We start from the raw sequence: 72089 nt of genomic DNA on the forward strand, positions 1-72089 counted from the left end.
GAGCTTCATCATTTAATTTTTTGGTGTGATCAGCTGATAATCTGCCTTCAACAGCACCTTCGGGGTTTGTCGTCTGCAGAGGCTCTACTGGAAAGTAGCAAATTTACGTTCTAATGTGCCATTATTAATTACACAAAATGCTTGACTTGAATAATCTGTTACCTATTTAAGCATCAAGAACGGTAAAACAAACACTGTTGGCCAACATCGGTTAACAGCATAGGCTACAATGTTATCATCTAAACGCCTATTAATAAAAATGACAGAAAATGAATAGGCTAACAAAGCTCCGAAATGTGTTTTGAATCAATAAATGAACATTTCATTAGTGTTTATTTTTGACAAATAGCATATTAATCTAGAAACAAAATTTTGAAGATGGCAGAGTTCAGATTCGAACTAAGTCCGTCTAAAGCACCGTAAAGCGCATGTTGAAGCGTTGACTACACAGCTATCATCTGACCGCTATTCTACGAGAATCAGCTTAAAGTTTTAGGATTATTGAGGGGAGAGGGATCCTCCGGTGGCCCTGTCCTTTGAGCATCTGATGGACCCCGTCGTGGCAGCTTCTTTCCTCGCCCTTGTTGGCCTCGTCCCCTGGTCTCTCTTGAAAGGACCATGCCCGATGATCTCCGCCAGGAAGGTGGGGCCACGATTCCCCCTCCTGTATCCCGGAGTAGCAATAGGATCTCCCGATTGTAATGGAGGTGGTAATCCAAACAGGGCACCCGCATAAAGTGACCAAAAAGCATCAGAATGAGCAGAAAACCAGTCAGTCTAAGGTGAGTCATTGTTTCCGAACGAGGTGAAAAATAACAATGAACTATGTTAGCAGTCATACACAATCATTAAAAAACAAACAAACATAACACGCACAACTGCTGCTGCGTGTCACCATAGAAAGGCGCCACAACCGCCACCAACTTGCAGTTATTTTATCCTAATTTTACTAGAAGAATGTATTAGTTTTCTCCGGCTATGAGCCAAGTGCTGTTTACTGCACGAGGCGATATTCACTTCTTGTGGGAGGGGCAAGTGCTAGGCGGTTGTAGGTTGCAAAATGGCTGATGTTGATCGATCATACATCGAGAGAGTCACCGATCTGTATTTGCTCTGGGGAGCATAACAGCGGCGTAGGGGTCATCGTCACCGTACTTGGGTCCACCAGACCCTCCGGAGGTTACTCAGTTGGCGAGTTTCACCACTTGCTCCAGGAGCTGCGCCCCTACTTCCGCCTGTCCCACACCCAGTTTGATGATCTGTTGTCCCGCATCGGAGCGAGGATCACGCTCCAGGACACCAACTACAGGCGCTCTATCCCAGCTGCATTTATCATGTCACTTCACCACGTGACAGCATCCAAGCAGGCTCCTGATTGGATAACGCGGCGCGAACAGATGCCAAAGTTCAGATTTTTCAACTCGGGCGTCAGATGCGAATTCGCTCATACGCGTAAATGCACAAAAAGCACCATATAAAATCACTCGCGCGTCTCGCGCCAGACGCTCAATTTGCATCTTTCGCGGGAACTGGACGCGCAACAGTTTAAGTAATGGTAATATTAAGTCAGTTACATGAATTTAATTCAGTTAACTGATCCAAATATTTATAAATAATAACTCGTTATTATTAATAATAAAAAAATTCCCTTGTTGAGCTAATTTGCTACACTTTTTAATCAATCATTTTACTATTGCAAGATAACTTTAACTTGCCACTTTTACCGTAGCTACAAGCGTGACATTTTTAGGACGTTAAATTACACCATCAATCATAAACATGTTTTTATTTCATATTTTTATTAAAAGAACACAATTACAGTTTTTAAGGGAATTCCAACACGCTCTCATGGCAATTTGTAACTATTTTACATTTTGGAGAGCTGGTGATTTCATTCATACAATTTTTTTTTTTGAACTTCGAGGTTGAACTTCATACTTAGGTCAACCTATAAAACCTATAAAAAACTTTTTTCATATGCATCACATGGCACAAATTAATATGACAACATAACCTCATAAAATATGTTTTATTTTTATAAACACTAAAAGCACCTCATGAACCTTCGATCTACACAACATTAAAAAGCCACCAGAAACAAAATTAGGTCCCACTTTATATTAAGTGGCTTTAAGTACTATGTACTTACATTGAAATTAATAATTTGATACAATGGACTTATTGTGTAAATACATGTTTTTACATTGTACTTATATTTTGAAAATACCTGCATGTAATTACAGCTGTAATTAATTTATGTTATTACATTTGTAATTACACAGTTGACCCTTCCCTTACACCTTAACCTACCCTTAAACCGATCCATACCCCCACACCTGACCCTAACCTTACCAGTATCAGATCTCAATAGCAGCAAAAGTGTTTTACAGTACAACCTGAACACATTTTAGATATTTTTAGTTTTTTTTACAAGTTTAGATTTCAGAGTTTGCACAGGTGACTATTACACATGAGCCACCAACTTATCCCATATTACACTTTCAGACATACCGGTTGCTCAATAAGAAACTTGAATGAACAATGAAGGAATTTACAGACAAAGAGAGGTGAAGGAGTTAAAATGTGATGAGAGAGTGTGTGGGTGTTGAAAAAAGGTTATCAGGAGTATTTAAGAGCAGGACTGCAGGTGTCCATGGTGTCAGAGATGAAGATGATCCACATACTCAGTGTAGCATTTGTCGTCTCTCTTCTAATGAGCGGTAAGATCTTTTATTGGATAATTGATACTTTAGGATATCTAATATTTCATTTTGACTAACATAACTATTGCTTACTTTTATGCAAATGCATTTTATATTGCATGTACACTTTTTGGTTACACTTTATTTTAAGTTGTCATTTTTACAGTGTAACTATATATTTAAGTACTAAGTAATATTAAGCAACTATATGTACTTACTATATGGTTAGGGTTAGAGGTTACACTTTATTTTAAGGTGTCATTGTTACAGTGTAATTATATATTTAAGGTCTGAGTAATATTAAGCAATTACATGTACTTACTATAGGGTTAGGGTAGGATTAGGATTTGGTTGAGGGTTAGTTGCATGTAATTATGGCTAATTTACCATTTTTACTATGGTAAGTACATGTAACATATGTAACAAGGACACTGTAAAATAAAGTGTTATCGGGTTAGATTAGGATTTGGTTGAGGGTTAGTTGAATGTAATTATGCATAATTTACAGTTATTACTAAGCAGAGGTGGAACGAGTAATAAAATATTCTACTCAAGTAAAAGTACTACTACTTCAATGCAATTTTACTTAAATACAAGTAAAATTACTAGTCTAAAAATCTACTCAAGTAAAACTAAAGTAGCTCATATAAAATTTGCTCAGAGTAAAAATGACTGAGTTACTTTTTTAACAGCGGGGATGTGGGACTCCTCCGTGTAGAGTTGTAAAGGTATGAGATTTTCACGGTATGATAAACATCTAAAAAATATCCCGGTTTACTGTATTAATTAATTATAAAATAAATAAATGGTACTATTAAATCATAAGTTAAATAAATGACAACAAGATTTTTTTTGGTTGAACAAATGCTTTTATTATAACAAACTTAAAACCATTTGTTTGTTTTGTCTATTAAAATTTCAATAAAACATGTCTAATCAACTAAATTCAATAATTGATAATGAAATATATTAAAAACGTCTCGGTTACTAACTTAACCTCGGTTCCCTGAGAGTAGGGAACGAGTATTGCGTAAGTTAGCTTACGCTATGGGAAAACTAGCCTGGTAATACCAAACTCTGCTTCTTTGCTTTGCTTCATAGAAAGAGTCTGGAATGGCATCATTGTTGGGTTAGGGCACTTGTCTGAAGTATAAAATCATTGGTTACCCGTAAGCCAATCACATAACGTTTGGTTATGGCGTGTGTTAATCGCCAGCTCAGCCGCATCGACCTTCCACTGTAAACACATGTATGATGTGAAAACGAAACCATCGAGCGAAATACCGGAGTGAACATGGCTGACAGAGTTTTGCTGCCTCCTTGACCTGATCCTCCATGAGTGCAACCAAGGGGGACACAATCACAACTATCGCCTTGCCGGCCTTTGGTCTCCCCAGTTTCTCGCTGAGGATCGTAATATTTGATACATATTGAACTTTTACCAAAACCTGTCGGGAGTAGGGCCACGACATCACCTCCATTCAAAATGTTTACCAAACATCTTCTTGTTCGGCCTTCAGTTTGGAAATGCCAGGAATATTCTCCACAACAGAGCGAATTGCGTCCTGTGTCTACATATCCGCGGTCGTTTTCGATTTCCCCAATCTTAAACTCTGCGCTTAGCGTCTACGTCACGGCTCTCAGCCCGCCCTCTGTTCGTTGATTGGCCGGCTGTTTTCAGGCCGGAGGAAAACTGAGAGACATGTCGATGTCTCAGACTAAGTACAGAAGCGAAATGAAATTGAGCGGAAGTACGAAGTCTGACATAGTCAGGCTATGGGAAAACTCCTTTTCTCAAGAATATTGAAGCACATTTTTTAAAACGCAGTGAAGCTTCACAGCAGACATACAGCTGAGCACCTTAGCTTCCTCATTGGCTGTGCTGCGGCAACTGCACGAACCTATGGCGAGTCGGCTAGGATGCACGAACCAATCCGGGCGATTCACGCCCGCGTGCATCAGAGCCCACCAGAATGGGTGTGGCTTATAGCAATATAAGACCCCATTTCGCCATTTCACGTTAAATCGACTGAAGCGATTCCCTGATCGAAGCACAGTAGCATGGCGAGTTACGCAATACTTGTTCCCTACTCTCAGGGAACCGAGGTTACATTAGTAACCGAGACGTTCCCTTTCGAGAGGTCCGTTACGTTATGGGAACCCTTTTCAAAACACTGTGCATGCTTAAAAACTTCGCCCCATACTATAGCCCAGGGCCAAGCGCCGAGACTCAGAGAAGAGTAAAGTTAAGAGTCCTAATATAGCCAGATCAGTAATGAACCTTATATAGGAAAATAGGAATATATATTTTCCAATAGGAAAATATTTGCCTTATAAGGGGCCATTCTCCTTCTTATATGGTATGTAGAACCGCAGTTCATGTTTACCTAGGACCAGACAGACGTTGGGCCTTATGATTGTGAAAATGTGCTTAACACTTTATTCATACAGAAAGAACCTTCGCTTGCAAAGCGGGAATATCCATATTATAAAACCTCAAAAATTTGGACGGTGAGGCCCAATCTGCCGCCGCACAAATATCTTCAATTGGTGTTCCACTCAACCATGCCCATGACGAGGCCATGCCTCTCGTGGAATGAGCTTTGATGCCTATGGGACAACGGAGGCCCTTAGACTCATAAGCCAGCGAGATAGCATCAACTATCCAGCTTGAAAGTCTCTGATTCGTGAACGCACAACCTCTGTTGTGGCCTCCAGCTTGTAAGCTTGGCCAGCGTAGACATAGGCTCGGCCAGCGAGAGCTGAAGTGGTGCAGCAAGGCTTCGATGGGTGGGTCGCCTTAGCTTTTATTTTAGAGAACTGAACTGATCGATGACATCACTGTTTTCTCCAGAACTGCTGTATAAATAATCTAAATTAATAACTGATTTTTACAACCTAAATTAATCAAGTACTGAACAAACTTAATATGGAAAATGACACTGTTTTCTTCTAGAGCTGCTGTAAAAGCTTTAACAAATTAAAGCTATTTAATTTATTTTTACTGTTATTTTAACCGTTATTTTACTGTTATCTCTCACTGTAAAGCTGACGATGATGTCTGTTTTGTAAAGAGCGCAATATAAATAAAGGTCACTTGATGCTCTACTATGCTGCAATTTTTTTTTTTTGATATTTGATATTTTGATAACTCATGCGAGTCACGATCACGGCGCGCGCATCCATAGTGTTCACCATGCCTTTAAAAGCCGGGGTTTTCAACCACACTACACGGCCACAAATCCTGATAAATCGTTGTTATTTTCTATGCACAAGCTTAGATAGACGGAAGCTTGGTGGCATTATTATCCAGTGTAGTTTGCGTTGAATCAACAGATTTCGGCGGAGGTTGCAGTGCCACTAGGGGTGTAACGATTCATTCGTTTTCTCGATGCATCGATTACAAATCCTGACGATGCATATGCATCGATCTTGAAACATGTATTTTGAATCGTGAAAGTTCATTTCGGTCAATATTCGATTTAAAATACTAAGAATTGAATAATATGCGATTCTACAGCGATTCAGTGCTTTAAAATATATAAACAATAAATGACTATGCGCGAATTAATGAGGCATTGTGCGGCGTCATTTCGCGTCCTCGCAGCTCTCCTTCACAGAGTGAGATGGCACTCTTTACCATCTTTCACTGGATTTCGCTCGCGCTCGGTCCCATATAGCTCTGATCTACAGATGTTTAAGCAGTCCATGTTTGAGCTCTCCTCAGGACAGCCACTGATGTTCACATGAGCAAATGACAGCTCTCTATCGAGAAAGCATGCATGTCTTGAGTCAAACCGCAAGCCAGTGATAAAGCTGCCATGTCATTGCGCTGACACTGCTATGAAACAACGCGTTCGTTGCGTGGAAACATCACCGTTATTTTCTTTAAGATACTGAAGTTTTACGGAAATGGGTCATACTCGTCCTGATCAGTTGAAGTAAAACCTCACTTATCCAAGGGCGCGCATTTATTACGGAAAGAGCAAACGCGTAATATGTGTCTAAAATGCACATGCTTCCGATGAATGATGAATGAAATTTAACTTAATGTCGTTAAACTGAATGTACGAAGGAAACTGTTGGACTACAATATTAATTACACTGAAATAAGTGTTTTGTCCATCAATCAGATGCGCATTAAAGTTGCATTCGTTGTTATTAAAGCACACGTAGACACCCGGCACGTTTTCTTTCAGAATCATAAGGAAAATGTTCAGTATAATACTTACTATTCCAAGAGGAAAAGTTAAGGTTTAGTTGGGAAAGTTCATGGTATTTAGAGTGTATTTGACTGTCTCAGAGTGTATTTGGCAATGGTTTTTCTCAAACAAAATGATACGAATATGAATGCATGTATAATAACACAATGAGCGCGTCGTGTAGGCATGAGTAGGCTATAGACGAAACAGCAGCTCATTCACACAGACATGCAGAAGCTGATTATATATTTACATAGCAGTATTTTTGGGCTTTAATATACACAGATCTATCTATTGGATTTATTGCACATCTCTACTTTCGATTTATTCATCCATCTATCAGTTTGCGTGTTTTACGTGACATTTGCGTTATGTAGGCTAAATTCAATTTTAATTACTGGATTCCTGGATTCCCTCTGCATCACGGAATTCATTCTCTTATAAATGGGACATACATGGCATTGCGTATGCCCACTTCTAAATCCCCTCTGATGTGCATCATTTAGTAGGCTAGCTAATCTAATCTCACGTGAACACACCCAGTTAGGGCCACACCCACAATTGAGGTCCCCGAGGTCCGGACCTTAATTTTGAATTTTAATTTAAAATGTTTATTTTTAATTTTGAGTGTATAAAACGAGAGTTGTGAAATAATTGCCTAATATTAACTCTAATTTGGTGCTGCAATGATTTGCCCATCGCGACGATAACTGACCTTCTCATCTGAGATGTTTCAGCACTCGAACACCCGGTCGTCAATGTCAAAATGTTTGAGACCAATAAAAGCAAGTGAGATTTAGTGCGCGAGCCGATACGCGAATCCGAACGCGACGCTTCAGTTAACGATAACGTTTTAAATGACCGACAGAAATAATAATTTTGATCAAAGATAGTGGAAACTATACGCTTAATTTAACAACACCCCAGTGACAGCAGCGGATCTTCGATGCTCATACTAATTGCTCATATGCCTCTAGACACAGACGAATTGCATTCACGTTTGTATGAAATGTATCTATGCAAAATAATAATTTCTTATTTAAGGCCATTCCCGTTTCGAACATGTGATTGTGTATTGTCAACAATAAGCATAAACATCCTGCATTTCCTTTTTGTGGTGTGGATCATTCATTGCAACATTTAAAATGATTATCCTGTCTAAAAATATCTGATAAAATAGTTAATGCTACTGCCGACATGCTTTTAAAGCTACTTTTGTCCATTTTTTTTGCCTTCAAAACACCTTAAAATGCACATGTCGAGATCAGGAAAATCTAAATTTTTAGCAAGATAATTTTTGGGACCTCGGTATTTATAAAACCCTGCGACGGCCCTAAGGAATAGTCACTCAAAATTCATAATTATATAGTATTAATAAATAATTAAAAGCCAGTATTAATTGCAAAAACTGCACCTCTTCTGTGGCTAATATTAATTTCATAATGATCCTTTCTCCGTGAAATCAAGCAGCAAAAGTTAAGTGATAATGTGCAAATACTACTGGCCCATTTTGGGGTGAATATGCAAGAATAGTCTTGCATGTCACTGTTTATAACACAGAGCGTTCATCCTTTGCTGGGACGCTTAAAAGAAATATTGGGGGCATAAATTAAGAGTAGGCTATACCCACTTCTCCAGGCCCCACTACATCACTAAATTTATCTGCACGGAGGGATGGTGTTCTCTGTTTCCTCCTTTTGCATCCACTTTGCGTCCACGTTATTTTGCTAATAGCTATCCTCAAGGACAATCACACGTTTTTCTACATCCATAGTATTCCCATACTGGCAATGGTTCGCTTCATAAAAGAAATCGACGGCGTTTCGCTTTCAGCTGGTTCTGCATCACCTTTTTTGCGCGTTTGTTCTCAATCAATGCACTAGTTTCCGGAGAGCGATTTTTTCCCCCCCTTGTAATAATTTTTTACTCAGTAATGGATATGATTTAAATGTAGAACAATACATGAAGTACAATACTTCAAACAAAATGTACTTATGTAAAAGTAAAATAACATATTTTAAAAACTACTTTAAAAAATAGAAATACACAAAAGAAAACAACTCAATTATGTTACACGAGTAAATGTAATTCATTACTTTCACCTCGGTATGGTAAGTCTGTAACATATGTCACAAGGACACTGTGAAATAATGTATTACCCACTTTTATCTACACTGAAGTTATCAGTAACTAAACTTTGTTTCTTCTTTTCTAGGGTTTGACGCCCAACTGGATGGTAACTAGTTTTTCAACTATTTGAGTAGCCAAATTCCATTAAAAATGACCAATTGTTTGTCTAATATGTGTTTTCTTTACCTTGTCCATTGTCAGTGTGTGGTAAAGCACGTTTCAACACAAGGATAGTGGGGGGACTGAATGCACTAGCTGGGGCTTGGCCATGGCAGGTCAGCCTACATAGGAGCGGGAGACATTTTTGTGGTGGATCACTCATCAACAATCAATGGGTTCTGACAGCAGCTCACTGCTTTAACAGGTAATTATAATAAACCAGCCCTTGAATTTTTTTTTTTAAATCATTCAATTGATGTGGAGAATGCTTAACATTTCCTTTTCTACCATATTCCAGTGGTTCAACCTCTGGCCTAATTGTGTACCTGGGCCGACAGACACAGGAAGGAACAAATGCATATGAGGTGTCCATAGGTGTCTCTAGAATCATAAAACACCCAAACTATGTTAGCAGCACTAACGATAACGACATCACTCTTCTGCAACTGGCTTCGCCAGTGAGTTTTACTGACTTTATCAGTCCGGTCTGTCTGGCTTCCTCAAACAGTGTGTTCTTCAATCAAACCTCCAGCTGGGTCACAGGATGGGGAACGATTAATTCAGGCAGTACGTATTTAATTTAACTAACCTCGATCAAAGTCACAGGATACTGTACTATTGCCATAGTTGACGTATATTTGATCATTTTATGTGTTTCTCAGCTCCCCTGCCTTCACTGCAAACTCTACAGGAAGTGGATGTGCCTATTGTTGGAAACAGGCAGTGTAAGTGTCTTTATAGTGCCTCAACAATCACAGACAACATGATATGTGCTGGACTATTGGAAGGGGGCAAAGACTCCTGTCAGGTAACAACTCCCACACTTCTGTTTGTGTTACTTTATATAGTTTTAATGGGTTGCTAATATTCAGAAAAGTTTAAGAATAAGTGGAATGAGTGGTCTCTACTAAAACCTTTACTTTAAGTTTGGACAAATAAACTAATAATGTAAAGGTTGAACTTTGATTAATGTAAGGGAATTCAACCTAGTGAATCACATTCAAAACACTATTGGATTAATTGCAATGGTCAGATTATTGAGATCTTCCCTGCACAGTCAATGACTCATTATATTTTATATTAGTTTTGCAAGCAGAAATGTTATATTACATATATATATATATATACAAACCAGTTTTGCCCAATTCACAATAAATAAATGGAATTGCTAATGTTTGTACTGTGATGAAGAATGCGAGAGATTGTTTTATAGACCAGGGGTTTTGAAACTTTTTAATGCCAATCGCCCGCAAATATTATGATCCCCTTCCGAAGGCAGCTATACATTTTTATATTTTCATTAAAGACCCATGTATACTTTGTGAGAAACAGTGTGGAATAAAGACAGCATGTTGTTTCCAAAATTAAAGAATTGTTTTTTATACTGCTAGGTGAAATTAACTCATAACTGAAAATTGTGCTTTTCGCAATTCTGGCAACCGAACAATGAAAAAGATTACACTTAAACAGGTAAGGGAACAGACCTCAAGACCTCAAGGTCACCGCACGGTCAGTGGGTCGTGCGATGTCCACCTTGGTGGTCCAGTAACGCCATCTCTGGCTGTGTCTGGGCGACATGAGGGAGACCGACAAGCTCCAGTTCCTTAAAGGGTTAGTTCGCCCATTTAAGACATGAAGTTGTATGCAATCATTACCAGCACTATAGTGTATACACACTGACCCACTCTGTTGTCACCCCCCTGGTCCGAGTTCTGACCGCTGGAAGTTTTTGAATGAAGTAATCGCGGCTACTTTCCGGGGCCACAAAACTGTGCGTTTTTACGTGAAAAAAAGATTTGCGTTTCAAAGCTTGATTAATTTAACACAAAAAAAACACGCCGGGCAAAATTCATACCTCAGTTTTAATGCGGCATTATTTTCCTTCCGTTTCTATCAATCCGCGCTGCTGTCAATGTCAACAGTGCGCACGTGACGATCAGCTCTTCCATAGTGTTTACACAATCGATCGACAACAAGGTAAAAAATATTAAATTAACAATTGTGCGAACTTGTAAATTCCCAGGCTGTGACAACAAGGATGTGCCGGGATCAAAGTTCAAATTTCATCGTTTTCCTGTATCAAATATGAATATGAGACAGCTTTGGCTGGTTGCCATCGGCTACTCAGCGGGAGCTAAATTATCTCGAATAAAGGATTTTCGTGTGTGTAGTGCTCACTTCAGCGACGACGATTACATCTCCAACCAAGGAGGAAAAGGAAAAACGTCTCAGGTTACGTATGTAACCCTGGTTCCCTGAGAGGGAACGAGACGCTGCGTTGAGACGCGGTGGGAACGCTCTGCGTGATTGCGTCGTGAAGCAAGTGTGTAGCTGAGGGGCTAAGGACTGTAAGGTGCTAGCTGTTGCTAATGAGATGAAGCTGATACGGGTGTGCCGGTTAGAACACCAAAGTCGGAGAAGGAATCCAGTTCAACAGATTTATTTGAACAAGCATATGCAGAGGGGGAGCCAGATCCTATCAGGTTGAGTTAAACAGTGCTCTCTGTACACATATCAAGGATGAGCATGAATACTGGCACTGAGTGGTATCGTCTCGTGCTTATGTCCGTAGACGTGGGTCAGCATATATGTGTGTGGTCTGTAACAAACAAATAAAAGATATGCTCTAACAAACAATGCTTCTTCCTTATTACAATCACATTCATAACAACATAAATAGCATTAAAACTACTGGCATCCCCCAATCGTCAACACAGTGTTGCCTTTGAATACAGTAGAACTTAAACCATACACACAGCTTACATGATTACACTGTACTGGATGATAACTTAAATACTGCTATACTTCACATTAGCATCCATTTTGTGTCATCACTCTTTAAACTTCTCTATTCAGTGAACAACAATCAACTCAACTCGTGTAACATAGTGAAATTTACAAGACTCACTTTCTCTCTGGACGCACACAACTTTAACACTCAAAGGAACATAACGACGATCCTTTAACGGCATTCAGTAAGGGAATTTTACGGCTCGTTCTCACTGAAGATGACGGCTGATGCCAGACTGGATCGCACGCGCACTGTGCTCTGAAGCAATCCACCGAATGAGCTGCGTTCCGCCAAAATAAGAGTCCCCGCGATCGGGAAGAGACACTTATACATCCATGTCACAAATCAGTGTCATTAGTGAGACTTTCTCACAGCCGCCCCCAAATTGCATGCAATTTGCTCCAGAGGAAGGCTCACTGTTCAGCATCTTCCGTGGACACTACGACGGAATTCTTTCCCTCCTATGAATCTGGGATAGCTGGAAGGGCGATGAGACGGGCAACTGGTCTGGTGTAGACTCTGTCCTTGATCCGGACATCTGCTGACCTTACACGACTATCAGCACTCTGATGTACCTTAGTCACTCTACCGACTGGCCAAAGAGCCCTGGGAAGCTGCGGGTCCATCATCAGAACAACAGAGTCGACCGCAAGATCCCCTGTGGTTATATGCCACTTCTGTCGAGGCTGCAAGGTGGGCAAGTAGTACCTTATAAACCTAGACCAGAAGTGGTCTGCCAAGACCTGACAGTGCCTCCATCTTTTCCTGCTCAAGCCTTCACTCTTGTTGTATACCACCTGGGGCAAAGCACCATCGAGCCGCCCCATCAAGAGGATGTTCGGAGTGATTGCATCCAGATCTGCTATGTTGGCTGAGCTATATCCCAGGGGTTTTGTGTTCAGTATCGCCTCGACTTCCAACAAGACGGTACGGAGTACTTCTTCGGAGACCGGCTGAGCTCCTATAACTGTATACAAAGCAGATTTGACCGATCTTATCTCTCGCTCCCATGCCCCACCGAAATGGGGTGCTGCCGGAGGGTTGAAGTGAAAGGCAATCTTCTGCTTCGCTAGAAGTTGCTGAAGCTCTGAGGATAGACCGTCAAATGTCTCGCGAAGCTCTTTCTCTCCTGCTTTAAAATTTGTGCCCTGATCCGAGTAGAGTTCAGCCGGCGTCCCTCTACGGGCAATGAATCTCCTGAGGCTCATTAGAAACGAGTCTGAATCCAAGCTATGTAAGAGGTCCAGGTGCACCGCTCGCGTAGTGAGACATTTGTATATAATACCCCATCTCTTCTCAGAGCGGCGTCCCAACTTCACCAGGAAAGGCCCAAAACAGTCTACACCTGTGGAATAGAAGGCTGGCTTATATAGACGCAGACGGGCCACGGGTAAGTCTGACATCTTGGGCACTGATGGCTTAGCCTTCCATCTTCGACATTCCTTACAGAGATGTTGAATCTGACGGATTGCCTCTCTCCCGCGCAGAATCCAAAAAGCGCGACGCATTTCTGCGTATACCCGTTCAGGTCCAGGGTGACAGAGACGAGTGTCATAGTCCTGTATAAGTAGCTTGGTGGCTGGATGACCAGGATCCAGGACGATCGGGTGTTTAAAAGCAGAATCGAGAGCTTCAGCACGCCGCAATCTCCCACCAACACGTATGATCGCCTCCTTAGAGTCTAACTCTGGGGACAAGGTAAGTAGGCGACTACTATTCGGTACTGACTTGCCCTTCTTGAGGTGATGCCATTCTTCTGGGAAACAGTCTTGCTGGATTCTCTTGTAGATTGTCATTTCTGCTTGATGATAATCTGAAGCAGTAACAGCGCTACCCTGTCCAGCCGCCCCGTGCAGCTCACGCACCGTAGCCTCAACGAGATCCTTCCAAGTGTGTTGGCCTCCTTGTAGAGAACATGGCCAGTCACTGTTAGTCACAATACCGCAAGAGACTGACTTCCTGTATTCTGACAAATCTGAAACAGACAGCTTAGGTGATTGGGACGGCCATTCGTCGAGTCCCTTGAGGAGGAAAGGGGGCCCTTGGCTCCAGCGATTAGGCAAGGCAAGCTCCCCAAGAGTCTTACCCCGTGTGACATCATCGGCAGGATTCAGTGAGGAGTCCACATAACGCCAGGCGCTGGGTTCTGTGAGTTCCTGAATTTCAGCTACACGGGTTCCCACAAATACTTTAAAACGGCACGACTCTGACTGCAGCCAGGTAAGCACTGTGGTTGAATCACTCCAAAGTATAGTCTGATCAACCTTCAAGGTCAGCTCCCCCTCCAACATCTTTGCCAGTTGGGCTGCTGTCAGGGCACCACAGAGCTCTAGACGTGGAATGGAGTGTCGTCGCCGAGGAGCGACTCTTGATCTCGCTGCCAGGAATGAGAGGTAGACTTGGCCTTGGGCATCCTCAGTCCGCAGGTAGGAAACCGAGCCGTATGCTTTCTCAGATGCATCGCTGAATATGTGGATCTGTCTAGAGACAACCGTTTGGCCCACATGAGCTGGAACATATGATCGAGGTAAGGTTATGCGAGGCAACAGATTGAGTTCGGCTTCCCACTCTTTCCAAGCTCTCTGGAGATCCTGCGGAAGGAGGGGGTCGTCCCAGTGATGATGCTTATCCCACATGCTCTGGACAAGCAACTTGGCGCGGGTTGTGTAGGGTAATATGAACCCCAGAGGGTCATACTGTCGAGCCAGAACTTTATACACGTTGCGCATAGTCAGTATGCCATAGTCCAGCGGGCGGTTCTTATACCCCAAGATGTCCGATTCCCAATGCCAACTAAGTCCAAGAGTTGATTCGGACAGACCTGTGTCATCATGTGAGAGCCAGCGCTCCATACTATCCGACCTTGCTTCCTTCGGCAGATGTTCAATGACACTGGGGATGTTACATGCCCACTGACGGATCTCAAACCCACCCGACGCCAGAATCTCTCTGAGTTTGTCCACCAACCCCCTTGCTTCAGCTGCAGTTGCTACGCTCTGAAGGCAATTATCGACATAGAAACAGCGTTCTACAGAGTCTATGACACCATCCTCTGGAACACTGTGATCTCTGGCATGCCGTTGAAGAGCAAAGGTGGCACAACAAGGTGAGCAGGTGGTGCCAAAGGGCAGAACTTGCCACTCGAAGGTATCAGGGGGATCCTCTCGCTTCATATCTCTCCACACAAACCTGAGAAGTGGCCGGTCTTCTGGCAGAAGCTGGACTTGGTGGAACATACCCTTAATATCTCCACTAATTGCTACTGCTTGTTGCCTAAAGCGCAGCAAGACACCAAGAAGAGATGCGCCCAAGGTCGGTCCTGGAAGAAGGGCATCATTCAGATTCAGTCCACGGAACTGATAGGAACAGTTGAAAACAAGCCGATTCTTCCCATTATGGCTAACTAGGTGATGAGGTATGTACCATGTTTCACCAGTCCTTGAGATCTCGTCTGGTCCCAACTTCTTGACAGCTCCTGATTGTACCAGCTGATTGATTGCCTCACAGTAGGCTCTGGCACGTTGAGGGTCCTTTGCCAATCGCTTCTCTGTACTCCTCAAGCTCGGTAGAACGGCCTCTTTGGATGCCTGGAACAGGGGCATGTCCTTTTTCCGCAGCAACGGAGTAGCATACCGGAGGATGCCAGCAACCTCTACCCTCCTTGTCTTTGCCTCCAGGTGCTCTACTGCCTCCTTGTCTTGCTTTGATCTCACCACCATCTTGTCACTCTGGAAAGGCAGCACATCCATTTGCCAGAGTTTCTCAACATTCCTCATCAACTCTGTTGTCTGCGGTGAAACACTGGTAAGGAGGCACTGTTGTGTGCATGCTATCCACTGGATGAGGTGAGTCGGCCCCTGAAGCGTCCAACCCAGTCTGGTACGGATAGCTGCCGGTCCTCCTGGAGGGCCTAACCTCACTGGCTCGACTGGAGTGAGCAGATGGGGGTGATCAGCTCCTATCAATACAAGTGGCTTGACATGCTCGAATGGTTCGATAGGGAGGTCTGCCAGATGCTTATATTTCCTCTTCAACATGGAGATGGGATATGAGTGATCCGCCAGGCTGAGACGTTGTGAAGTGAACGCCTCTGCAACCTGAAAGCTTTTTCTGGGATGTGCAAGGGGTGATATGCAGAATGAGACGGATGATCCTTTCAACGTTTGAACATCCTGACGTATTGTGCGGAGGACAAGATCTTCTTGTCTACCTTGCAATCCAAGTCGGTCAACAGCTTCTGGCAGGAGCATTGTGCGTTCTGATCCATCATCCAATACCGCATAGGTGTCAAGAGTACGGTCCTTGTTCCGAAGAAGCACTCTCACAACCTTTAATAGGACACGAGTGGAAGTTGATGGACGGTCCAGGTAAAGAACCTCGGTACCATTGTTAACTAAACAACTCTCTACTTTGGGTGGCTCTGCAGTGGGACGGGTGTTCACACTATGGAGAACTCTCAAGTGCTTTCCTTGGCACAGGTCACAAAGTCTTTTGAGGTCGCACTGTGCGGCTTGGTGGGACCTCCCACATCTCCAGCATCTTTTATTCACCTTGATCCATTCTATGACTTCCTCCCTTGTCAACTTCTGAATGGCTGGGCACTTATTCAGAAAATGTTCTGAACTCTCACAATATGGGCAATACTGCTTTATCTTGCCTCTCCTTTTGAAATCTGAGGGACTCTGACCTTCTCGCTTTGTGGCCTTAGTATCTCCAAAGCTCTCTGCCCCATGTAACACAGTAGCCGCTGATCTACTGTGTCGCTTCTCAGCTTTGTGGCTCAGTGACCCTTGGACTCGGGTCTCGGATGGGACGTCATAACTCTGACACCACGACTCATACTGGAGCCACTCTGCCAAGTCAAGCAGGGTATGAGTAGAGCCAGATCGATGGAACATCTGACGGCGGAAATTTGCCCTCAACTCAGGCGGAAGTTTCGTGAGCAGCCGTGCAACGTGTGAGCCGCATCTCAGCTCAACTTCTCCATCAGAGCCCAGGGTCTTCAACATGCCCACTAGCGACTGAACATGCAAAGCAAACTTCTCAAAGGCTGCTGTATCTCCCCGCCTTATCTCTGGTGAGTCCATGACAGCAGCAATTCTCTTTAAGGCGACGTGATGTGGCTGACCAAACTTCTCATTCAATGCGGCCATTGTATCGGAGAACGGCATACGCGAATTGATGTATGAGTCAGCTATAAGGCAAGCCTCCTCCAACCTCAGATGGTCCACAAGAACCTGATATTTGAAGAGCTCAGTGGCGTCCCTTGGCAACAGATTGGTTAGGGCGAGCTTCAGGCGGGAGAATTCCATGGGGTCCCTATGGATGAAGAGGGGAATTTTCGGTGTTGGCCCATGGTATTCCTTTTCCTTCACCATAGCTGATGAAGGCCGATATGGTACTTCTTGAGAGGGGGTACGATGACTCATATGAGGTCCTGGTACGTGTTTAGGCGGAGGCCCAGATTTAGCTGGGTTCATGACAGAAGGAGAGTTGATGCCTGGTGAGTAATACTGCGACCAGTGAGTCAGAGGCTGAGTATCATGAAGAGTCCTAGCTGGTGGTCTCTTAGGGGTTGAAGAAAGATGACTTCTAGTTGCTGAGTTAGATGCAGCACTATCTCTGAGTAGCTGGAGTTCCTTCATCATTCTATCAATCATAGTGACCATCTGTGTCTCCTCACCCTCTGGAGGCATTGACGGTGGTTCAGCAGAGGCCCATGGTGGAGGCGGTAGCCAGTCGTCATACTCCTCTTCTTCTTCCCCTCGGGTCGGAAAGTGATCCTCTAGAGGAGGGGGTGGTACTGGCCACGATTCTTGACGTGCCCTCTGCAGTGTCTTAACTGAGGCTACAGGAGAATGCGTTTCCCTCTGGATCCCCCAAAACCGTGCACGACCGATCTGCCTGCTCTCTTCTGGTCGATATAATGATGTGTTCTCTCTACGCATCTCATACAGCTCATTTCCGTCTTCTGCATAGGGTGTCAGAGTGTCTGTCCACTCCGCACGTCGGCCAGTCGAACGTATATCATAGCTGGGAGAGTACTCTTCGTCGTGCTCACTAATATCGGAGTCCCACTGAACCTGACGAGGGGACCTTGTGACATGTGCACTTTCAGCGGGCGTCATCATAACCGCTCCCTCATGATGAGAGCTCCACCCCTCTAGCCCTTGCATATGCTGTAACGAACTTGTATGAGGTGAAACATGTGTCTGTTGGCTCACTGGACCAACCTCATAATCCTCAAGATACTGCGGCGGTCTCCGCTGCCTCTTAGGTCGAGTCGATGGGATCCAGGATGCTTCACCGCTTTGTTGCATGTTCCCGGAACAGCTTGTATCCGGCTCGAAGGACCAATGTAGCTGAGGGGCTAAGGACTGTAAGGTGCTAGCTGTTGCTAATGAGATGAAGCTGATACGGGTGTGCCGGTTAGAACACCAAAGTCGGAGAAGGAATCCAGTTCAACAGATTTATTTGAACAAGCATATGCAGAGGGGGAGCCAGATCCTATCAGGTTGAGTTAAACAGTGCTCTCTGTACACATATCAAGGATGAGCATGAATACTGGCACTGAGTGGTATCGTCTCGTGCTTATGTCCGTAGACGTGGGTCAGCATATATGTGTGTGGTCTGTAACAAACAAATAAAAGATATGCTCTAACAAACAATGCTTCTTCCTTATTACAATCACATTCATAACAACATAAATAGCATTAAAACTACTGGCATCCCCCAATCGTCAACACAGTGTTGCCTTTGAATACAGTAGAACTTAAACCATACACACAGCTTACATGATTACACTGTACTGGATGATAACTTAAATACTGCTATACTTCACATTAGCATCCATTTTGTGTCATCACTCTTTAAACTTCTCTATTCAGTGAACAACAATCAACTCAACTCGTGTAACATAGTGAAATTTACAAGACTCACTTTCTCTCTGGACGCACACAACTTTAACACTCAAAGGAACATAACGACGATCCTTTAACGGCATTCAGTAAGGGAATTTTACGGCTCGTTCTCACTGAAGATGACGGCTGATGCCAGACTGGATCGCACGCGCACTGTGCTCTGAAGCAATCCACCGAATGAGCTGCGTTCCGCCAAAATAAGAGTCCCCGCGATCGGGAAGAGACACTTATACATCCATGTCACAAATCAGTGTCATTAGTGAGACTTTCTCACAAAGTGTATAATCAGTCCAATGGAAGAGCGAGACGTCATAGGCGGTGACGTCATAGACCAGGAAGCTATAAAGCACACCAGAAAACAGACCGCGACAGCTTCTGAAAAAGCCTGAAGCAAGTCGATCAGGGCATGCAGGAAGTATGGCGGGAGAACGCAGCATCTCTCAGGGAACCAGGGTTACATACGTAACCTGAGACGTTCCCTTTCAAGGGAACTCGAGCTGCGTTGAGACGCGGTGGGAACCCCATACCCACTACGCCATAAGACAAATGCCCGTTCTGTGTGAAGTCCTTGCGCACACTAGAAGCAAGCAACCTAGCCCCGGGAGTGGAGAGGTGTAGGTCATAAAATCTGACAAATGTATGAGGTGAGGACCAGCCTGCCGCATTACAAATATCCTGAAGGGAAACACCCGAAATCAAAGCCTAGAGGCAGCCATACTCCTAGTAGAATGGGCCTGAACAGCCACAGGTGAACGCTGTCCGGCCGCTTCATAAGCAAGTGAGATAGCCTCAACTACCCACTTGCTCATTATCTGTTTAGATGCAGGGCAACCTATCTTAGGTTACCCGAAGCAGACAAATAATTGTTCTGATAAACGCCACTGAGCAGCTCTGTGGACCTAAGCATCCAAAGCCCGGACAGGGCATAACAGATTTAAGATTTTCCTGATCTGGGGTATTAAAGGTGGAGGACAGAAGGCCTGGAGCACAAATGACCGCACATTTAGTAGGGACCTAGAAATACAACCCGATCTGGGGTGAAGAAATACTACCACCAACCAGGTGCAAATCCAAGTACGTGCAGGCCTCAGCCTCATGTACCACGGAGAAGACGAAATTAGGGATCTCTCCTCAGAGATAGCCCAGCAAAGAAACATTCATTACAGAAATCAAGTACTGTACCAAAAAGGGCAGAAACGAGATTCAGAAGGCGTTCTCTGCACCAGGCAGAGAACAGCATATTAGTCTTCTCGTGGAGGGAGCTCTAGACTGGAGTATGGTCTCCACGACCTCGGTCGAGAAACCTGAATCTATGAGCTGGGCCCCCTCAGAGGCCGAGCCCACAGTATCCACAACTCCAGAGCTCCCAGGAGCAAAGATATCGGGAAAAGCGTATAGGTGTAGTGGCAACCACACCTATTACATTACATCCAGTCCAAGCGGAGCTGGATGCGTGAGGGAGAAACACAAGGGCAATGCATTGTACAAGCGATGCGAAAGGTCGACTTGTAGTTTGACCGAAGTTCTCCCTAAGAAGCTCCACCACCTCGGGGTGAAGTCTCCATTCCCCGGGCCACAGCCCCTGCCTCAACAGGATATCTGCTCTGATATACGAGACCATCAGTGTGTTGTCCGGACCCTTCGCCGACCAACCACTCATGATTGCCCCCGACTTGTGAGGGAAACATCCGTCGATAGCATTATGCGTCGACAAGAAGCCCCCAACACTGGGCCTGGGCGAGGAACCAAGGTTCTTCCACATGACCGAGGCACGAAGGCATAGCCGCGTGACCTTGATCATGCGAAAACGGATTTCCCCTCGGAGAAAACCCCTTGGTCCCAAGCCACCACTGCCGGGGTCTCATGTACAGAAGGCCAAAAGTAACTACGTTGGACGCAACTGCCATGAGCCCCAGCCAAAGACCGTTCACCGAGCGGCCACTCATGACCGCCCCCCATCCTGTGAGGGAAGCATCCGTCGATAGCGTGACGCGTCGACAAGAAGCACCCAGCACTGGGCCCTGGGCGAGGAACCAAGGTTTCTACCACATGACCGAGGCACGAAGGCATAGCCGCGTGACCTTGATCATGCGAAAAACGGATTTCCCCTCGGAAAAAAACCCTTGGTCCCGAGCCACCACTGCAGGGGTCTCATGTACAGAAGGCCAAAAGTAACTACGTTAGACGCAACTACCATGAGCCCCAACAGTCTCAGAGACTGTTTGCAGTGAGTGACTGACCTAGTTTTACATTCTTTACGGCTGTGAGAATCGCAGAAATACGTGCAGGAGACAGACGTGCTTGCATTGTTGTCGAATCCCATAATACACATAGAAAGTGGTCCTCAAGCTGGGAGGAGTACACTCTTTTTGGTGTTGAGCCGCAACCCCAACCTCCTTATGTGGGACAGAACGACATCTCGATGTTGAACTGCCAAAAGCTCGGACTGAGCTAAAAATCAAACCAATCGTCGATATAATTTAATACGCGAATGCCCTGGAATCTCAGAGGAGCCAGAGCTGCATCCACGCATATTGTAAAAGGTGTGGGGTGATAACCTAGGCCGAATGGAAGAACCCGATACTGGTATGCTTCGCCCCTGAAAGCAAACCTCAGGAACCTCCTGTGATGAGGATGGATAGATAAGTAAGCGTCCTTTAACTCTATTGTGACAAACCAGTCCTCGGACTGAATCTGTGACACAATCATATTTAGCGTAAGCATAATATGCTGTTTAATTGACGCAGGTCTAGAGTAGGACGCAACCCCTCATCCTCTTTCGGAACAATGAAGTAATGGCAGTAAAACCCTGACTGTCTGCCGGGAGGAAGAACCCCTTCTACAGCTCCTTTTGCAGAAGTGTCAGTACTTCCTGCTCCATAACCAAAGCCTGCTCGGGGTCCACCACAGTGGGGAGGACCCCTAGAAATCTGGGCGGACAAGAACCGAATTCTGAACCCTTTTCTATAGTGTGCAGGACCCACCGAGAAATATGTGGCAGTAGTTTCCACGCTGCCAGAAATTCTACTAGGGGAACCAGTCTCTCAAGACTGGCCTCTGGATTTAGTTGAACAGTCAGTACGGTGCCCTGAAGCGGCGAACCGGCAGGGAGCAACCGAACTGACCGTTCTACGACCCTCCTCGGAGGATCGTATGGGGACGCTGACACCTCGGTGCCCTGAACGGCGAACCGGCAGGGAACAACCGAACTGGCAGCGCTGCGACCCTCCTCAGAGAGTCGCACCCCAGAGGGCGCCGAGGAGAAACGATTTCTCAAAACCGTCCCTGCCCCGGAGGAGCCCTCAGAAGCTTTATTAGAGATGACAGTCCTCAGATCTTGCCTCCCTTTAAATAACTTAGTTCCAATGACCCTCCTCGGAGGATCATTGGAAAAAGCAGGCACCTCGGCACCCTGAAACGGCGAACCGGCAGGGAAACCGAACTGACTGCTCTATGACCCCCCTCGGAGGATCGTTTGGGGACACTGACACCTTGGTGTCCTGAACGGCGAACCGGCAGGAAAACCGAACTGGCAGCGCTGCGACCCTCCTCAGAGAGTCGCACCCCAGAGGGCGCCGAGGAGAAACGATTTTCTCAAAAACCATCCCTACCCCGGAGGGGACCCCCCTTTAGAAGCCTGATAGCATCGGCATCAGGGCTTCCTATTGTCCAAGCTTTTTTAGAGATAAAATAGTCCTCAGATCTTGCATATCTCTAACTGGCTAGACTGCTACCGCCACCCAAGTCCCCTTTGATTGTGGAGGAGCCCAAATGGCGATGCTCGCTGTGCTGCGAGGAGCTTAGTAGACTGAGACTGCTCCGCCCAGCAGTCTCAGGAACATAGATTGGTGAGGAAGAAACCTCTGGAACGCCGCTGAACGGTTTATTCTTAGTTTCTTGAAAGCGGAGCATCCAGAAGAACAGACATAATTTTATCTTATTTTTCTTTACTTTTAAATCAGAAAAACGTATATATATATATATATATATATCAGTCCGTGGCCACCAGCAGGAAAACAACCGAACTGGCCGTGTGCGACCCTCCTCAGAGAGTCGCCACCCAGAGGACGCAGAGGAGAAACGATTTCTCGAAACCGTCCCTCCCCAGTATAGTTTATCTGTTTTTGCACGACGCAATTCTCGAATAGCGTCAGTGCTGACAACCTCACATTCATCCATGTCTTTATAATTTACCCACCAGCGTTGCCTAAAAATTTTTTTATTTAGATGGCTGGTGGGTAACGTCGGGGTTAAAAATTATGACGCCGACTCGGGAGAGAGAAAGCTAGCAAGCGTCTTTTTAACCCGAGGCACTGTCATACCATGATACTTAATACCCATAGCATTACTATAGTTAGACGTAGGGCATTAAACACATAAAATAGAAACCGACTTATTCCACGATCTTGACACCTCAGTGTGGTGTGGAGATAGGGAAAAACGGCAGTCCCCGACGAGGAGGCTGAGATACAGAGTTTTTCTGTTTTTAGATTTATTTCATCTAATAAACTCCTTATTTTCACTCTCATAAAGTTCAGCTGGCCAGAAAATATTTAACTAGCAACAACACTAGATAAACCTCCTTTTAAAGCTCCTCTTTATTCAACAGAGTTATGAGCTGACTTATTTATTCATTTATTGAAAACTCAAACATCTGCCTTTTCTTAATATCTTTATTTGTTTTGTTCTCTTTTTCTAAACAAAACACTAACGATACCAATTCCTCGGAACTGGAAATCGCCAGCACTGGATCTGGCAGGTGAAAGCTGAGATAGGGCAGAGCCCGTCCCAACCCCCGCTGTCAGATCCGTTTGCGAACCCCAAAATGCGAGTCGCCGCCGTGCATCGGCAACAGCGGGACCCGCGCGGGGAGCGCGAACCGAACCGTCCTCCTCGAAGAACGCCCGGCGGGAGCGGAGCGTCCTCACGGACCGTTTCTCGCAATGCTCACAGTCAGCCCCCACGAGAACTGACTGTGGCATGCTCCACTCCCAAATAGTAACAAAAAGCTGATGTGTGTGTCCCCACCCGTGATATAACGTGGGCAGGGAACAACACAAAAGCTGCTTGCTCTCTTTTGCCATAATATATATATATATTGCAACTTGACAGACAACAATAAATATGACAAGGACAGAATACACAGATCGCTTGCTGAAGGCAACAGAAGCTGTCGCGGTCTGTTTTCTGGTGTGCTTTATAGCTTCCTGGTCTATGACGTCACCGCCTATGACGTCTCGCTCTTCCATTGGACTGATTATACACGTGCTTCACGACGCAATCACGCAGAGCGTTCCCACCGCGTCTCAACGCAGCTCGAGTTCCCTTGAAAGGGAAACATGATTTTAAAGAGTTTTGCTGTACCAGTACCACGGGTAAGCTCTATTTACTAACTTTATGATCCAATGTCTAAACTGTACGGTAAACAAGATGATGTTTAGACTCCATTATAAAACACGTGAAAAGATGTGTAAAAAAAAAAAATATATATATATTGTTACAATTTGCTGTGAAAAATATTTGATTGAACACACCATTTGTCATTCATCCTGCCTCTTGCTATAGCTGTGGTGGGCCCAGCATCAGATTGGACAACTTCTCAGTCCTCTCGCTCTCTCTCTTCCCGTTCTTTGTCCATCTGCTCAAGTTCGGCATCGGTATACTCCGGTTCATAAAGATATCCCTTTGTCGTTGAGTTAAAATTACTGTCTTCATCTGATCCGTCTGACACTGTGCTAAAATTAGTTTCATCATCTGAAGTTTCGTAGTCGGACATGTTGTCGGCGAGTCGCGCTATCAACAGCTAATCGTCACGTGCGCACTGTTGACATTGACAGCAGCGCGGATTGATAGAAACGGATGGAAAATAGTGCCGCATTAAAACTGAGGTATGAATTTTGCCCGGCGTGTTTTTTTTGTGTTAAATTAATCAAGCTTTGAAACGCAAATCTTTTTTTCACGTAAAAACGCACAGTTTTGTGGCCCCGGAAAGTAGCCGGGATTACTTCATTCAAAAACTTCCAGCGGTCAGAACTCGGACCAGGGGGGTGACAACAGAGTGGGTCAGTGTGTATACACTATAGTGCTGGTAAGGATTGCATACAACTTCATGTCTTAAATGGGCGAACTAACCCTTTAAGTCCCCCGTGTCCCAGACCGCCCTCTTCGGCGACTCATTCGAGAAATTCGCCCAGCAGTTCTCGGCTGTACAAAAGCAGACAGAGGCTATTAAACACATCCTGCCATGGAGGTCAGCTGCTGCCTCTACCCCACCACCCGCGGCTCTTCAGTCTGCTTGGCGCCGGGGGCGTCCTCCTCCGTCTGCCCCTGCTCCTGCGCCACAGCAGCAGCCTCCACCTAAACGGTGCCATGGAGCCAGTCGCAGGCAAGCCGCCCCGTCCGTCCAGGTCCCCGCCAAGAAGGGCGGGTAAGCTGGAGATGGATGGGACTGCTCTCCAGGAGACGGTGACCGAACTACTCCTCCCCCGGAAGAGGGCTGGGTGGAAAAATCTTCTGTTTGTGTTCCGCCCCTGGCCTCAAAACCAGCTGTATCCAAATTTTCAATAAAAGAGCAGTTTCCTTCATCTCTGGGTCCGAAGAGCGTCCAGAGAGCAGTGGGAGGAGAGAATCCTCACCACTCTCATCCGCCTTTTCTATCACCAGCGGGCAGGAGTGTGCGGTCCGAGAACGCCACCGAGCCGCCTCCTGCACCTCCTGCCTCGTGGAACCAGGTAAGTGTTGGATAGCAAGCTCAGACCCCGCTACGGGCCGCCTCCCAGAGAGAGCCTCCCGAGCCGTGTCCCTGTGTTCCACCTCACTGCCCCACCCCGGGTACGCCTATGGTTCCCTTGGTCCCGCTTGTACGGTCTCTGCGAGCCTGGTTAGTGCTCCCCAATCCATCTCGCTGGCTCATTCGGACCATCAGGCTCGGCTATGCAATTCAGTTTGTCCGGCGTCCCCCCAAGTTTCGGGCCATCCACTCTACTACAGTGAGAGCAGCCGATGCCCATGTCTTGCATGCGGATATTGCAGTCCTACTGGCGATGGACGCGATAGAGCCGGTCCCTCCAGCCGATATACGGTCAGGGCACTATAGTCCCTACTTCATTGTACCCAAGAAAGGTGGTGGGTTACGACCGATCTTGGATCTGCAAGTTTTGAACCGAAGTCTCCACAAACTACCTTTCAAAATGCTTACGCAGAGATGCATTTTCGAATGCATCCGTACCCAAGATTGGTTTACAGCGATCGACCTAAAGGATGCGTACTGTCATGTCACCATTCTTCTTCGACACAGGCCGTTTCTACGCTTTGCGTTCGAGGGTCGAGAATATCAGTACAAAGTCCTACTCTTCGTGCTGTCCCTGTCTCCTTGTGTCTTCACTAAAGTCACGGAGGGGGCCCTTGTTCCCATGAGGGAACAGGGCGTTCGCATCCTCAACTATTTCGACGACTGCCTCATACTAGCACACTCTCGAGATCAGCTATGCGAATACAGGGACCTCGTGCTCAGGCACCTCAACCAGTTGGGTCTTCAGGTCAACTGGGAAAAGAACAAACTCTCCCATGTGCAGAGGATCTCTTTTCTCTGTATGGAGTTGGATTCGGTCACACAGACAGCGCGCCTCACAGAGCAGCGTGCTCAGTCAGTGTGGAACTGTTTGAACACGTTCAAAGGCAGGACTGCGGTCCTACTGAAATTCTTTCAGAGGCTCCTTGGGCATAGGATAGCAGCATCAGCGGTAACCCCACTAGGCCTGCTTCATATGAGACCGATTCAGCATTGGCTTCACGGCCGAGTCCCGAGATGGGCGTGGCATCCGGCACTCACCGGATGGCAATCACACCGGCGTGCCGCCAAAACTTCAGCCTGTTGTCAGCCCTGCGGGCAGGAGTCCCCTTGAAACAGGTGTCCAGGCATGCTGTAGTATTCACAGATGCCTCTTCCACCAGCTGGGGTGCCACGTACAACGGGCATGCAGTGTCAGGGGTGTGGACGGACCCCCAACTGCATTGGCTCACCAATTGCCTCAAGTTACTAGCAGTACATCTCGCTCTGAGCCACTTGAAAAGGCCGCTACAGGGCAGGAACGTGCTGGTCCGTATGGACAACTGCGACCGTTGCATACATCAACCGACAAGGTGGTCTACACTCCCGTCGCATGTCGCAACTCGCCCGCCATCTCCTCCTCTGGAGTCAGAAGCATCTGAGGTCGCTTCGAACCATGTATGTCCCCGGCGTGCTCAACCATGTGGCCGACGAGCTATCACGAGCTGTGCTTTCGGGAGAATGGCGACTCCACCCCCAGGGGGTTCAGCTGATCTGGAGAGAGTTCGGGGAGGCTAAGGTAGCGCTGTTTGCCTCCTCAGAGACTTCCCACTGCCAGCTGTTTTACTCCCTGACCGAGGGAAAACTCGGCACTGGCACACAACTGGCCACGGGGCCTCATCAAATATGCATTTCCCCCAGGGAGCCTACTTGCACAGACACTGTGCAAAGTCAGGGAGGACGAGGAGCAGATCCTTCTGTGTGACAGTCCCTCCCTGGCCCATTGCTCTGAGGAAGGATCTTCTGACTATGGCAACTGCCTCCAGACCTCTGGAAACTCCATGTCTGGTCCCTGGACGTGACGTGGAGGTACTAGGTGACTTACTCCCAGAGGTACTTAACACCATCACTTCTGCACGGGCGCCGTCCACGAGACGTGTGTACGCCCTGAAGTGGAACCTGTTCGTTGAGTGGTGTTCTTCTCGCCGTGAAGACCCCCGAAGATGTTCGATAGGGTCTGTGCTTTCCTACTTGCAGCAAGGGTTGGAGCAAAGGCTGTCTCCCTCCACCCTCAAAGTACATACTGCAGCAATTTCAGCTTATCACGACCACATAGATGGCAAAACAGTTGGAAAGCACGACCTGATAGTCATGTTTCTTATGGGGGCGAAACGATTAAATCCTCCTTGACCCCCCTCCATACCCTCTTGGGACCTTTCCCTGGTGCTTTGAGCACTTTAGGCTGCTCCCTTTGAGCCTCCGCAATCAGTGGACTTAAAGCTTCTTTCCATGAAGACTTTGCTGCTGGTTGCACTGGCCTCTGGCTGTCTCCAAGCAGAGGATGGCCCAATGGATGGTAAGCCAAGGCGATGACATCCACTAAGCACGAGGCGTGCCCTGCCCGCTCAGGTTGCATGCTCACTGCATGATAGGTCTTGCATCCTCCTGGGCACAGACAAGTGGCTCCTCGCTAACAGATATCTGTAGAGCTTCGGGCTGGGTGACACCTAACACATTCGCTAGATATTATAGCCTAGGTGTAGAGCCGGTCTCCTGCCGTGATCTCACCCTAAACGGGTAGAAGCACCGAGAGGTCCAGCTCTGTCGGCTTGCTGCACCCTACTGTGCACCCCTATTTCTCCAGAGTGAAAAACCTGTCGAGTCCTTCAACACCCTTGGCCCACACATGGCGGAGCATCCGGTGCCAGGCCTTTATAAGCTGAATCCTTGAGAACCGGGTCTAGGCTGGGTCCCATATGTGTGATCCTACAGGGATCCCATATGTGTTTATTCTCCACGGCTGCTCCTATCGGAAGCCTGTGTCTTTCCCTTGGGCTAAGTCACCCATTATTCATATGTAGTACAACCTTCAGGCTAGTCCATATGTATTTCCCACATAACTCTTTGAAGAAACTGGCTTCCGCAGCGTTCTCCTTCCTAAACAGAAAGGGCACACTTTCCCAGTGTTATCCAATGTCTCACTGTATGAGTTATCAAGGGACAACAGTGACAGATTCACTCTGTGTAAGCCTCCTCCTATTGTCCTTCCAGGCAAGAAGGGGTAGAGGCTTGCACAGGGTGCTGGATGGGGTGGAGCAGCTGGAGCACTTTGGTAGGGATTGAAGTACGTCGAGAGTGACCGACTGATAAGGGAACATCTCGGTTACACATGGTAACCCTCGTTCCCTTAGGGAGGAAACGGAGACGTACGTCCCGTCGCCACATCTGCTGCCACTTGCCAACTTATCAGGCTTGGCTCCTCAGCAAAAAACTGAAGTGCAATCGCACCTGTTGCTCGTTATATACCCGCGCTGCGAGGCTGCGCAGCTGATGCAAATGATTGCATGCCAATGTGCATTGGCTTGTTAAGTTTAACTCGAAGTAGCTTGGCCTCTCTAGCGAGATTCCTATCAGTCGGTCACAAAGTATGTTTCCGTTCCCTCCCTCAGGGAACGAGTGTTACAATATGTAACCGAGACGTTACTTGGCATGTCACTAACTATTCTTCATCCTACAGGGTGACTCTGGTGGTCCTATGGTCAGCAAACAGGGTTCGGTCTGGATCCAGTCTGGAGTTGTGAGCTTTGGCATAGGTTGTGCTGAACCCAACTTACCTGGTGTGTATACCAGAGTTTCTAAGTACCAGAGCTGGATCAATGAGCATATCACCACCAACCAGCCAGGCTTCATTATGTTCACCTCCAATGGTGCTGACGGTGACCTCAGCACCAGCTGTACTGATGTGCCTGCCATTACGACAACTACTGCCCCTACAACTACAACTGTCCCAAGTGAGGTTCCTTCAAGTTATAAGATCCTGAAATAAAAACATGCATACATTGTTCACTTGAAAACTTGTCCAAGGACTTTTGTGGATTAAAAGTGTACTTGATTTCAAAGTGTTTTTACTTAAATTCAGGTAAAGACGTATTTATATTGCTAGTGAAGGAAATTCATGTAGTCATTTTCAAGCAAGGTGATAGAGGCACAGGGCTCCAGACCCAATGCGACAAAAAATATAGCTACAATAACTTAAAATGCTTTCAAAATTTGCAACACATTCATCAGATAGCATCATTTCATTAGAGTTCCTAAATGCAACAATGAACAAACAAATGACTTATGAACCAGTTCTTTTTAATGAACCAGTCAAAAGTATTAATGGAAAAGCATCATGCTTGTGACTTCAGACTTAGTATAATAATATACACTATCTGCTATAATGTATTATATGTATAATATACACTCACGATGTGCTGAAATACTACGGAAAATTCATGATCCTAACCTTTACCTCCTTATTGAAATATCAGTTGGCCAGAGAGCGTTTCACGATTCATCTTTTCTGTATCATTTAAATACTGGTGTCTGGGGACTAGAGGTGGACAGTAGTGAAGTATTTTTACTTTACTCAAGTAAATTTTTCAAGTGTCTATACTTTATCAGAGTGTTTTTCTTTGGAAAACTTTTACTTCACAACATTCCAAATCATAATGTCATACTCTTTACTGCACTAAATTTCATAATTAAAATTCCATGGTCCAATTTTTTTTGTTTACCTTTGATAATTAAGTGCATTAGAAATGTTGTACTTTCTTACTTTTACTCAAGTAAAACTTTGAATTTATTTTAGTTGAGTAAAAATAAGAAAGTACTAGATTTTCAATGTAATTAAGTATTAAATGAAATTCAATATGAAACATAGTGAAATAAAAAGTACGACATTATGCTTTGGAATATTGTGAAGTAAAAGATTTCCAAAGAAAAACACTCTGATAAAGTACAGACACTTTATAAAATGTACTTAAGCAGAGTAAAAATACTTCACTACTGTCCGCCTCTGCTGTGCACAATTTAAGTAGCCAAATTCCATTAAAAATGACCAATTGTTTGTCTAAAATGTGTTTTCTTTACCTTGTCCATTGTCAGTGTGTGGCACAGCACGTTTCAACACAAGGATAGTGGGGGGACTGAATGCACTAGCTGGGGCTTGGCCATGGCAGGTCAGCCTACATAGGAGCGGGAGACATTTTTGTGGTGGATCACTCATCAACAATCAATGGGTTCTGACAGCAGCTCACTGCTTTAACAGGTAATTATAATAAACCAGCCCTTGCAATTATTTTAAAAAATCATTCAATTGATGTGGACAATGCTTAACATTTCCTTTTCTACCATATTCCAGTGGTTCAACCTCTGGCCTAATTGTGTACCTGGGCCGACAGACACAGGAAGGAACAAATGCATATGAGGTGTCCATAGGTGTCTCTAGAATCATAAAACACCCAAACTATGTTAGCAGCACTAACGATAACGACATCACTCTTCTGCAACTGGCTTCGCCAGTGAATTTTACTGACTTTATCAGTCCGGTCTGTCTGGCTTCCTCAAACAGTGTGTTCTTCAATCAAACCTCCAGCTGGGTCACAGGATGGGGAATGATTAATTCAGGCAGTACGTATTTAATTTAACTAACCTCGATCAGAATCACAGGATACTGTACTATTGCCATAGTTGACGTATATTTGATCATTTTATGTGTTTCTCAGCTCCCCTGCCTTCACCGCAAACTCTACAGGAAGTGGATGTGCCTATTGTTGGAAACAGGCAGTGTAAGTGTCTTTATAGTGCCTCAACAATCACAGACAACATGATATGTGCTGGACTATTGGAAGGGGGCAAAGACTCCTGTCAGGTAACAACTCCCACACTTCTGTTTGTGTTACTTTATATAGTTTTAATGGGCTGCTAATATTCTGCAAAGTTTATATACTCATAGTTAAGAATAAGTAGAATGAGGGGTCTCAACTAAAACGTTTACTTTAGACTAATAAACTAATAATGTAAGGGTTGAACTTTGACTAATGTAAGGGAATTTAACCTAGTGAATCACTTTCCAAACACTATTGGATTAATTGCAATGCTCAGATTATTGAGAGCTTCCCTGCACAGTCAATGACTTAGTATATTATATTTTATATTAGTTTTGCAAGCAGAGAAGTAATGTGTGTGTGTGTGTGTGTGTGTGTGTGTGTGTGTGTGTGTGTGTGTGTGTGTGTGTGTGTGTGTGTGTGTGTGTGTGTGTGTGTGTGTGTGTGTGTGTGTGTGTGTGTGTGTGTATATACACACACACAAACCAGTTTTGCCCAATTCACAATAAATAAATGGAATTGCTAATGTTTGTACTGTGATGAAGAATGCGAGAGATTGTTTTATAGACCAGGTGTTTTGAAACTTTTTAATGCCAATGGCCCCCAAATATTATGATCCCCTTCCAAAGGCAGCTATACATTTTTATATTTTCATTAAAGACCCATGTATACTGTGTGAGAAACAGTGTGGTATAAAGGCAACATGTTGTTTGCAAAATTAAATAATTGGTTTTTATACTGCTAGGTGAAATTAACTCATAACTGAAAATTCTGCTTTTTTGCAAATTCTGGCAACTGAACAATGAAGAAGGTTACACTTGAACAGATAAGGACGACCCCCCATTTCTTAAATATAAATAAAGCTACAGTATATTCATAAAATAATATAATAACACAAACAATGTGAGACAATTTGTGATTTTGTTGTTGGCAAAGATAAATAATTGGCTTTTATATTGTTAGTTTACCATAGCTAATGCAAAATTCGAAAAATATTATCTGGAAAATATTTTATTAAGTATTTTTACTTACATTTTGTAAAATCTCCCACCCCCCCTCTCCTCATTTATCCCCCTAGAATATTTTTTACTTTTTTGTTTGAAAACCCCTTGTATAGACATATATGTGTGTGTGTGGTCATGGTCATGTTGTAGTTGTCATGTGACAAGTCTTCCAATCGTATAATTTTCAATGACGAGTGTTGATCGTCCATAAAAAGAGAAGCACTAAAATCTTCAGGACATTTTAATAACATAAGACTAACTTGACGCTTTAAACATGCAATAACAAAGATGTCGTCTTCATTTATTCCTTCATATTAAATGTTACAGCTGTGAACTAACACTTGAGTAGATGTGTAGAACAGGTTACTTGGCATGTCACTAACTATTCTTCATCCTACAGGGTGACTCTGGTGGTCCTATGGTCAGCAAACAGGGTTCGGTCTGGATCCAGTCTGGAGTTGTGAGCTTTGGCATAGGTTGTGCTGAACCCAACTTACCTGGTGTGTATACCAGAGTTTCTAAGTACCAGAACTGGATCAATGAGCATATCACCACCAACCAGCCAGGCTTCATTATGTTCACCTCCAATGGTACTGACGGTGACCTGAGCACCAGCTGTACTGATGTGCCTGCCATTACGACAACTACTGCCCCTACAACTACAACTGTCCCAAGTGAGGTTCCTTCAAGTTATAAGATCCTGAAATAAAAACATGCATACATTGTTCACTTGACAACTTGTCCAAGGACTTCTGTGGATTAAAAGTGTACTTGATTTCAAAGTGTTTTACTTAAATTCAGGTAAAGACGTATTTATATTGCTAGTGAAGGAAATTCATGTAGTCATTTTCAAGCAAGGTGAAAGAGGCACAGGGCTCCAGACCCAATGCGACAAAAAAAAATAGCTACAATAACTTAAAATGCTTTCAAAATTTGCAACACATTCATCAGATAGCATCATTTCATTAGAGTTCCTAAATGCAACAATGAACAAACAAATGACTTATGAACCAGTTCGTTTTAATCATCCAGTCAAAAGTATTAATGGAAAAGCATCATGCTTGTGACTTCAGACTTAGTATAATAATATACACTATCTGCTATAATGTATAATATGTATAATATACACTCACGATGTGCTGAAATACTACGGAAAATTCATGATCCTAACCTTTACCTCCTTATTGAAATATCAGTTGGCCAAAGAGCGTTTCACGATTCATCTTTTCTGTATCATTTAAATACTGGTGTCTGGGGACTAGAGGTGGACAGTAGTGAAGTATTTTTACTTTACTCAAGTAAATTTTTCAAGTGTCTATACTTTATCAGAGTGTTTTTCTTTGGAAAACTTTTACTTCACAACATTCCAAATCATAATGTCATACTCTTTACTGCACTAAATTTCATAAATAAAATTCCATGGTCCAATTTTTTTTGTTTACCTTTGATAATTAAGTGCATTAGAAATGTTGTACTTTCTTACTTTTACTCAAGTAAAACTTTGAATTTATTTTAGTTGAGTAAAAATAAGAAAGTACTAGATTTTCAATGTAATTAAGTATTAAATGAAATTCAATATGAAACATAGTGAAATAAAAAGTACGACATTATGCTTTGGAATATTGTGAAATAAAAGATTTCCAAAGAAAAACACTCTGATAAAGTACAGACACTTTATAAAATGTACTTAAGCAGAGTAAAAATACTTCACTACTGTCCGCCTCTGCTGTGCACAATTTAAGTAGCCAAATTCCATTAAAAATGACCAATTGTTTGTCTAAAATGTGTTTTCTTTACCTTGTCCATTGTCAGTGTGTGGCACAGCACGTTTCAACACAAGGATAGTGGCGGGACTGAATGCACTAGCTGGGGCTTGGCCATGGCAGGTCAGCCTACATAGGAGCGGGAGACATTTTTGTGGTGGATCACTCATCAACAATCAATGGGTTCTGACAGCAGCTCACTGCTTTAACAGGTAATTATAATAAACCAGCCCTTGCAATTATTTTAAAAAATCATTCAATTGATGTGGACAATGCTTAACATTTCCTTTTCTACCATATTCCAGTGGTTCAACCTCTGGCCTAATTGTGTACCTGGGCCGACAGACACAGGAAGGAACAAATGCATATGAGGTGTCCATAGGTGTCTCTAGAATAATAAAACACCCAAACTATGTTAGCAGCACTAACGATAACGACATCACTCTTCTGCAACTGGCTTCGCCAGTGAGTTTTACTGACTTTATCAGTCCGGTCTGTCTGGCTTCCTCAAACAGTGTGTTCTTCAATCAAACCTCCAGCTGGGTCACAGGATGGGGAACGATTAATTCAGGCAGTACGTATTTAATTTAACTAACCTCGATCAGAATCACAGGATACTGTACTATTGCCATAGTTGACGTATATTTGATCATTTTATGTGTTTCTCAGCTCCCCTGCCTTCACCGCAAACTCTACAGGAAGTGGATGTGCCTATTGTTGGAAACAGGCAGTGTAAGTGTCTTTATAGTGCCTCAACAATCACAGACAACATGATATGTGCTGGACTATTGGAAGGGGGCAAAGACTCCTGTCAGGTAACAACTCCCACACTTCTGTTTGTGTTACTTTATATAGTTTTAATGGGCTGCTAATATTCTGCAAAGTTTATATACTCATAGTTAAGAATAAGTAGAATGAGGGGTCTCAACTAAAACGTTTACTTTAGACTAATAAACTAATAATGTAAGGGTTGAACTTCGACTAATGTAAGGGAATTTAACCTAGTGAATCACTTTCCAAACACTATTGGATTAATTGCAATGCTCAGATTATTGAGAGCTTCCCTGCACAGTCAATGACTTAGTATATTATATTTTATATTAGTTTTGCAAGCAGAGAAGTAATGTGTGTGTGTGTGTGTGTGTGTGTGTGTGTGTGTGTGTGTGTGTGTGTGTGTGTATATATACACACACACACAAACCAGTTTTGCCCAATTCACAATAAATAAATGGAATTGCTAATGTTTGTACTGTGATGAAGAATGCGAGAGATTGTTTTATAGACCAGGTGTTTTGAAACTTTTTAATGCCAATGGCCCCCAAATATTATGATCCCCTTCCAAAGGCAGCTATACATTTTTATATTTTCATTAAAGACCCATGTATACTGTGTGAGAAACAGTGTGGTATAAAGGCAACATGTTGTTTGCAAAATTAAATAATTGGTTTTTATACTGCTAGGTGAAATTAACTCATAACTGAAAATTCTGCTTTTTTGCAATTCTGGCAACTGAACAATGAAGAAGGTTACACTTGAACAGATAAGGACGACCCCCCCATTTCTTAAATATAAATAAAGCTACAGTATATTCATAAAATAATATAATAACACAAACAATGTGAGACAATTTGTGATTTTGTTGTTGGCAAAGATAAATAATTGGCTTTTATATGGTTAGTTTACCATAGCTAATGCAAAATTCGAAAAATATTATCTGGAAAATATTTTATTAAGTATTTTTACTTACATTTTGTAAAATCCTACAGGGTGACTCTGGTGGTCCTATGGTCAGCAAACAGGGTTCGGTCTGGATCCAGTCTGGAGTTGTGAGCTTTGGCATAGGTTGTGCTGAACCCAACTTACCTGGTGTGTATACCAGAGTTTCTAAGTACCAGAACTGGATCAATGAGCATATCACCACCAACCAGCCAGGCTTCATTATGTTCACCTCCAATGGTACTGACGGTGACCTGAGCACCAGCTGTACTGATGTGCCTGCCATTACGACAACTACTGCCCCCACAACTACAACTGTCCCAAGTGAGGTTCCTTCAAGTTATAAGATCCTGAAATAAAAACATGCATACATTGTTCACTTGATAACTTGTCCAAGGACTTCTGTGGATTAAAAGTGTACTTGATTTCAAAGTGTTTTACTTAAATTCAGGTAAACACGTATTTATATTTCTAGTGAAGGAAATTCATGTAGTCATTTTCAAGCAAGGTGAAAGAGGCACAGGGCTCCAGACACAATTGTCACGAACACACACACAGACAGCGTAGATCCAATAGCAGGTATTTATTAAAAGGGGTAATCCGTACTCACATCCAGTCCAGGCAAGGGTCAAATTCCAACAAAGACAGTCCAAGAATAAACAACAAAACACGAGAGAGAAGCAACAACAGGAACGGAAGTGTGGGGACATTAAACAACGAATCCGTACACATACTAACACAGATAGGGAATATATACACAGATCTAACAAGACTAACAATGAACAGCTGGGAACAATGACGGGGAACAGCTGAGTGCAATGAACTGATGAGTGACAGTGACAGACAGAATGCTGGGAAATGAAGTCAATAGTGAAGGACACCGTGATAACGAGGACCTCTAGTGGACACCTGGGGAACACAAACCCAACACTGTGACATAACCCCCCCTCTACGGAGCGGCTACCAGACGCTCCAAGACAAAACACACAACACAAGAGTTCAGGAGGGAGGTGGAATGGTGGAGGATCAGGGGGAGGGATGGGGTGCCAGGTCCATGAAAGGGAACAGAAACAGGGGGTGATGGTTTAGCCGGGGGCCAGGGCGGATGCAGACAGTCCATCGGGCGGCCAGGGCGGATGCAGACAGTCCATCGGGCGGCCAGGACGAAGCAGACAGTCCATCGGGCGGCCAGGGCGAAGCAGACAGTCCATCGGGCGGCCAGGGCGAAGCAGACAGTCCATCGGGCGGCCAGGGCGAAGAAGGCGACCCATCGGGCGGCCAGGGCGAAGAAGGCGACCCATCGGGCGGCCAGGGCGAAGAAGGCGACCCATCGGGCGGCCAGGGCGAAGAAGGCGACCCATCGGGCGGCCAGGGCGAAGAAGGCGACCCATCGGGCGGCCAGGGCGAAGAAGGCGACCCATCGGGCGGCCAGGGCGAAGAAGGCGACCCATCGGGCGGCCAGGGCGAAGAAGGCGACCCATCGGGCGGCCAGGGCGAAGAAGGCGACCCATCGGGCGGCCAGGGCGAAGAAGGCGACCCATCGGGCGGCCAGGGCGAAGAAGGCGACCCATCGGGCGGCCAGGGCGAAGAAGGCGACCCATCGGGCGGCCAGGGCGAAGAAGGCGACCCATCGGGCGGCCAGGGCGAAGAAGGCGACCCATCGGGCGGCCAGGGCGAAGAAGGCGACCCATCGGGCGGCCAGGGCGAAGCAGACGACCCATCGGGCGGCCAGGGCGAAGCAGACGACCCATCGGGCGGCCAGGGCGAAGCAGACGACCCATCGGGCGGCCAGGGCGAAGCAGACGACCCATCGGGCGGCCAGGGCGAAGCAGACGACCCATCGGGCGGCCAGGGCGAAGGTGAAGACCCCTCGGGCGGCCAGGGCGGTAAAGACCAGGGCGAGGGCGACCATGGCACAGGAACAGCAACAGAAACCGGCTCATGCACTGGAACAGGCACTGGCTTTGGAACAGACATTGGCTCCAGCTCTGGAACAGACACTGGCTCTGCCTCCGGCTCTGGAACAGACACTGGCTCTGCCTCCGGCTCTGGAACAGACACTGGCTCTGCCTCCGGCTCTGGAACAGACACTGGCTCTGCCTCCGGCTCTGGAACAGACACTGGCTCTGCCTCCGGCTCTGGAACAGACACTGGCTCTGCCTCCGGCTCTGGAACAGACACTGGCTCTGCCTCCGGCTCTGGAACAGACACTGGCTCTGCCTCCGGCTCTGGAACAGACACTGGCTCTGCCTCCGGCTCTGGAACAGACACTGGCTCTGCCTCCGGCTCTGGAACAGACACTGGCTCTGCCTCCGGCTCTGGAACAGACACTGGCTCTGCCTCCGGCTCTGGAACAGACACTAGTCACTAGAACAGAAATGGTAACAAGGACACACACAAACACATAAACAAACACTGGCTCAGGCGCTGGAACAGGCACTGGCTCTGGAACGGGCATTGGCTCTGGAACGGGCATTGGCTCTGCCTCCGGCTCTGGAACGGGCATGGGCTCTGCCTCCGGCTCTGGAACGGGCATGGGCTCTGCCTCCGGCTCTGGAACGGGCATGGGCTCTGCCTCCGGCTCTGGAACGGGCATGGGCTCTGCCTCCGGCTCTGGAATGGGCATGGGCTCTGCCTCCGGCTCTGGAACGGGCATGGGCTCTGCCTCCGGCTCTGGAACGGGCATGGGCTCTGCCTCCGGCTCTGGAACGGGCATGGGCTCTGCCTCCGGCTCTGGAACGGGCATGGGCTCTGCCTCCGGCTCTGGAACGGGCATGGGCTCTGCCTCCGGCTCTGGAACAGCAGACATGGGCATGTCCAGGATCCTAACCAGACGCTCCAGATAGTCCAGATCCAAGAAGGCAGACAGCACTGGCTCTGCCTCCGGCTCTGGAACAGGCATTGGCTCTGCCTCCGGCTCTGGAACCGGCAATGGCTCTGCCTCCGGCTCTGGAACGGGCACTGGCTCTGCCTCCGGCTCTGGAATGGCCATTGGCTCTGCCTCGGGCTCCGGCTCTGGAACAGCAGACACTGGTTCCGGCTCTGGAACAGCAGACACGGGCATGTCCAGGATCCGAGCCAGACGCTCCAGATAGTCCAGGTCCAGGAAGGCGGACGGAACGTGAACAGTCTCTCGCTGGGCAGACGTGACGTGAACAGTCTCTCGCTGGGCAGACGTGACGTGAACAGTCTCTCGCTGGGCAGACGTGACGTGAACAGTCTCTCGCTGGGCAGACGTGACGTGAACAGTCTCTCGCTGGGCAGACGTGACGTGAACAGTCTCTCGCTGGGCAGACGTGACGTGAACAGTCTCTCGCTGGGCAGACGTGACGTGAACAGTCTCTCGCTGGGCAGACGTGACGTGAACAGTCTCTCGCTGGGCAGACGTGACGTGAACAGTCTCTCGCTGGGCAGACGTGACGTGAACAGTCTCTCGCTGGGCAGACGTGACGTGAAAAGTCTCTCGCTGGGCAGACGTGACGTGAACAGTCTCTCGCTGGGCAGACGTGACGTGAACAGTCTCTCGCTGGGCAGACGCGACGTTAACAGTCTCTGACTTGAGAGACGTGCCGTGAACAATCTCTGACTGGGCAGACGGGACTTGAACAGTCTCTGACTGGGCAGACGGGACGTGAACAGTCTCTGACTGGGCAGACGGGACGTGAACAGTCTCTGACTGGGCAGACGGGACGTGAACAGTCTCTGACTGGGCAGACGGGACGTGAACAGTCTCTGACTGGGCAGACGGGACATGAACAGTCTCTGACTGTGGAGACGGGACGTGAACAGTCTCTGACTGTGGAGACGGGACGTGATACATCTCCCTTTCACCTCCTCTGCGGCGACCTCCACGGGTCCCACGGAACTTTACCAACCGGGTCCCCTTAAACAACTCCCTTCTCTCCCGCTCGGTGGCTGGGGAAGAGATGTTGCAAAACATACCGCTGGATCTTGTGACGACGGATTCGTTCTGTCACGAACACACACACAGACAGCGTAGATCCAATAGCAGGTATTTATTAAAAGGGGTAATCCGTACTCACATCCAGTCCAGGCAAGGGTCAAATTCCAACAAAGACAGTCCAAGAATAAACAACAAAACACGAGAGAGAAGCAACAACAGGAACGGAAGTGTGGGGACATTAAACAACGAATCCGTACACATACTAACACAGATAGGGAATATATACACAGATCTAACAAGACTAACAATGAACAGCTGGGAACAATGATGACGGGGAACAGCTGAGTGCAATGAACTGATGAGTGACAGTGACAGACAGAATGCTGGGAAATGAAGTCAATAGTGAAGGACACCGTGATAACGAGGACCTCTAGTGGACACCTGGGGAACACAAACCCAACACTGTGACAACAATGCGACAAAAAATATAGCTACAATAACTTAAAATGCTTTCAAAATTTGCAACACATTCATCAGATAGCATCATTTCATTAGAGTTCCTAAATGCAACAATGAACAAACAATTGACTTATGAACCAGTTCTTTTTAATCAACCAGTCAAAAGTATTAATGGAAAAGCATCATGCTTGTGACTTCAGACTTAGTATAATAAATAATATACACTATATGCTATAATGTATAATATGTATAATATACACTCACGATGTGCTGAAATACTACGGAAAATTCATGATTCTAACCTTTACCTCCTTATTGAAATATCAGTTGGCCAGAGAGCGTTTCACGATTCATCTTTTCTGTATCATTTAAATACTGGTGTCTGGGGACTAGAGGTGGACAGTAGTGAAGTATTTTTACTTTACTCAAGTAAATTTTTCAAGTGTCTATACTTTATCAGAGTGTTTTTCTTTGGAAAACTTTTACTTCACAACATTCCAAATCATAATGTCATACTCTTTACTGCACTACATTTCATAAATAAAATTCCATGGTCCAATTTTTTTTGTTTACCTTTGATAATTAAGTGCATTAGAAATGTTGTACTTTCTTACTTTTACTCAAGTAAAACTTTGAATTTATTTTAGTTGAGTAAAAATAAGAAAGTACTAGATTTTCAATGTAATTAAGTATTAAATGAAATTCAATATGAAACATAGTGAAATAAAAAGTACGACATTATGCTTTGGAATATTGTGAAGTAAAAGTTTTCCAAAGAAAAACACTCTGATAAAGTACAGACACTTTATAAAATGTACTTAAGCAGAGTAAAAATACTTCACTACTGTCCGCCTCTGCTGTGCACAATTTAAGTAGCCAAATTCCATTAAAAATGACCAATTGTTTGTCTAATATGTGTTTTCTTTACCTTGTCCATTGTCAGTGTGTGGCAAAGCACGTTTCAACACAAGGATAGTGGGGGGACTGAATGCACTAGCTGGGGCTTGGCCATGGCAGGTCAGCCTACATAGGAGCGGGAGACATTTTTGTGGTGGATCACTCATCAACAATCAATGGGTTCTGACAGCAGCTCACTGCTTTAACAGGTAATTATAATAAACCAGCCCTTGCAATTATTTTAAAAAATCATTCAATTGATGTGGACAATGCTTAACATTTCCTTTTCTACCATATTCCAGTGGTTCAACCTCTGGCCTAATTGTGTACCTGGGCCGACAGACACAGGAAGGAACAAATGCATATGAGGTGTCCATAGGTGTCTCTAGAATCATAAAACACCAAAACTATGTTAGCAGCACTAACGATAACGACATCACTCTTCTGCAACTGGCTTCGCCAGTGAGTTTTACTGACTTTATCAGTCCGGTCTGTCTGGCTTCCTCAAACAGTGTGTTCTTCAATCAAACCTCCAGCTGGGTCACAGGATGGGGAACGATTAATTCAGGCAGTACGTATTTAATTTAACTAACCTCGATCAGAATCACAGGATACTGTACTATTGCCATAGTTGACGTATATTTGATCATTTTATGTGTTTCTCAGCTCCCCTGCCTTCACCGCAAACTCTACAGGAAGTGGATGTGCCTATTGTTGGAAACAGGCAGTGTAAGTGTCTTTATAGTGCCTCAACAATCACAGACAACATGATATGTGCTGGACTATTGGAAGGGGGCAAAGACTCCTGTCAGGTAACAACTCCCACACTTCTGTTTGTGTTACTTTATATAGTTTTAATGGGCTGCTAATATTCTGCAAAGTTTATATACTCATAGTTAAGAATAAGTAGAATGAGGGGTCTCAACTAAAACGTTTACTTTAGACTAATAAACTAATAATGTAAGGGTTGAACTTCGACTAATGTAAGGGAATTTAACCTAGTGAATCACTTTCCAAACACTATTGGATTAATTGCAATGCTCAGATTATTGAGAGCTTCCCTGCACAGTCAATGACTTAGTATATTATATTTTATATTAGTTTTGCAAGCAGAGAAGTAATGTGTGTGTGTGTGTGTGTGTGTGTGTGTGTGTGTGTGTGTGTGTGTGTGTGTGTGTGTGTGTGTGTGTGTGTGTGTGTGTGTGTGTGTGTGTGTGTGTGTGTGTGTGTGTGTGTGTGTGTGTGTGTGTGTAGGTCTGTGTATATATACACACACACAAACCAGTTTTGCCCAATTCACAATAAATAAATGGAATTGCTAATGTTTGTACTGTGATGAAGAATGCGAGAGATTGTTTTATAGACCAGGTGTTTTGAAACTTTTTAATGCCAATGGCCCCCAAATATTATGATCCCCTTCCAAAGGCAGCTATACATTTTTATATTTTCATTAAAGACCCATGTATACTGTGTGAGAAACAGTGTGGTATAAAGGCAACATGTTGTTTGCAAAATTAAATAATTGGTTTTTATACTGCTAGGTGAAATTAACTCATAACTGAAAATTCTGCTTTTTTGCAATTCTGGCAACTGAACAATGAAGAAGGTTACACTTGAACAGATAAGGACGACCCCCCCATTTCTTAAATATAAATAAAGCTACAGTATATTCATAAAATAATATAATAACACAAACAATGTGAGACAATTTGTGATTTTGTTGTTGGCAAAGATAAATAATTGGCTTTTATATTGTTAGTTTACCATAGCTAATGCAAAATTCGAAAAATATTATCTGGAAAATATTTTATTAAGTATTTTTACTTACATTTTGTAAAATCTCCCACCCCCCCTCTCCTCATTTATCCCCCTAGAATATTTTTTACTTTTTTGTTTGAAAACCCCTTGTATAGACATATATGTGTGTGTGTGGTCATGGTCATGTTGTAGTTGTCATGTGACAAGTCTTCCAATCGTATAATTTTCAATGACGAGTGTTGATCATCCATAAAAAGAGAAGCACTAAAATCTTCAGGAGATTTTAATAACATAAGACTAACTTGACGCTTTAAACATGCAATAACAAAGATGTCATCTTCCCATTATTCCTTCATATTAAATGTTACAGCTGTGAACTAACACTTGAGTAGATGTGTAGAACAGGTTACTTGGCATGTCACTAACTATTCTTCATCCTACAGGGTGACTCTGGTGGTCCTATGGTCAGCAAACAGGGTTCGGTCTGGATCCAGTCTGGAGTTGTGAGCTTTGGCATAGGTTGTGCTGAACCCAACTTACCTGGTGTGTATACCAGAGTTTCTAAGTACCAGAACTGGATCAATGAGCATATCACCACCAACCAGCCAGGCTTCATTATGTTCACCTCCAATGGTACTGACGGTGACCTGAGCACCAGCTGTACTGATGTGCCTGCCATTACGACAACTACTGCCCCTACAACTACAACTGTCCCAAGTGAGGTTCCTTCAAGTTATAAGTGTCACAATTTAGTGTGTGAGTTGCGTTTGTTAGCTTACGCTAACTCACAATTTGCATGTTAGTGAGCGAGTTGATTCTGACGAATTGAAATTCGTTGAGGGAGGGGCGAGCTAACTTGGTTTGTTTGGGATCTCGCTTCAAACACAAACAGAAGTGTCACTCACAAGCGCTGATACAACCTTTAAGCTGAGTAAAAATACTTCGCTACTGTCCACCTCTGCTGGGGACTGTAATGAATACTGGGATTTTTGAAATGCTTAGCTTAAAGGTGCACTATAAATGAATAGTACTTGAAACGGTGTAGAGGCTTGGACCCAGAGACGGTGTTTGGGATGTCAAACAATAGCTTGTATTTTTTGTCACCTGATCATTAATGAGTTTTGGTAAAAGCCGAAACAGAACCTTGAAAGACTTGACTATTCAAACAATGGCCTGAAAGCCTCTTCTTCCAGTGCTCTACATAGCATTCATAAGATATGTTCTATGCTAATAGCCCATTACTGTGTAGTCTAAGCATAATCAAAGATCAAAGAAATCAAAGAATCATTTGACTGATAGAACCCGGCGTTCATTGTCTTTCTCTCTGTTCATGTAGCTGTAGTGTGTGGAAATGCCAATCTGAACACCCGTGTAGGAGCAAGAAGCTCCCTTGTGTCTCCAGGCATATGGCCATGGATGGCCAGTCTGCAGTTTAACGGCAGTCACATTTGTGGAGGAACGCTAATTGCTGAACGGTTTGTCATGAGCTCTGCCAGCTGTTTTACCAGGTAATGGCACTTAAATATGAAAAAAGGACATTTGATTAGAGAAATCAAAATTATTTGATTTAATGGAATTCTTTTTTCTCCAGCTCCAACAATGCTTCCGATTGGTCCGTGATCCTGGGCCGTCTAAATCAGAACAACTCCAACCCCAATGAGGTCTCTATAAAAGTGGCGAATCTCACCATCAGCAATGCCACAGGCGATAACGTTGCAGTCTTGCAGTTGGCCGTTGCACCAAACCTTACGGATTTCATTCAGCCTATATGTGTGGACATGGGAGAGAATACCTTCAGCGCTAATACTCAATGCTGGGTGGCAGGATGGAGCTCAGGAGCAGGAGGAGGTGTGTTTTGTGTGTATGTGTGGTTCGAGTAAATCCTATGTTATGGGAATAAAATGTACCGACTCCCCACAAAGACATTTTTGGTCCCCATGAGGAGAACAGCTTCTAAATCATACTAAGTGATGTTTTTTGAAAATGTTCAAATGCAAGTATTTAAATCATTATCAAGACCCGAGAGGGTCATGATCGGGCATTAATGATCGGAGAGGTTCAGATAACCCTCCACGGAAGAAGATCTTTAAACACAGAATAGCAACACGTCCATAGCAGACAGATGAGCCAGCTCAATAAAATCCATGACATAGTCTTCAATGGATTGATCTTCCTGACGAAGACGCATGATCTGGACATCGCGGCACAGGGTTGGCATGGCTGCTGGATTCATTTTGGCCAAGTATTCTGTAATGATGGCACAGACACAAAGAAATCCAATTGCAGCTTTATTGAGAATGGTCAACAGGCAGGGTAAATCAACAGAAGAGAGGATCAAAGGAGAGAGCAAAGAGCAAGTCGAGGTCACAGGCAAAGGTCAGGGCACACAGCAAAAGGCAAAGTCCAAAGAGCAATCCGGGTCAAGACAGGCAGAGAACAATAAGAGGTCAAGGTACACAGTCCTAGGTACAATATCAGATCAGCAGACACAGCGATAAACGCTTGGAATTGTAAGCCGGTGCAATGCAATACTTCGCAGAGAAGTGGTGTGTGGAAGTCGCTTTTATGTGTGTGTAAATGAAGTGCAGGTGTGTGTGTGCAATCAGTGCAGTGTAGGTGTATGGTGTTTGGTGTAATCAGTCCAGGGAGGTGTATGATGGGAAATGTAGTCCAAGTAAACCCAAGAAGTGCGTGGCTAATCGTGACAATGGGGATATACAAAATGGAGATTGTTTCCCATAAGGAAAACAGTTTATAAATCATAATAAGTATTGTTTTCTGTAATGTGTAGGTTTATAATTAGGGTGTGTGTGTAAATGCTTTGAAACATTACACTAACTGCTAAAATTAGATTATTATAATGTTTATCCTTTTTCCATGTCTTGGAAATTTTAAGTTGTTTTCCTTCTGTTATAGTGAATCAAACTCTTCAGGAATTCAAGACCTCTATTGTGGACTGTGGAAACCCACAACAACAAAGCAACAGTATTTGCACAAGTTCTTTGAACTTACAGCAGGCAAGTTAATTCTGTTTAAAACACGAAGGAAATATAATATAATATATTTACAGTTTGCAATAAGGTTTAGTTTATTATTATTTAATGCATTAGGTAACTTGAACTAAAAATATGTTTAGATCAAGTTAGATTAATGTTAAATTCTATATATATATTAATACTTTAAAGTTGTATTAACATTAGTTAATTAATTGTGAACAAACATTAATTAACAATGAACATTGTATATTCTAAATTAACATTAACAAATGCTAAAACAAAGATTGTTGTTCATTGTTAGTTCATGATGCCTATTTCATTAACTTGTTTCCATAAAACTAACCAGGGCTGCATTTATTTAATCTAAAATAAAGTATAACAGTAACATTAATTATTACGATTAAATAGTAATGTGAAATTATTACAAATTAAAATAGCTGTTTTCTATTTAAATATATTTTAAAATGTAATTTATTCCTGGATGTCGAAGCTGAATTTTCAGCATCATTACTCCAGTCTTCAGTGTCACATGATCCTTCAGAAATAATTATGATATGATGAATTGATGCTCAAGAAACATTTCTTATTATTATGATGAAAACAGTTGTGCTGCTAAATATGTTTTTCAGGATTATTTGATGACCAGAAAGTATTTTAAATAGAATTTTTATTTTATTATAAATGTCTTGACTGTCATTGATCAATTTAAAGCTTCTTTACTGAATAGAAGTTTATTTATATTAAATATTACTGACAAAACTTTTGAACAGTAGTTTATGTTCCAATTGTATGAAAACTAAACATTTTCAAATATCATTTTTTCTTCTGAGAATGAGTATTATCTGTCTGCAAATATATGAAGTGACAAATATAAATTTTTGTAAATTTTGTAACATTCAGTAAAAATTTCCCTCTCTCTCTCTCTCTCTCTCTCTCTCTCTCTCTCCCTCTCTCTCTCTCTCTCTCTCTCTCTCTCTCTATCTCTCTCTCTCTCTCTCTATCTCTCTCTCTCTCTCTCTCTCTCTCTCACACACACATACACACGCACACACACATACACACACAGGGTGATCAAGGGGGTCCGCTGATGTGTAAGCAGGGTCTGTCATGGATCCATGCTGCTGTTTTGACAAGTAGCAGATCCCGCTCTGCTCTCCGTCAAGATTTCCAGGTCTTAACTAAAACCTCCAGCTTTGCATCATTCCTGACAACTGTGGTGGGCCCTTTCCCTCCAAAAGAAACAAGCTCAACAAGTGCAACTACAACCAGCACCAACTCAACCCAAGCTGGCACTACTGGGTCACAAGTATCTTCTTCTGCCTCTTTCACCCTTTCTGTCCTGTTCCTCTCACTTGCAGCTTTCCAAATCTTTCTTCAAGGCGTCAATTGACTCTTTTGAGTAGAAAGGGCCACTATTCATTAACTATAATAATAATAATTAATATATTACATTTATGTATATATATATATATATATATATATATATACAGTATATATATGTATATGGGGATGATAAGGTGGCCATGATGGACAGAGGCCACTGGGCAAATTTGGTCAGGATGCCGGGATTACACCCTTACTCTTTCAAAAAAAATTTTTGTGACGACAGAGAGCAAGGACCTCGATTTAACATCCCATCCGAAGGACATCATCTTTTGTGGAGCACATAATTAATTTTACTTCTGACAAATGTCAACTCTTAAGATTTCTATTATCTCACACCATGAAGCTGTTGCCTGTTGTTCTTACACTACTTTCACATTGCATAGTTTTCTCTGGCAGTACCTTAAAACAAGTGCATAGATAATAATTTGTGTAAGTAGGCATATAGTTTACATATAGTTGCATTGTAGCAGATACAACATGTAGTTGTTATTCAGCATGGCACTTTATGAGAATGTCCCAATTTGAGTGGTCCAGTTCTAATACTCACTATAACGTAGATTAACCAACAAGTACCTCAAGCTGTACCACACTTGGGACATTACTGTAAGTTAAATAAAGGAAAGAGTACTTTGTAAAATTCATCTATTTTATTAAAATGTGAATGTATTTTTTAGTTTGTAAAAATTATTTTAATTTTTACAAATTAAAAATTAATTTGTAATTTTTACAAATTAAAAATTAATTTGTAATTTTTACAAATTAAAAATCATCTTCTGTTTAAAGAGATGCACTTACAAAGCCCTGGGACATTTACTATTAAATATTTACTCATTTTTCCTTCTGGTTTCTTTTGTCTTGATGAAATCAGTGAACTTGATGATATCCATAATCAGACAACTAGATTTTTCATCCTTTTTTTAATTAAATATTTTATTTCTACTAAAATATTTTTAGTAATTGGCACCAATTTTGGGTCAGGTGATCTTCAAAGCTGATAATAATGATTTTTATTTCCATAACTGTTTACCTGTAACACATTGATGAATTTGTTCACAAAGTCTCCAGACAGGAAGTGAGGCTGTATATTAGCAATGCTTATAAAACCAAACAAAACCTGACCTTGAGATCCTTAAGAGTCCTTGTGAAGTTTCAGTGTCACCAACAGCCAAACGTTACATATGATAGTCAATCTACTCGTAGCCTTTGAGCTGCTTTTCCTCAAATCTTCTCAACATGCAGATGTTTTATCATCCAAACACCTGGAAAGTTCACACATAGTCCCTCGTGAAAAAGAAGTGTCATTAATTGAATGCACTTGTAGTTAACCATTTCAAATCTTACAAATATATATACTTTTTAAAACTCCACTTGCAGATAATATAAATATTATTGAAATAAAAGTCCAGAGACACTGTCATGATTATGGTCACAGTTTAGCTGCGGTAGACAACAAGATGAAGAAGATAAATGCAAAAGACTTTATTAACAAAGGATTAACGATAACCAAGCACAAAACGTTAATGAGAACCGACTAATGAGAACTGAAACACAGGCTTATAAATACTAGGAGCAAACTAAGATAACTGCATAAACACAGGTCAAGCAAAGAGGGAACGAGTAACTATAGTAACAAACAAGAGGATAATGAGTAACTATAGTAACAAACAAGAGGATAATGAGTAACTATAGTAACAAACAAGAGGATAATGAGTAACTATAGTAACAAACAAGAGGATAAATGAGTAACTTTAGTAACAAACAAGAGGATAATGATTAACAATAGTAACACACAAGAGGATACAGAGTAACTATAGTAACAAACAAGAGGATAAATGAGTGACTATAGTAACACACAAGAGGATAATGAGTAACTATAGTAACAAACAAGAGGATAATGAGTAACTATAGTAACAAACAAGAGGATAATGATTAACTATAGTAACACACAAGAGGATAATGATTAACTATAGTAACAAACAAGAGGATACTGAGTAACTATAGTAACAAACAAGAGGATAAATGAGTAACTATAGTAACAAACAAGAGGATAAATGAGTAACTATAGTAACAAACAAGAGGATAATGAGTAACTATAGTAACAAACAAGAGGATAATGATTAACTATAGTAACACACAAGAGGATACTGAGTAACTATAGTAACAAACAAGAGGATAAATGAGTAACTATAGTAACAAACAAGAGGATAAATGAGTAACTATAGTAACAAACAAGAGGATAAATGAGTAACTATAGTAACAAACAAGAGGATAAATGAGTAACTATAGTAACAAACAAGAGGATAAATGAGTAACTATAGTAACACACAAGAGGATAATGAGTAACTTTAGTAACAAACAAGAGGACAATGAGTAACTATAATAACAAACAAGAGGATAATGAGAAACCTAGAAGACAAATGAGAACAAAACTAGTGAAAATGAAAAACAAAATTAACTAAACAGTGTTCATGTGACAACTATTTCTTAACACACTTTAAATAGAGTTTTAAAAAGTGCACTTTGTAACGATGTCAAATTAAAAGTTTTAATTTGTACATTTTAAATCATTGTTTTAATACTAATGTATTTTTTCATGCTTTAAAGAAGTGCACTTATTTTTGATGTGTTAACAAACATACTAAAGCACATGTAAAGTACTTGATTATCATTTTAAATGTAGTGTGTTATTCAATAATATATTTAAAATTAAACAAACAAGTTTCAATAGAAATTACATTTAAGAATATTTTATGATATTTCATTAATATTAATGTTTGTCAGTTCATTCAGCAGTGACTTTAACCATATTTCAAAGACTATAAAAGTAATTCTGAAATTACATTTAAAGATACTTAAATACTACTTAAGTGAGTCAAAAAGCTCTCTAATTATTAGTTAATAGCATTTAATATACATTTAGACTATAAGATATTCATTTAATTAAAATAATTATTTTAATTATATTTCTTTAAATAAGTGTCTGAAAGCAATACTTTCAATCTGCTCTTAAGTATATATATATTTGAATTATATTATTATTAAGTGTGAAATACTAGAGTTTGTAGCATTAAATGCTGAATATGAGAAGAATGGCTGATTGTGTGAAAGTGCTGGATTGAAGCGAGTCACTGAAGAGAAGTCAAGTCTACAAGAGCCGCACAGATCTGATATAGTGCAGGTTATTGGCTGAAGTGTGGAGATGATGATTTTGATTTCTGTTTTCTGTAGAGTTTCCAGTCTCTCTCAGCACCTCCTGAATCTACAGACGAACCCGGCGTTCCCTTCGCTTCTCTCTCCTCTTTTGATGGCATGAGAGAATCTGTCCGTCAGCTGAGAGACAAACTGGAGGATTTCTGCAAAGAGGAGATCAAGAAGATCTCAGACGGAGGTAAAGTCCTGCGCCTCGTTTATACAGACGTGTGGAGAAAGATCCTAAATCTGAACGTACAACCATTTCTGAAATATTACTATGATCTATAAAACGTCCATTTGCAGAAAAAATTCTTAAATGCATCACAGTTTATAAATCACAGTTCATCTTAAATTCAAATGCAATGTGAACAAGTGCATCAAATCCACAGAACAGCCCTAAATATCCCTTGTGTATTCATGACGTAGGATGATATTCATGGAGTTTAGGATCAATCCGATGTGTGTGTTTTATAAATGAAGCCCCTGGAGATTATTCATCTCTCTCAGAAATCAGTCCATCATCTAATATCATACAGCATTATATTAGAAATATGTCAGAAATGAATGTATTTATCTTGTCATTTCTCTTCACACTGTTCATGTCTGTTTATTTCCACAGTCACATTCCCCAACATGAATCCCAAGACCAGGAACGACTTCCTACAATGTGAGTCACTAGAAAAACAAGCAGAAAAACTCACTGAATGTGTTCATGTTCTTCCTGTAGAAGGAGAAATAAATCATGATAGAAGAGTTTTATAATTGATCATGTAAATATTTGGTCATCTGTACTGAGACACTGATGAAACATTAAACATCGATTCATGACTGGGAGTTGTGTGTGTATATCAGTGTCATATAAGAGCATCAGCAGGAAGGGAGATGGTGATGAGTGTGCGTTTGGTTATAATGATCGGTCCTGGAGTTTGGACTGCTCTTCCCCCAGTTACACATTCTGGCACAATAACACACACACTTCTCACCCAGTAAAGTCCATCAGCAGAAGAATGGGAGTGTGTGTGGATCACAGTGCAGGAACTCTGTCCTTCTACAGCGTCTCTGACACAATGAGCCTCATCCACACAGTCCAGACCACATTCACTCAGCCGCTCTATCCTGGGTTTACTGTTTATTCTGGATCATCAGTGAAACTGTGTTGATGTTTCAGAACAGATATAGAGAGATTTTACCCATAATACTTTGAGCTGCACAATAAATCAGTAACAGTGAGATGTTATAGAGACTCTTATTTCCTCTTCATTACATTAATACTGATGAACTTCTCTGAAATAACACAGAATAAATGTGTGTATCAAATCCTCATAGAGACAGTAAGAACAGTGTGTGTGCTTTTCTCAAACTCTGTTTCTCAAACTCTGTTTTAACGAAAATCTCATTCAGTTTTTTTTTTGTAGTGACATAAATTATTTTTTTATTATTACTATCAAAAATATATTTTTGTTAAAATAATAAAACAGAAGGTTCATTACAAAATGAACAGATTGAGGATACTGTGGTTTTGAAAAATGAAATAACAGAAATGGTTGTGAACAAAGGAAATTATGTGGAAAATGACATCAGTAGCGGAGAAAATAATGTTGGAAAACAATCACAGTTCAAAATGTGAGGAAAATTGTGATGCAGAAGATGAGGGATGAAGAAGCACTGAATGAGATTTCAGATATTGGGTCACAAAGGATTGAAATCATGAACTCTAGAAGAAATAAATGACTTTCACAATGTTTCATAAGGTTGTTGATGTAAAATAGTTCCCTTACGAAGGGAACTCAACGATGCGTCCATCGACGCCATGGGAACGCCCCCAGCGTGACTGCGTCTGAAGCATCTATGTCAACTAGTCCAATGGAAAGAATGAGCGTCACGGGCGGGTGACGTCATGACCAGGATATGATAAAATCACATCCGGTGCAAACCGGCATCAGCTTCTGTTGCCTCAGCAAGCGATCTGTGTCAAACTGTCTGTTATATTTACTGTTGTCTGTCTGATATATATATTTATGGAAACTAAACAATTGCACAAACTCTGTGTTCTCCCTGCTCGCGCTATTTAACGAGTAGGGACACACACGAGCTTTGTGTGATGGGTTTGGGAGTAGAGCATGCGGTATCAGCCTCCGAGGGGGCTGATTGCCAACATTGTGAGAAGCTTTCGCTTCGCATGCTCCGCTCCCGCCTGTCACTTTTCGAGGAAAGTGGCCGGGCTCGCAATTCTCAGGGTGACAGGTCCCGCGTCTGCCGAGGCAGCGCGGAGAATGCATTCCTGTGGATCGCGAATAGGATCTCTTTACGGGGTTGGAGACGGGTCCGCGGATCTTATCTCCTCCCTTTCCACGAGGGATCCAGTGCTCTCTCGCCGGTCTCGGAAGCCCGCGCTGCGGTCTCTTCCGCCCGGGGAGAGAGAGAAATCAATGCTTCAGTGCTCTACCTCCGAGGAGGTAGATGTGCTGGGCATTGAAAGTGACACAATCATGGGGGAAGTGAATTTGCCATCTCTTTCCCCAGCGTATGAGAAATATATATAACCTATATATATATATATATATATGATAGTTTATATATTATATATAAAATAAAGTGAATATATATAAAATATATATATAAAAATAATAAGCTGGTGGAAGTGTTTACTAAGGCTGTAGATAAATTAAATATTTATGGCCAGCAGAAATAAGGGGGCACTCGTCCTAAAAATAAAATAGATTAAACGAGTTTCCTTCCCTCTGTTTTTCCACCTCCATCACGGGGCCTTCCATTTTTCCCGATCTGCACAGCGAGCTGTCTAGATCATGGAAAAAGCCTTACTCCTCTTGTCTTTTAGCCCCCACATTCATGTATATTCAGATATTTGGGGGTTAAGAGGGTATGGCTATGGGGCAATACCCCGGGTAGAACAGACGCTTGCGAGCTATCTGTCTCCCGGTTCAGTATTGTACCTGAAGGCGTCGGCTTCTCTCACTAAACCATTAAAGAAAACTATTTTTTAATCTAGTGGGAAAAGCATATATGGCAGTGGGTCTAGCATGGGCCTGCTTGCACACCATAGCAGTGCTACAAGCATATCAGGCTGACCTGCTGCGGTATTTGGACAGAAGTGAGGGAGTTTGGCCCGATGGGGTTTGAGAACTCCGTCGGGCCACAGATTTATCTCTCAGGGATGGCAGCCCTTGTGGTCACTGAGAGACACCTCTGGCTCAATTTGATGGGAATCATAGAGAAAGATACAAGATAATCTCTCCCTCGCTATGTCCAACCCCCTGGGGCTGCTGGGCGTGAGCAGCTCCAGCCGTCTAGTTTCTCATACACAACACAGCAGCCAAAGCCTTCAAAGCAGAAGCCGGATCCGAGGACCGTTCTTCACGCTGAGAAGGCTGCGGCTCAAAAGAAAAAAAGGTCCTGATGTTCACGCATCAGGCCTGTGAGGACAGCCCCGACCGAAGTGGAGCGGTGTACACCTCATTTTAAGGTGCCCGTTCCATTTCGGGGTCCTCACGAGACCGTTCTGCCAACCCTGCCACCCTCGGTGCTTCAGGGCGCAGCGGTCTCCAGCGAGTCGCTGATGCTATGCTGCGGCACAGCATCGGTTTCGCGCCCTCTGAGGGGGGCCTTAGAGCGGCCAGTTCAGGTAGTTCCTGCCATTATGTTTCAGGCTCCGGAATTGGCTGTCTCGATAACACCAGAGACCAGCCTCGAGAGGCTGGTTCCCTTAGTAAATTTTCTGGCAGCGTGGAAGCTTCTGCCGAATATTTCTCATTGGGTCCTGCAGATTGTAGAGAAAGGATACAGAATCCAGTTTGGTTCTCGTCCTCCTCGTTACAACGGGGTGCTGCCCACAGTGGTGCATCCCGAGCAGGCTCTGGTAATGGAGCAAGAGGTAAAGGCCCTGTTAGCAAAGGAAGCTATAGAGCAGGTGTACTCACCCGACATTGCGTCGGGTCTTTACAGTCGTTATCTCATTGTTCCAAAAAAGGATGGAGAGCTGCGTCACATACTAGATCTTCGTCTGTTGGAGTGTTTGGTGCTGGAACTCAATTCCAAAATGCTGACACTCAAACAGATCGTGACTCAAATCAGATCCGAGGACTGGTTTGTCACGATAGATCTAAAAGACGCATACTTCCATATCTCCATCCTCCCTCAGCACAGGAGGTTCCTGAGGTTTTCTTTGGGGCAAAGAACACCAGTATCAGGCACTTCCTTTCGGTCTAGCTCTATCACCCCGCACATTCACGAAGCGTGTAGACGCTGCTCTGGCCCCGCCAGGCTGCAGTGCATATGCATTATGAATTGCATAGATGACTGGCTGATTCTAGCGGAATCAGAACAGTTAGCGGTTCGGCACCGAGGTGTCGTTCTCGCTCCTATGCAGATGTTGGGGTTGAGGCTCAATGCCAAGAAGAGTGTGCTTTCTCCAGTACAGAGAACCACTTTCCTTGGTGTGGTATGGGATTCAGTGACGATGCGGGCCACTCTGTCGCCCGTTCGTGTAGCTGCTATCCTAACAGCCACAAAAGAGCTGAGGCTAGGCCAGTCACGCACTGTAAAACAGTTAGAGAGACTGTTGGGTCTTGTGACAGCAGCGTTCAACGTGATAACTTTTGGCCTGCTGTACATGAGACCTTTACAGTGGTGGCTCAGGACCAGAGGGTTCTCCCCGAGGGGAAACCCACTTCGTATGATCAAGATCACGCGGCGGTGTCTCCGCACCTTGGTTATATGGAGGAAACACTGGTTCTTAACCCAGGGTCCGGTGTTGGGAGCTCTTTGCCATCGAGTTGTGATCTCGACAGATGCTTCCCTCACCGGCTGGGGAGCGGTATTGGAAGGCCGCTCAGCTCAGGGCTTGTGGAGGAGTCATCATCTCTCTTGGCACATGAATTGCCTAGAGATGATGGTCGTCTTCAATGCGTTGAGACATCTCCTCCCAGACCTGAGGGGCCATCATGTGTTGTTCTGGTGACTGTTAGGCCTCAGGGCAGCAGCGTCCAATGTGATACCCTTTGACCTGCTGTACGTGAGACCTTTACAGAGGTGGCTCAGGACCAGAGGGTTCTCCCTGAGGGGAAACCCACTCCTTACGATCAAGATCACGCGGCAGTATCCCCGCGCCTTGGTTATATGGAGGAAACTCTGGTTCTTGACCCACAGACAACACGTTGGTGGCCTCTTATTTTGGTCCCTCAAGAAATTACGCTGTCTGAGGGCAGTGTATATTCCGGGGGGGGCCAGAATATTGGAGCAGACACCCTGTCGAGGCAGGGGCTGAGGCCAGGGGACTCCACCCCGAGGCGGTGGAGCAAATATGGGAGTTTTACGGCCAGGCAGAAGTGGATTTGTTCTCGTCTCAGCATACGACGCACTGTCCACTCTGGTTATCCCTCACTCAACCAGTCCCCTCGGGGCTGGATGCTATGGTGCAGACGTGGCCGAGGCTACGTCTGTACGCATTTCCCTCCGTTGCTCTGCTCCCAGGAGTTCTGGAGTGAATCCGCCAGGATGGAATAAGCCTATTTAGTAGCACCACCCTGGCCGAGCTGAATTTGGTTTGCGGACCTAATTTTTCTCCTCGACGGACCTCCCTTGGAGGTCCCGATCAGGAGAGACCTTCTGTCTCAGGCAGGGGATGCAATATTGCACCCCCGGCAGGGGATTTGGGAACTGTGGGTTTGGCCTCTGAGGGGGCCCAACTCATAGAGAGTGGTCTCTCAACCGAGGTTGTTTAGACCATTCTAAGCTCCAGAGCTCCCGCTACGAGGAAACTATATTCACTATTTCGAGAGTTTTTCACTTCTTGGTGTTACCAGCGTCAGTGGGATCCGGTTAACTGTTCAGTAAACACAGTATTCGAGTTTCTGCAAGAACGCTTTGTATCAGGTCTATGTCCTTCCACGCTTAAGGTATAATATGTGTGGCGGCCATTGCGGCTTTCCACGCCCTGGTGGGTAGTACATTTTTGGGTCGAGACCCCCTGATCACTCGTTTCCTTCGTGGCACTTTGAGGCTGAGGCATGCAACTTGCACTAAGGTGCTGGCTTGGGACCTTGCAATAGTTCTAGAAGGCCTATCTGGGGCTCCCTTCGAGCCCTTAGATTTGGTCTCAGAGAAGTTCCTTTCTTTTAAGACTATTTTCTGCTAGCTATTTCGTCCCTATAAGAGTCAGACCTTCAGGCCCTTTCGGTCCCCACCTGCCTTGAGTGCACCGGGATGGCCAAGGCAATCTTACCCGAAACATGGATATGTTCCAAAGGTGCCTACCATTATTCCGAGGCCTATTGTGCTGCAGGTTTCTGTCCTCCCCCATTTTTCGGACCAGGAAAAGCTGAACCTCTTGTGCCAGTGCGAGCACTGGACACTTATGTTCATCGGACTTCTCTGTCGAGAAAATCCAACCTATTGAGCATATAGATAGTCGAGACTATTCTTCTTGCTTGTGAGTCTTCTGGCCAACCATTTGGTGGTCAGGGCTCATTCCACTAGGAGTATGGCTTCTAAGCGTATTATCTGGAGTTCTCTCCAAGACGTTTGTGATGCGGCGGGCTGGTCCTCACCGCTCACATTCATGAGGTTTTACAGCTTGGACCTGGATGCTGCCCCAGGATCCCAGGTGCTTGGTGCAGTGTGACAACAGGCTGACACTCAGGCATTTGAAAGTCTGGCGCTTTGGGTATTCTCGTTCCCATGGCGTCGATGGACGCATCGTTGAGTTCCCTTCGTAAGGGAACGTCTCAGGTTACTATTGTAACCATAGTTCCCTGAGAACAGGGAACGAGACGATGCGTCACCCTGCCATACTTCCTGCATCCCTGTGATCGGCTTGCTTCGGCAATTTTCGAAGCTAATGCCGGTTTGCACCGGATGTGCTTTTATCATATCCTGGTCATGACGTCACCCGCCCGTGACGCTCATTCTTTTCATTGGACTAGTTGACATAGATGCTTCAGACGCAGTCACGCTGGGGGCGTTCCCATGGCGTCGATGGACGCATCGTCTCGTTCCCTGTTCTCAGGGAACTATGGTTACAATAGTAACCTGAGACGTTATTTCCAGATATGGAGAAATGATTCAGTGTTGTTGTTGCAAAAAGCAGTGAGCTCTGGTTCTGGATAAAAATAAAAGATTCCAGTTGAAAAAGATGCTAATGAATTTGGAAAAGAAGGAAAAGAAAAGTGCAGCTTCACAAAAATATGTACTTTGCTTTTCTCTTTTCTGTCTTTCTTCTTCTTGCTTCTCTATATGGATGTGGAGAGTCGAGTCATTTCACTTCAGATCAACCAATAGACATCAAAATAAAATGAGAACACACAGGGTTCCTACGCAGTTTGGAAAAGTATGGAAAAGTATGGAATTAGATTTGAGTAATTTCCACGTCTGGAAAAGTATGGAAAAAAGAAAGCAGGGTATGGAAAATTATTTGCATTTCCAGACTATTTGCCCCTATTTAGTTTTCTATAATAGAGAATCTAATGAATTAAAAAGAATTTAATGAAAATAAATGTATCATACAATATGTTTTCATGGCAGCTGTTTAGTGATTCTTTAGTGATTGTCAAACACAACTGAATTATTGCGGCAGGTTATACGCGTATTGAGTTTCTTCTCATGATATTCTTAGCACTGTATTACAGAGCCTCTAAAAGGAACTTTGCAAAAAAAAAAATATATACCGACTTACGTACTGTGGTGCACAAGAAATCATTAAACTCAGCATAGACAATATTATGCCATCAGCTCATTTCATGTCATGGTTTCTCCACTCCACCGGACATTAGGCGTTGATATTAGAGGTACTACCCCGAAAGCCAAACTTGAGCAAATAGGCCTAGATTTCTATTAATTCATGTGCATGAATGCTCTCTTTTTCTTCATAGTAAGATGACAGGGACACACAAAGGAGATAGGTTATAGTATATATAAAACTAGAAATTGGAATGCGTAAGCATTCCTGTGAAAAAAATTCCTGTGCGTTCACGAGTTCACATGTTCATGAAATCAGATATTGCATTTTATGTGATATATTAATTTATCCCCACTTTGATTGGGATAGAAAGCCAGCCTAGAGAGAGGTGATGGGCTGGTGGAGGGATGCTGTGAAACTGTCATGAAACAGGTTATACCGGCTTCCTCTTCTTGAGGGCACGAAAATGTTTCTTGTGTGCATGCAGAAGTCGGTATATATACACTACTGTATATGTCACTCCATGTGCATACAAAAATCTTTACAATTAATATCAAAATTCATGTTAGGAAATGTAAGCTGATATGTTCTCTTGACAGACTACAGCAAAACATATAAATAACTGGCTTAAAACCACTTTTTGGGGTGAAACTAGTCCCTTTTGCCTAAGACTTTTGCATTGCATGCACACAAGAAACTTACGCATTACAATTTCTAGTTTTATATATGCTATAACCTGTCTACTGACACTACAGCAAAATGTATAAATAAGTTGCTAAAAACCATTTTTGGGGGGCTGAAAATACTATTTTTGCTTTGGAGGTCTCCTACAGAAAAAAACACTTTAATTTTCTCATAATATACATTGCACATCAACACATTTTTCAATGATTCTCAAACGCATGATTCAGACTCTTTAAATCCCTCCTTGTCGCGAGCCTACTCTGCTCTGATTGGCCGGACGGGCCAGTCTGCTGTGATTGGTCTACCACTTACAGTGCTTGTCGGAAGCTAAACGCCCATATTACGCCCTATAGCGATTGTACACACTGTAAAGACAGTAACGATGTTGTCGATTTTACCATATCAATCCGAGCTCGAGTCCAATGATGAAACATTGGAAGAACGTGTTATTCAACTCGAACCTCCATCGCAAGCACGACTCGATCAGGACGATTCTCAGTTAATAAATAATCATACTTACTGATAAAGTGGGTACTGCCCCATCTTTAATGGATACGCGTTTTGTAAACCTCATTTATACTTCATGGAGATTTGAGAAGCATTCGACAAAAGGTTGTACTACTGTTGTATCGCTGTGGTAATTTTAAGCAGACTCTTCACATCCTCATCCTTTGAAAGTGTTTACAAAGAGAATTGGCTTTTGCAGTGCAGAAAACAGCGTCTTCTCGACACAGAGCTGCCACATACACAACAAGAACCAGCTATAGTGTTTGATGGCGGGTCAAGTTGTTTGCCAGCGGACAACGTAGAACATAGAGCGTTAGGCAAATGTGTTAGCCAGTGACGTGTAGCCGTTAGGGCTGCCCAATATATCGAAATATCTCAAGTGTTATCTCTAATTATTCATATTAGAATAGTCTTGAATACAAAAAGAATCAGAAAATCATAACTCCAAAACACACACAATTACTTCTCCCAACTAGATATGAATATAAATGGTTAGATCAGATGTTTTTTCAGGCTATTTTTTATGTATTTATCTATTTATGTTACATTTAGACACACATGTTTCTGGCACATAGAAGGCCTTGGGACTGAGAAAACATTCTGGAAGTGCAGGTTTACCTCTTAAGAAAAGTATGGGCCATTTTTATATTTTACTCAAAGTAATAAACTACTAAAAACATACAACATATACATAATCTAAAAACAAAACTCTCATCATGAGCACAAAATAAAGTTAACTAGTAATTTCCGATTTTTTTTGTCTTCCCTTCATCTGTAAATAATTTTTCAAATTATAACATTGTTTAAATAAATGCTCTTAATATGCTGATTAATCATGCTAAATATGGAGAAAAAAACATCTAAAAGTGCCACAGGTTAACTTAGTTGTCACAAACTTGGTTTATTTAAACGGTCAGAGTCTGTATGACAGATAAATATGATTGTATTTGCTGCATTCACATTTTATGCAGTGTTTTATAAAAATATCTATTTTTCTGCTCATCGTGTTTCTGTTGTCATTAAAATAACCACATCATCTGCAGCTCTTACAGTTTTTCTTATTTGCTAAAACACTAAACCCCATTCTCTGAACCAAATTCTCAATAGCCTAAACCAATATGTCAAATAATTCACTCTTTCTGTAAAACATTAAACAAGTAAAAAAAAAAAACACATTTCACACTGTGATGCACTTAAGTTTCAAAATGCTAAACAAAAGAGGCAAAAGTTAAACACAACTACAACACAGTTGTCATCGTTTACACACACCGACTCAAAATTGTATACACTTATTTCTAATGATGTGACCAAACCAACTGTACATAATACAACTCATTTCAGAGTCTCAAAACTGACACAAAATGTTGCACAGAATGTTGACACCAACAATGGATGGAAACAATATAAGAGGGAGAGGAGGAAGAGAATGTGTAAAAGAGGTGGTGAACGAGGAGGAAGAGGATGAAGACGAGAAAGAGTGGTGTGGAGAATGTGGTCAAGGCTGGATCTGGCTTTAGGGTTTTTCCCTTTGCCTGTAGAGATGACAGTGTCTGTGATGTGGAGAGAGTCCTCCGGCCGGACACAACATTACACAGCAAAATCCCCAGTGTTAAATGAACACTGCTCCGTGTTTATATAGTCCACACTCAGAGTGTTATGAGTAACACTGAAGCAGTGTTGAAGTTAATGAGATAATTAAGTGATTAATTGAGTGATGATTGAGCATTATTGAATACATCTTCATCTGTTAACAAGCAGAATCACTGAAGGAGAAAAGCACACATTGTAAGTCACCATTATAGTGATCAGTGTCTGCTTTAGTTGGGCTTTTTACATTTTTAACTTTAGATTTAGTTTGGCTGCTGTAATTCAGTTATAACTGCCAGATGAACAAAGAGAAAATGTGATCTGGTGGTGTTGGTTATGTTTTAACATAATCATTTTTGAACTGAATCCCTGAACTAATTTAGAGCCTAATCTCTGAGTTAGGTTTATTACAACAGCACTGTTCTTGCATAGCATACAGTATATATATTAGCACTTTCAATGTAATCCAATGAATTTCTTAACCCTTAATCACTCCTTGTGGTTCAGTGGACCCCACTGGACTTTTCCTTTATTTAGAAAAAAAAATTCTCAGGGGCAGCTAAACTTTTGCACTCTGAGAAAGTTTACTGTTAGATGAAAGAGCTGCAGCAGTATTTTGAAAACATCCCACAGTTAGGGTATAAAAGTGGCTGTCTGGGTCCTGCACACAGCTCATTCTGCGACAGCATCATGGTCAAAAGGTACAGTCTTGAGGAGACCCTGGATTACATACTGGATCAAAGTGGCAAGGAAGAAGGCCCGGAGAACACTGACCCAGATAATCCTGAGGACTTTACTTCTGACACAGAAGATGAAACCGGGATTCAAGAGGATTACCAGGAATCTGAAGAGGAGGATTATGAGGACGAAGGCCATGCAGACGAAATCTATCGGTCAAAAAATGGAAATATTATCTGGAATACTACTCCACCTCCACAGAGACCAGGAAGAGCTTCAGCATCAAGGATCATGAAACTCACACCTGGACCGACAAGGTATTCATGTTCTCACATCGAGGACATAAAGTCTGCTTATTTTATTATTTTTTCCAACGTCAATCCAGAACATCCTGATTGAGATGACAAATTTGGAAGGCAATAGAGTGTATGGTGACAGCTGGAATGATGTAGATTGGACTGAGTTTGAAGCTTTTATTGGTTTGATCCTCTTGCGGGTGTTTATCGCTCATGTAATGAGGCCTTGAGAAGTTTGTGGGATGCTGAAACTGGTCGTTCGATTTTTCGAGCCGTCATGTCCATGAAGAAATTCACAATATTGTCAAGAATCATCCGATTTGACAACAAGGACACAAGAGCAGGTCGACGTGAGGCTGACAAGCTGGCTGCAATCCGTGACATCTGGAATCTGTGGGTTGAGCGTCTCCCCCTGATGTATGACCCTGACCCAGACGTAACAGTAGATGAGTGCTTGATTCAGAGGAAGATGTGCTTTCAAGCAGTATATGCCCAGCAAACCTGCAAAGTACGGGATCAAGATCTGGGCTGCATGTGATTCCAGAACAAGTTATGCTTGAGGTATGCAGGTGTACACAGGGAATCCTTTAGATGGACAGCCTGAAAAAAATCAGGGTATGCGCGTGTTCCTCGACTTGACCGCTGGTCTTCAGGGGCACACAATAACCTGTGACAATTTTTTACGTCACATGCCCTTGGACAGGAGCTCCTAAAAAAACAGATGACAATGGTTGGGACAGTAAGAAGAAACAAGCCTGAGCTTCTGCTATTCTTTCAACAAAAGGCAGAAATCGCTTTTCTTCTGCCTTTGCCTTCACTGACTCACATTGTCTTGTGTCTTATTGTCCCAAAAAAGGCAAAAATGTGTTACTGATGAGCACCTGCCACAAGGAGGCCAAAGTAAGCGACAGGGAGGACAAGAAGCCTCAAGTAATCTTGGATTACAATCATTGCAAAGGAGGAGTTGACAACATTGACAAGATCTTTACAAATTTGACATTTATCTGCATTATTTGCTAAATTTATCATGCATTTCTTTTGTCAGTGAATGTACTAATTTGTGTGTCTTTATGTCTTTGTAATATTGCAGATGATTGCAACCTACAGCTGCAAGAGAAAATCAGCTCGTTGGCTGAAAAAAAAAAATTTTTATGGCGTAGTTAAGTAATTGTGCAGTAAATTGGTAAAAAAAAAAAAACTACCAAATATCCACAAAACGCAGCATAAATGTATAGTTGAGAAGTAAATAAAAAAATGATATATAGTTTGCCATGTAAAAAATGTATATTTCCTTATGCAATCGCTCTGTAAAAGTTTGGGGTCTATCGGACCCCAAGAAGTTTTTTTTCTTCTTCTTTTTCATTTAGACACATAGACATCAAGAATCAGCCTGTGAATATCAACAATGATGACAATTATAAAGCATGTTGCAGTGCATTCTGGGTACCACCAATCAAAACTCATTCATGGCTCCCATCATGCATTGCTGCATGAATAAATAATTAGGTTCAGTTTCTTGTTAATTTCCTTTATTTTATTTCTGCTGTTTTTTTGTGACTTTTTAGTCACTTGTTTTCTAATGTTCAGAGTTGATCTGTTTATCTGAATATGCTGTTTGTCAGGACAGGATAGGATCATAGAGACACAGCATATAAGAGATGAGATGACTGACAAAAATCAGGAGTAGCCTACACACCACAAAAAAAACCACTGGTGAATGTGCACCACAACACATTTTTAAAGAAGCTTCCTATTTTTGGTAATTTACTCATTCATTTCTCAAATTACTCTTTTCGTTTTCACTTTTGAAAGCCACTTTTGTGTTTGTAATTTGAGGATGACTCCACATTGATATTGTCTGTCTCAAGTTCAACGTTTTTACTGTTTTGCAAGCAATACGCATGTTCACTTACCGACCCGGGGATTCCCCAGTCCCTATTGGTTTATTCAGGTGTGCACTGGTCTGAGCGAACGCTGGCGTGTGTTTCTGCCGCTGCTCTCCAGCGTTTTTAGACATTTTAAAGTTTTAAACGAACTTTAAGCGATTTAAAGGATTTAAAAGGAGTTGGGAAAAGGACTGTCCTCACAGGCTTGGAGACTACGTTTCTGTTTGCTCTGCTGTTTTTCTGCAAACGATCGACGTGTAACAGGCTGATATCACTCGGTCCCTGTCTTCGGTTCATGGTTTGGAAACTATGCAACTGTTTTTTCTACCATTCCTGTCAAGATATGCGGTGAAGGACGCGCACAAGGGTGATACCATACCACCTGATTCCTGTCTTTTGTTCATCCATCCATGGTAGGATTGAGCGTCTTCTAACTCTGGATTATAAGCGGAAGCTGATAATGCTATCCCTGTTAACTTTCTTGGTCTGTTTGACTCTCCCTGCTAATCATCGTCAATTTCAATCGTATAATTCCTGCGATATGGCTTTATACTATTCATCATCCGACTTGCTACGTTTAAAATCCTCGCCCCGCTTGTCAGCCGGAGTTTATAATCGATGTGCTGCCCTGGGAATTACGCGCCGACCACGGTATGTGCATCGTGGATCACGCCGCTGTTATAGCAGCTTTCAGATGGCTTCCTCAGGCAGTCATATTCCAGTCATTTGGTCTTCTCACCGCCATCAACTGAATGATCTAAATGACGAAAAACGGGGAGTTAATGTAAACAATCTTAGCGTGTTAAAATATACTGCCAGTGTCCCATTGGAAAAGACAGAAATCACCTCCATAAAAATGGGTCTTTTAAATGCACGTTCTGTATCAAACAAGGCTTTTGTTTTGAATGATTTTATGATGTCACGTTCGTTGGACTTCCTGTTTATTACTGAGACCTGGTTGAATCCTCGCGATCAGATGGCTCTGGGTGAGTTGACACCACCAGGCTGTGACTTTTTGAACTCTCCACGGACCTCAGGACGAGGAGGTGGGCTTGCCACTGTTTTCCGAGACACTTTTAAATGCAGACTACTATCCACACAAACATATCCGAGTTTCGAGGCACAGTTACTGAAGATTGACACTGTGGATTCATTTTTCTGTGCTTTGGTATATAGACCTCCCAAACTAAATAAGGATTTCATCCAGCAATTTTCTGATTTTCTCTCTGGTTTGGTGTCTCGCTGTGATAAACTTCTGCTCCTTGGGGATTTTAATATCCATTTATGCTGTCCATCAAAGCCATTGGTTAATGAATTTCTTTCTATTATTGAATCTTTTAATTTTATACAACATGTTACCGGTCCTACTCATAAGAAAGGTCATACATTAGATCTTGTGTTATCATTTGGCATTTCTGTATCAAACCTGGAAGTTTCAGATGTAGGCATTTCTGACCATTATTCAGTGGTATTTGATGCTGTTTGTTCTTATATCCATCCAATCTCTTCTCAGCCTTTACACTATGCTAGGTCTATTAATTCTACAACTGCAAACCTTTTTTCAGAATTGTATTTATCGCATGTTACAGACAAAGTCTTTGGAGAGGACACTGAAGTGCAGGTTGAGGTTTTTACGAAGTCATGTACTTCTGTTTTAGATTGTGTTGCCCCTCTTAAACTAGAGAAACACAAGGGAACCTCTCAACCTTGGCTAAATAATGTAACTCGCACTCTTAGACAAGAATGTAGAAAAGCTGAACGGAAGTGGAAGAGAGATAAACTTCAAGTTTCCTCTGAGATATTAAAAAATTATTTGGCTAACTATCAGAAAGTAGTAAAAGAGGAAAAAATGAAATTTTACTCTAAGGTAATTTCAGATAATGCAAATCGGCCAAAAGTACTATTTGACACAATTGATTCTATTTTAAACCCCTTAAGGAATGTTATGAGAGATGCCACACAAGAGACTTTTGAAGATTTTTTATTGTTTTTTACTCAGAAAATTGAGAAGATCAGAAGTGAAATAGTACCTGTACATTCCTGTTCATTAATTAATCCTGCGCTGTCTAATATTTTTTCTAACTTAGTTTGAACCCGTTTCACCAGCGCAGCTGGCAGATATTGTCTCTAAAATGAACGGAGGTAGCTGCAGACTGGATGTTCTACCTACTCATCTTTTTAAAGATGTTTTTCCTACTGTGAGTTCTAGCTTAACAGCTATAATTAACAGTTCTCTAATGAACGGAGTGGTACCCAATAGTTTTAAACATGCAATTCTTCATCCCTTGTTAAAAAAACCTAACTTGGATCATACAGTATATCACAACTATAGGCCAATTTCTAAATTACCTTTTATTTCGAAAATTTTAGAGAAAGTGGTCTATTCACAGTTATATTCATATCTGAATACTTATAATATTTTAGATACATTCCAGTCAGGCTTTAGGACCTGTCATAGTACAGAATCGGCACTGCTCAAGGTCACTAATGATGTATTATTATCGTTGGACTCTGGATCACATGTTGTTCTGGTTTTATTGGATCTGAGCGCTGCCTTCGATACAATAGATCATGAAATTCTTCTCAATCGCCTGGAGTGTTGGGTTGGTGTGCAGGGTATAGCTCTTCAGTGGTTTGCTTCGTATTTAAAAGGCAGGACAGTTGCTGTGAATCTGGGAGACTTTTCTTCCACATTGGCCCCTTTAGTTTGTGGTGTCCCTCAGGGGTCGATTTTGGGACCGTTGCTGTTTTCGCTCTACATGCTTCCTTTAAGCAGTGTTTTTCGAAAGTATAGCATTTCATATCATTGCTATGCAGACGATCTCCAATTTTACTTTCCTGTGAGCTTAGATAAAACCTGTTTGTTGGGCAAAGCACAGGAATGTTACAGTGACATTAAACTCTGGCTATCTAGCAACTTTCTCCAATTAAATGAGAGTAAAACTGAGGTTTTGATTTTAGGCTCTCCCGTCTCTTCTTGCTTTCCTGATCATTTGGGTTCTTTATCCCTAAAGACTGAGAATCATGTAAAGAGTTTAGGGGTAATTATGGACTCATCACTTAATTTTAAGAAACAGATTGGTGCTGTTGTCAAAGGAAGCTTTTTTAACCTGAGATCAGTTGCTAAAGTAAAGCATTTTTTATCTAGTGAGGATTTAGAAATTGTAGTTCATTCTTTTATTACATCTAAGCTTGACTACTGCATGTCTTTATATATCGGTCTCCCTCAGACTCTTCTTGTCCGCCTACAGTTAGTGCAGAATGCAGCGGCAAGGCTTTTAACGGGGGGTGCGAAAGAGAGAACATATTACTCCGGTACTGCAATCCCTACATTGGCTACCGGTCAAATTTAGGATTGATTTTAAAATTCTCTTGTTTGTTTACAAGGCATTGTCAGGCCTTGCCCCCCAGTACATCAGTGATCTTATAGTTCCTTACTCTCCTTTTAGAGTTCTCAGGTCCTCCGATAAACGACTTTTAAAGGTACCTCGTTGTAATTTAAAATCAAAAGGAGATCGTGATTTTTCCGTGGTAGGTCCCAAACTTTGGAATAGTCTCCCATTCCATGTGAGGTCAGCTCCATCGATTACAACTTTTAAGTCTTATTTAAAAAAGTATTTATTTTCTTTAGCTTTTGAATAAAGTATGTCTGTTTTGTTGTATGACTTTCATTTTATTATTCTGTAAAGCACTTTGGGGCAACGTCTGTTGTTTAAAAAATGTGCTATATAAATAAAGTTGCTTGCTTGCTTGCTTGCTATTCGAAACAAATTACACCAAAATACATCATTGTTCATTTCACACATTGATTTAATGATCAGTAAAATATGGGGTAGTCATTATTTATTCAAATAAATTTGCGATAAAGTAAAATACGATCAGACTAAAAGTAGTAAAATGCAATAGGGGGCCCCGACTGTCAATCAATATCTTCCAGTCACGCGGGCCTCTGATTGGTCCGGGCCCGTGAGCAACCATGTACCCTGCTTACCGATAGTTACGCCTGTGCTCACGGCCAATTCATACGAACTCGTATGAGTGAGTATAAAGTGGCTAATTCTAACAAATTCGTAAAATTTGTCTAAACTCCGGTGATGGCTAGATTTAGAGGCTGGGTCAAGGATAGGTCTTTCGTACGAATTGGGCAAATTGCTGTGAGAAAGTAAAAGTGAAACTGGAAAGTGAGTGATGTTTTCAAGAAATGTGTTTTAGCAATTCAGAAAAACGGCTCTTTAGCGTGTTTATCTGGAGAAAGTATCACGGAAAGTGATTTAATGAAGCGCGTTTGGCTCTAGATAAAAATATTAGAGGATGTTGCGCCGAAAGATCATTACCTTAAACGACCCTGAGCGCTTGTAATGTGTGCTGCTCCGTTTTTTTGAGTAACCCCAGAGTGCAGTCTGGACGATGGGGCGGGGTGACACATTTAGGCGGAGCGACACGATTTTATTGGTTTATAATACAGCAATCTAATTGGCGTAGGCGCTTGAGGCATGAGCATGCGCATTCCTTTATGAACAAGTCTATGGTACGGGTTTATGAATGATCTACAACGCTGTTTGGTCGTACTACATAAATATTAAGTGATAGCCTAACCATGGCGATTTCAGTAATGATCATTTGGATAATGTTTTGAGGAACTTACGAATCAAGTTGAAGTTACTGTCAAAATGTATTTGTATAGCGCTCAATTCACATCGTTTGAAAGAAGCTATTATACTATTATATTAATTTACCGTGCCACTTTTAGTGGGCAATGAACATAACTGCACGAAATTACTATTTAATAATTAATTAATATTTTTCCGCATGTCATCCAGGGCTCCGTAATTTTACATCATTCGTTTATGCTTCTTCGTTTTTCCATTAGGATCAGAGAATAAACACAAACATGGGATTTTACACAGATGATGATAATTCACTGTATTTCAGTAAAACATTGGATAAATCCGAAAGTGTGTTTTAATTTATTTTAAAGCAAAAACACGGTGACAAATAAGACAATAATAGGCTACCAAATAGCATACAAGCCATGGCCATTGGGTTTTGTGTGTACAATGGGAATAAAAACCGTCCATTGCTGAAATGTGAATTTTTTTTTTTTTACTAAAACAGATGTTATTCTGTCAATTTATAGCAAATATTATAATTTATGTAATAGGCCTACATCTTCATATCACTTCTCTGTTGGGAATTATTGTCACAGAGCCATCCACATCACTCCCGCCCACTTGTTACACCAGATCCCAATCACCTGAATTCTAATCACCGGCACCTGTACATCATGATTACTATCACTCTCTGCACATCAATAAACCTGAATATTACTTACATCTGCCTTATCTGTCTTTCTGTGAGTGTGACAGAAGACCAGACCAAACTATGCAGAGTACGAGCGCAGTTTCTACGGATCCGTTTGCGGAATTGGTGAACGCAGTTCGTCAATCGCTTCCGCAACCCAGCACTCCTTCACCTGCTGCCTCTGCCAGTCCCATGGACCGACCAGCGATCTATAGCCGCGAGGCGGAGGATTGCAGCGGGTTTATTCTCCAGTGCACTCTTCACTTTGAAATGCAGAAGGCCATGGAGGAGTACATCACGGAGGCACTTAGTCAGGATTTCATTCGTCCTTCTACATCCCCTGCCGCTTCAAGTTTCTTTTTTGTGGCGAAGAAGGACGGAGGCTTGCGGCCCTGCATAGACTACCGGACTCTTAATTCCCAAACCATAAAGTACAGTTATCCCCTTCCTCTGGTCCCCTCAGCCCTGGAACAACTACGTGGTGCCTGCATCTTTACCAAATTAGATTTACGAAGTGCCTACAATCTAATTCGCATCCGTAAGGGCGACGAATGGAAGACTGCCTTCGTGACGCCCTCAGGGCACTATGAATACCGGGTTATGCCTTATGGACTGTCCAATGCTCCCTCAGTTTTCCAGGGTTATATGAACGAAATCCTCCGAGAATTTCTCCAGCAGTTCGTCATAGTGTATATCGATGGTATCCTGATATACTCCAAGAACCTCACAGAACATCGACACCATGTGAAGCAGATCCTCCAGCGTCTTCGAGAGCAACACCTCTATCTAAAACTAGAGAAATGTGAGTTCCATACTTCTACAGTTCACTTCCTTGGATACATCATTGATCAAAGAGGCATCCAGATGGACCAGAGGAAGGTGGACACAATCCGAACCTGGTCACAACCAACCACCATCAAAGAACTCCAGAGATTCCTAGGATTCGCCAACTTCTACCGCAGGTTTATCCATAATTACAGTCTTCTCAGTTCCCCGCTCACTTCTCTCCTCAAATCCCGGCCCAAGTCTCTGTCCTGGAATCCAGAAGCCACCACCGCCTTCTCCACTCTAAAGGAAGCCTTCATTTCCGCTCCCATTCTAACCCATCCAGATCCAGAATTGCCGTTTACCGTGGAGGTAGATGCTTCTTCCACTGGGGTGGGAGCGGTACTTTCACAGCGACAGGGGAACCCACCTTTACTCCATCCATGTGCCTTCTACTCAAAAAAGCTGTCCCCGGCGGAGCAGAACTATGACATCGGCAACAGGGAGCTCCTCGCCATCAAGCTGGCATTAGAAGAGTGGAGACACTGGCTGGAGGGAGCTAAGCACAAGTTTGAGGTTATCACAGACCATCGAAATTTAGAATACCTCAGAGAAGCTCGTCGCCTCAATCCACGCCAAGCCAGATGGTCCCTCTTCTTCACGAGGTTCGACTTTATAGTTACTTACCGACCTGGATTTAAGAATTCCAAAGCTGATGCTCTTTCGCGTCTCCATCAACCTGATCCTGAACCTTCCAAACCTGAAACCATCCTCCCTCCAGCCATAATAGTCAGTCCGATCCTCTGGGCTTTAGACGAAGATATCCGACTCGCCACCCAAGCCGAACCTGCTCCGCCGGGAGGTCCAGAAGGGTGTATCTACGTCCCCACATCTTGTCGTCTAGCCCTTCTGGACTCTGCTCACACCTCTCCGGGCTCTGGACATCCAGGTAGCCAGCGAACCCTCTCGCTCCTTCGCCAGCGCTACTGGTGGCCGTCTATGGCCCAAGACATCTCCCAATATCTCAAGGGTTGCTCAGTCTGTGCCATCGCCAACACTCCCCGTCGACTACCCGCTGGCAAACTGGTTCCATTACCTATCCCTCGTCGTCCGTGGTCCCATCTGGGAATTGACTTCATGACTGACCTTCCACCCTCAGAGTCCTATACTTGCATCTTCGTCATAATCGACAGATTCTCCAAAGCCTGCAAGTTGATTCCTCTCCGAGGGTTACCCACCGCCTTCGAAGCAGCTGAAGCCCTCTTTCAGAATGTGTTCCGTCATTTCGGTCTTCCTGAGGATATTGTATCCGATCGAGGTCCTAAATTCATCTCTCGAGTCTGGAAAGCCTTCTTCAAGCTCCTTGGAGTCTCCATCAGTTTATCCTCCGGCTATCATCCTCAAACTAACGGCCAGACTGAGCTTAAGATCCAAGAGATCGGGAGGTACTTGAGGTCATACTGCCACCAGAACCAGAACAGCTGGAGCCGGTTCCTTCCCTGGGCGGAATATGCCCAAAATTCACTCCGTCAATCAACAACAGGACTCACGTCATTCCAATGCATCCTAGGATACCAGCCTCCCCTGTTCCCTTGGTCTGGGGAACCGTCTGAGGTTCCAGCTGTTAATCACTGGTTCGAGCAGAGCGAGAGGGTGTGGGACTCAGCTCACGTCCATTTACAACAGGCAGTGCGAAGACATACCACCTAAGCCAACGCCAGAAGATCTGAGACCCCCCGATTCCAACCAGGACAAAAGGTATGGCTGTCTACCAGAGATATCCGTCTTCGCCTGCCCTGTCGTAAGCTGAGTCCCCGCTACATAGGTCCTTTTACAATCCAGAGGCAGCTCAACGATGTCACATACTGGCTCAATCTACCAGCACAGTACCGTATCTCTCCATCTTTTCACGTTTCTTTTTTAAAACCCTACTCTGAACCCTTGTCTCCTCCCCTTGCAGAACCCGATGTACCTCCTCCTCAAGAAGTCGCAACTGATGAGCTCATCTACAGAGGCCAAGCCATCATCAACTCACGACGACGGGGCAATCGTCTGGAGTACCTAGTAGACTGGGAGGGGTATGGCCCAGAAGAGCGTTCATGGGTAGCTCGTGACGACATCCTTGACCCCTCCTTGCTAACCCAGTTTCACCAGGAACATCCCACTCGTCCTGCACCCAGAGGTCGTGGTCGTCCCCGTCGTCGTGGGTTCCGGTCTTCAGGAGCCGACCGTGGAGGAGGGGGTACTGTCACGGAGCCATCCACATCACTCCCGCCCACTTGTTACACCAGAT

At 43.3% G+C, this 72089-nt stretch overlaps 1 protein-coding gene across 1 annotated transcript; it reads left to right on the forward strand.

Moving 5' to 3' along the window:
• The first annotated feature begins 2653 nt into the window (after window positions 1–2653).
• LOC143722299 (transmembrane protease serine 9-like) lies at window positions 2654–47211 on the forward strand. The gene is made up of 19 exons (XM_077213624.1): window positions 2654–2729; window positions 9227–9398; window positions 9492–9760; window positions 9856–10001; window positions 29191–29479; window positions 30603–30765; window positions 30859–31127; window positions 31223–31368; window positions 32729–33002; window positions 34761–34906; window positions 35858–36131; window positions 41108–41276; window positions 41370–41638; window positions 41734–41879; window positions 43269–43542; window positions 44162–44333; window positions 44417–44673; window positions 45742–45842; window positions 46888–47211. The coding sequence occupies exons 1-19, from the start codon at window positions 2654–2656 to the stop codon at window positions 47209–47211; spliced, it is 3936 nt and encodes a 1311-aa protein (XP_077069739.1).
• The last annotated feature ends 24878 nt before the right edge of the window (window positions 47212–72089 follow it).

This window comes from Siphateles boraxobius, unplaced genomic scaffold, assembly GCF_051911475.1.
Source record: "Siphateles boraxobius isolate OS27281-9 unplaced genomic scaffold, OSU_SipBor_1 66, whole genome shotgun sequence".
Classification (NCBI taxonomy): domain Eukaryota; kingdom Metazoa; phylum Chordata; class Actinopteri; order Cypriniformes; family Leuciscidae; genus Siphateles; species Siphateles boraxobius.

Bases quoted from the DNA above. Each gene is read 5' to 3' on its own strand.
- LOC143722299 (XM_077213624.1), top strand. From the start codon at position 2,654: ATGGTGTCAGAGATGAAGATGATCCACATACTCAGTGTAGCATTTGTC. The intron at 31,128-31,222 runs GTACGTATTTAA...TGTGTTTCTCAG, and splicing joins GGGAATGATTAATTCAGGCA to CTCCCCTGCCTTCACCGCAA. The intron at 31,369-32,728 runs GTAACAACTCCC...TTCATCCTACAG, and splicing joins GGGGCAAAGACTCCTGTCAG to GGTGACTCTGGTGGTCCTAT.